Source organism: Coenobita brevimanus, chromosome 60 (genome assembly GCF_032717465.1).
Source record: "Coenobita brevimanus isolate Jiangsu-jjx chromosome 60, ASM3271746v2, whole genome shotgun sequence".
Lineage (NCBI taxonomy): Eukaryota > Metazoa > Arthropoda > Malacostraca > Decapoda > Coenobitidae > Coenobita > Coenobita brevimanus.
The window spans coordinates 38,948,528-39,020,616 of NC_137013.1; the positions used below are offsets into that span (position 1 = coordinate 38,948,528).

General features: G+C 43.8%; 1 protein-coding gene across 1 annotated transcript; it reads left to right on the forward strand.

Annotated features, from left to right (window-relative positions):
- Nucleotides 1-12,081: 12,081 nt before the first annotated feature.
- LOC145403237 (uncharacterized) lies at nucleotides 12,082-41,434 on the forward strand. Its single transcript, XM_080275052.1, has 3 exons — nucleotides 12,082-12,167; nucleotides 18,143-18,309; nucleotides 41,251-41,434. The coding sequence occupies exons 1-3, from the start codon at nucleotides 12,084-12,086 to the stop codon at nucleotides 41,405-41,407; spliced, it is 408 nt and encodes a 135-aa protein (XP_080131178.1). The 5' UTR covers nucleotides 12,082-12,083; the 3' UTR covers nucleotides 41,408-41,434.
- The last annotated feature ends 30,655 nt before the right edge of the window (nucleotides 41,435-72,089 follow it).

Here is a 72,089-nt window from a genome sequence, read left to right on the forward strand (position 1 = left end):
AGACTTAGCTTTCGTTTACCCTTTGACATACAGATATTTTCTAATGAACGAAATCATATGGTAGCACCAAGGGAAAAAAATGCAAATGACGTCCGAGTTGGACATTTTTATTACATCACTGAGTAGGATGGAAGGTGGGATGGGGTAGAGTATCGTAATATGCATCAACCCATTTAACGTGTCTCTCTAGAAGACTGTAACTTCAGCATAACAATCTTGGAACTACACTGAAGGTGAAAACCATTATGTATTACCTAATGATCGATAGGTACAGTTAGTTTCAATAACTGTAATACGTTAGCCAGTATTTTTTTTATTTTTAAGTGGACATTTTCTGATCCACTACGTTGCCAGGACTTTGCAATGTAATCAATCAATTCTGATCCAGTATAAGGAAACAGAGGGGGCATGCGTCCCCCCCCCCTCCAGGTTTCAGGACGGGTTTACGTAACCGCCAGCTTTCAGACATCCAGCATCCTTGCAAAAACTTTTCCTTGTGATTCGCTGTTTGGGGTAGCAAAATTATATCCAGTATGTACCACTATAATTTGACATTTTCTCATTTATCATATTCCCCGTCTTCTTGGGAAATGCCTAAATCCGGGTTTACTAGCCCCTTGTTTACCATCGTGAGTCTCCGAAGTACCACATTCGCTGGAAACTTCAGTTTGGATTTATATAAGTATATGTATTTTTGTGCATTTACGTGACCAATAGACTATATTTCAAGACTGTTTGATTCATTGTTCAATGGCTTAGGAAATATTCCTCATTTTAATAATGTCTGGCGTTAGCATTGGCTATGTACGATACTAGAAATTTTCGACAGGCCTGCGAAAACCTGTTTTTAATGTCCGGTTGCCTAGAGTAGGACACCACAGACAATTTATTGACGTGGGTGTAATACAATTATTGGAAACTCTACTGGGTAAACGGGTGGTTGTCTGCAGTAAAAACGTTAATTTGATTGACGTTGTATGACTCTTCAGCACACCTCGGGAGTTCGGCCTCGGCTCGGCGCCGCCACCACCCCCTTCCCCCCTTCCCCCAGTTATTTCAAAGCTTAGGCGGCCTGGGTGTATTGAAAGAGTTGCTGTCTCTACACATCCAGGATGACACGCAAAGCCCAAGCGAGGTAAGCACCACGATGATACGGTCGTATGAGTTAATGGGTGTAAAGGTAATAATCACGAGCCATGAAGATAGAGGTTACCAAAGTTATTACTCCCCTCCCCCTCTCCGGGTGGTTTGACGTGGGTGCCTAAACACAATTTTGGAGGGAACCTTTTTCATGTTCATTATCCCTAGCCATGGAGCGTCTTATTTTATTTTTGTAATTAAGCAGTTATATTGACTTAAGGTTAAGGAGAGCTTCCTTATTAGTGATGGGTTTATTGAGGGTTCTGTTAAACCCTTTGGGTTGGAAAATCCAAGCAGGATAAGAACACTGTGAGAAAACTAAAAAATGAACTAGAAATCAGTCACCAGGAAAGTAATATTCGTTGCAGGGGTGCATAATGCCCCATCACTATGAGGGTTTCATGTAAATTACCGGTATCCTTCCTATCCAAAGGATTTTTGTCAGTTTAGAGGAATGTTTCAAACAGGAGGGGGGCTCTACCCATATTCTAGAGGTTATTACTCAACTGGTTTACTCACATGGTTGTAGCCCTCAGGTTTCAAGTCAGGTCTAATGTCTAAGACAATACAGACAGGCAGCCCTGAGTTGCTGGCATGCCAGTCCCCTAATGCAGTGATTCCCAAAGTATGGGTCGCGACCCAAAGGTGGGTCGCGAGAGGAATTTTGATGGGTCGCAGGGACATATGGGCCTAATGCTTTCAATGTATGCCTATTTTATTTACGTAATTGAAATTGAAATTATCTTTATTACATTATTAGCACATTTTTAAAAACTACGATAGGCTAAACACTGGTTACTCTCTCTCTCTCTCTTTGATATTTTTGTCCTGTGGGTCGCAAAGTCTTGAAATATTCCAAATAGGGTCACCCACTAAGAAGTTTGAGAACTGCTGCCCTAATGGACAAACCACAGTGAAAATACAGTACTACCCTGTACGTGCAGAAATGTGTGCCATGTAGCGCTTGTTTATATATGCCAAGGTATAAGAATTGTGAAACTTTGTTACAGGAAATTTCTCTTGTTGGTGGGTCTGGTAATTAAGTATACGTCTGTATTGTAGGGTGTATGGTGTCTGTACTGTATCAGTCAGTATAGGAGAATAATGCCTCTACAGGGGATGGGTGGAGACCCCTTTTGAAAGATTCAGTAGTATTAGTGCTAACAACACTGTCTGGCAAAGAGTTCCAATTATCAATACATCTTATACTAAAAATCTACATCAGCTATCTGCTGATGTGTGAGGTTTGGCAATTTTAAACTGTGACCTCTAATGCTAGTTATTGGAGAGAGAAAGAGAGAGAGAGAGAGTGAAGAGATCCACTGGGGCAATGACAGATAGGTTATGGAAGATTCTTCAACATTATATTAGGTCAGCTCTAAGCAGCTTGCTTTACACAGAATATAATGTTACATCCTCGTTCCACACTGCCACAGGCTCCAACAGCAGTAGTACAGTATAGGAAGGATGGTGCCCAGTTCTTCCTATGATCAGCCTTTTAATGTACAGCACACGAGATCAGCTCAGGCATCATAAATAAATAATGGCTTCTTAAGTTCACTGTCTTTATTTTCCAGATAATTACACTTAATGCTTTCCAACTTCACTTTTCACAAATACCAAAGATATACAAACTTCAGTAACACCACTGTTTGCCAACAACACATCATATTTTCACAAGTACTGTACTGTAATACAGCACTTAAGTTTGTTTATTTGTTTGTCTATTTATTTATTTATTTATGTAAGCCAAGAAACCATTTACAATGCTGGGTGGTAACCATATAACCAAACCATACGTGCTCTCCATGTGTCAGCAAGTGGGTTGATGGAGGGTTGGTGCTTTTCCCTGTAAAACAGGTACCTTAACTCAGAGTCAAATGGCCACCCCGTACGGGATTGTGGCGTCTGGCAATAGATAGATAGATTTATGTATTTATTCCTACTAAGGTACCAGTATGCAGTATTGACTACCAGTATCCAGTATTGACTAGACTTATTTGCTTGTTGAATGTGTGTTTGATATTTGTGTGGTAAGTGTAATGTATGGGATTTGCATTTTTAAAATATACACTACAGGAAGTCAGGTCTTAATTACAAAATAAATCACCAGTTTGATGCCCTTTCTTCTGTTAAGACCTCAGTTAAGTAAGAAAAATCATTACCTAATAATTAAATTTCATTATTATCTACGAAGCTGAATGCAGATTTCTGCAATTTACAGTAGCAATTGTGGAGAAAATAGTCCATACAAGGAGGGTAGAAAGGTTGCAAGAGGATGAAAAAAAGACAGAATATAAGAGAGAAGTGGAGAAGCAATTGGGTAAATATGATTTGGAGCAGATGGGGGTGGTACTCCTGAGGGGAATGGGAATGCTGGTGATTGGGAGAGCTGGAACTCCTGTTTCACTAGCTATTTAACCATCCTCCTTTGCTGACCTTTTCAGTGTGACAGTAACATGGAGAGTAGACCAGCATACTTTCCCAAACATTTCCTCTAATTGTCATATGCACTACACCACATGCACTTTACATTTCACACAACGTATCCCACTACGTTACAGGGGTTGGCGCCAGCAAGGGCATGCGGCCAGAAAACTTTACCCCCGCTACTTAATGGTGGACTTCTGGAGGAGGCGTGATGGGGGTTCCGCCTGCATAGATCATGGGTCCAGGGCGAGATGGCTCTTGAGCCTGTGCTAGAGGGTACAGGGCATTGCGGTTCCCAGGCTGCCACTTCCACCCAATAGAGAGGGGCCCAAACCTGGGAGTAGCACCCCAGGAGGCTGCCCTATCAGTGGGTGTATAATGGCGGGATAGTTGCAATGCCAAGGTGCACTTGGAGGGTGTCCCTGCAGCTGTCTTGGCAGGGTGCCCCGAGGCCACTACCACAGTCACTGGTAAGCTGGCAGGCTAGGGGTCCCAGATCCAATGCCTGGACCTTGGACTGTGCAGTGAGTGGGGCCTGTGGTATGTCTGTCCCCCTTTATTAATACTGACTATGACAAAATACAAGAATAAGTTTCAAAGCAAGCCTGAGGACAGTAAATCACCCAAGGGTATGAGGGTGGGTTCATGGAATGTGGGAAGTTTGAGGGGAAGAGCGGAGGAAGTCTTTGAGGCATTCAGTAGGAGGTGGGTGGATGTGGTGTGGTTGCAGGAAGTCTGGTACGGGGGTGGATCACCCAGAAAGATTGTTGGGAAGGACTGTTACTATAAGTTGTTTTGGCAGGGGGGGACAGATGGATATGGGGGTGTTGGTGTGATGGCTGTGGAGAAATGAGTGGAATATGTTATGAATGTTATGAGAGTAAGCGATAGGATATTGGTAGTGAAAATTCTGTTCGGTAGAAATATAACTGCAATTATATCGGCATATGCCCCACAGGCAGGATTGGATGAAGCAGAGAAAGACAGATTTTGGGATGATTTAATACTTGTAGTAGGTGGTATGCGGGATGATGAGATAGTGGTTTTGGGAGGGGACTTAAATGGTCATGTAGGTGAAGCAGCACAAGGTTATGAAGGAGTACGTGGGGGATGTGCGTATAGTATAAGGAATGCAGAAGGGGAAAGGATACTCGAGTCTGGGAAAGCAACAGACATGATTGTGTGCAACACATATTTTAGGAAAAGAGAGAGTAGGTTAATTACGTATGAGTCTGGGGGAAATAGCAGTCAGATACAGTAGATTATTTTCTGGTTAGGAGGGCTGATAGGAGGTTAGTGAGGGATGTTAAAGTTATAGAAAGTGGGGAGTGTGTGCAGCAGCACAAACTGTTGATTTTTGATATGGTGCTTAAAGAACTATCTATCTATCTATCTGTTGCCAGATGCCTCAATCCCGTTTGGGGTGGCCACAAACAAATCGCCTCCAAGTCGCCCTGTCCCCTGCCATTTCACTGCCCTGCTCCCAACTCACACCCCCCTCTCTCATATACCTCTCCACCCCATCCCTCCATCTCATCCTCGGCCTCCCCCTCCCTCTTTCCCCCTCCACCTCACTCACATACACTCTCTTCGTCAGTCTTTCACCCTCCATCCTCTCCACATGGCCAAACCACCTCAGTGTGTTCCTCATAACGCTTCCTATCACATCCACACCACAACGCTCCTTTATATCCTCATTCGTCAGCCTGTCTCTCCATGTGACTCCACAGGCTCCTTTTAAATAACTCATATCCACTGCTCTCACTCTTGACTTGTGTCCTTCCAACAACGTCCAAGCTTCACTTCCATACGTTAGAGTTGGTATCACAATACTGTCATGTAGTAACTTTTTCACTTCCATGCTCACTTCCCTGTTTCTTATCACTGCTTTCAAGGAACCAGCAACCTTTCTTCCCTGCTGTACCCTTTCAAGCACTTCACCCTCCAAACCTCCATCCTTACTCATCACACTACCCAGGTACTTAAACGTAATAACATTTTCCAATTCCTTGCCATCCAACCTCGCTGTACTTTCACTGACTTCACCTTTCTCAGAGACCATCATTTTACTTTTCCCTGCATTCATCTTTAGATTCTGTTTCTTACACACACTCCCAAACTCATCCACCAAGCCTTGCAGCTCCCCTTCTTCTTCACTCAACAACACAGTATCATCTGCAAACAACAATACAGGGAGTTTCCAAAACTATCCTCTCTCACCAGGACCACTCCAACATCCACTACCCTACCTTGTACCTCTTTTATTACCCCATCCATGTACAGATTGAACAACCATGGAGACATGACACATCCCTGTTTCAACCCAACTTTCAAAGAGAAAAATTCACTTAGTTCACCATCCACACGCACTGCAGCCTTCACATCATCGTACATACTCTTCAAGAACGAGTGATGAAAAAGAGGACTTATGTACCTAGGAGGAATATATGGAAGCTGGAAAACCAAGTAGTAAGGGATGCCTTCTATAGCGAGATGAGGAGACTGGTGGCTGAACAGGGAGCCGTAGACAGAGGCGTTAATGAACAGTACAGAGCCCTCAAGAACAATCTTTTGAGGATACTGATGTAATATGCAGTTGGACAAGAGGCCCACAAAAACATAGTAACTTGGTGGTGGGATGCAGGTGGAGAGGCTGCAGTTAAGGAGAAAAGAAGGCTTTTCCGGGAATGGAAGAAGGGTGGTAGCAAGGAGGAAAACTTGGCTGCCAAGCATAGGGCTAGAAGAGAGGTATACATGGCGAAGTCTGAGCCACAGAGACTTTTACTTGATAACCTAAATCATGGGGAAAGGAAAAATATGATATTTAAGGTGACAAATCAGATGAAGAGGGATAATTGGGATATTATAGGTGAGCAGTGTTTAAAGAATGATGAAGGAAGGGTAGTGGTGAACAGTGAGGATATTAAAGATGCATTGAGAAAGCATTATAGCCGGTTGTTTAATGAGGAGTTTGACTGGGACAAGGAAGGTTTGGAACCAGCAGATCCAGTGTTTGGCCCTTGGCCTTTGATTGATGCTGCTACTCTGAGTGAGGCAATTGGCAGGATGAAGGTGGGGAAGGCAACAGGTGTGTCTGGGTTGACTGCTGAAATGTTGAAGGCCTCAGGAGATATATGGGTGAGGTTAGTCACTGACCTGATAAATATGATTATTTATGAGTGTGTTGTCATAGATAATTGGCTGAAGAGTGTAATTGTAAATGTGTATAAAGGGAAGGGTGATGCCCTAGAAAGTGGAAATTATAGAGGTATAAAGCTTTTAGATCAGATAATGAAGGTAATGGAGCGAGTTTTAGAAGGTATGATTAGAGAAAGAGTGAATGTTGATGAGATGCAGTTTGGGTTTATGCCAGGTAGGGGGACCATTGATGCCATATTCATTGTTCGACAGCTTCAGGAAAAATATATTGGTAAGAAAAGGGATCTGTATTTTGTTTTTGGTGATTTAGAAGAGGCCTTTGACAGAGTCCCTAGAGAGGTGATGAAGTGGGCAATGAGAAGGCTTGGCTTGGAGGAGTGGCTGGTTAGGGTGCTTATGGCTATGTATGTGGGTGCTTGCACCCAGGTAAGAGTGAATGGAGTTTTGAGTGATGAGTTTTCCATGAACGTTGGTGTGCATCAGAGGTTGGTTTTGAGTCCCATGTTGTTTATCATGGTACTTGAGGCCCTCTCACGTGACTTCAGAAACGGACTTCTGTGAGAGATGTTGTATGCTGATGATTTGGTGTTGATTGCAGAGAACGAAAGGGAGGCGGAGGAAAGGTTTAGGAAGTGGAGAGATGGTATGGGGCTCAAGGGCTTAAGGGTAAATGGAGATAAAACAAAAGTGATGATATTTAGTGTTGGTGACGGTACTATCAGAGATGAGGGAGAATGGCCATGTCCAATTTGCCACAAGGGCGTGGGAAGTAATTCCATCTTGTGCGGTGTTTGTGGTAAATGGGTGCATAAGAGATGTAGTGGTATCAGAGGTAGACTGAGAGATAATGCTGATTTTGTGTGTACGGCATGTCGGGGAGAGCAGGTGGAGATTGTCAGGCGTGAAAGGATTGAACTTGCAGGTGAATCTCTCGAGTGTGTGGAAGAGTTTTGTTATTTGGGAGACATGTTGTGTGCTGGAGGTGGGGCTGGAGCTAGCTCTGTGGCTAGGGTGAGAAGTGGTTGGAAGAAGTTCAGGGAGCTCTTGCCTCTCCTGACATTGAGAGGACTCTCCCTATGTGCTAAGGGGTCTTTGTATGCAGCATGTGTTAGGAGTGTAATGCTGTATGGTAGTGAGACCTGGGCAGTAAAGGAGGAGGATATTCACCGGCTCAGACGTACAGAAATGACAATGATTAGGTGGATGTGTAGTGCGTCCCTGTGTGCAAGGCCTGGGGGGGCTGGGTCTACGAAGGAAGAGTTCTGAGGTAGGATGGGACTAATATATTGGTGCTGTGATGAGGAGAAATTGTGAATGAATAAGTGATGACGCAGCCCTGAGGGGATATTCTCCCGCATTTGGTCTGATCAGCTAGTCAGGTCAGGTGCGGGTAAGGGGATGGGTCTGTTATGATGTGGCAGGGGTAAACCAGTTCTGCTGTCGGGCCCTGCTGTGGATGTCACTGCTTGCATTGCGCAGTTGACCCTTGTGCGGTGTGATGCGGTGAGGATCTGTCCGTTCTCCCCTTTGGGGTTAAGATGCGAATGAATGTGTTTGAATGGATGAGTAAATGGAGAGTGAGTCGTCCTGTCTCGGCTACCTCCCTTTCCTTGGGGGAAGCAGCCTAGGTATATAGATAGATAGATAGATAGTGATGAGGAGAGGTAAATTGAGATGGTTTGGGCATGTGGAGAGGATGGGGGATGATAATTGGGTGAGGAAGGTGAGAAGTGTTAATATTGGAGGTGAGGTTATGAGGGGTAGACCGAGAAAGACATGGGACGAGGTCATTAAGTGTGACATCAGGGTTAAGGGACTGAACAGGGAGGCTGCAGTAGATCGTGCAGCATGGACAGCTGCCGTTAGGTGACCAAGGCCAACGCATGCAAGCATGTTGGAGCCTTTAAAAATGAAACGAAACGAAATCTGTGCAACATGTGGGTGGTGTCTGGAGTGAGGAGTAAGACGACAGGGGGCATGAAGAAGTGAGACAAGCTGTGATGCAGAAGAAGAAAACATTCAGTGAATGGATGGGAAGCAGAGGCATGGAGGAAGTTTAGAGATGAAGGAGAGAGTTATACAGTATGTAGAGAGAAAATGAGAGGTGAACAGATTAGTAAGAGAGAGAGAAGGAACAGAGTGGATGAGGAATTGGGAAGGAATTTGATTGTTAAGTGCAGGGAATGTAAGAAAATGTTCTGGAAGGAGGTATAGAGAGTAAGACAGGGTGATGAAGAAGTTAGTAGGGGAGTGAAAGATAATAATGGTTGATTGATAGTGGAGTAGGGGGGAAAAGTGAGCAGATGGAGAGAACTCTTCAAGGAAGTGTTAAACATAGAGAAAGTGATGTGAGTATAAGTGGCTTGGGAACGGTGAGAAGAGAGAAAGAGATCAGTACACCCATACCCTGATTTCCGATGCATCAGTAACCGACGATTTGCTAGACCGAACAGAAGAAATGGGGGAAAATTCCCACAATCTGAACAGCCATCAATTCGCTAAGCCAAACACTCCATCCCTCCCTAGATTTGAAACGAGCATGTCAGAACAGGATGTGGTGGTGCACATGGCGCTCCCTGTCCTCCCTCCATCCCCTCTCTTCTCCCCCCATCCCTCCTCCATCCACGACCATGCTCAGAACTGCCAGGCGTGTCTCCCTTTCTGTCTCCCTACCTTCCCCCACCCCTGGTTGTCTAACTCCCCATCCCCCCCAGCTTGTCTCCCTAATGTGTGTGTCTGTGTGTTTGTGTGTGTGAGAGAGAGAGAGAGGGAAAGAGAGAGAGACCAGAGTGGGGGGTAGTAGGGCAGTTTGGCTGTCTTGTCTCCCTCCCAGTCCCCCTGCCCTCCTTTAAGCCTGCTTGTCTCTCTCCCCATCCCCCCACCCTCCCCCACCCCCTCTTGGCATGCTGCCAGTTGCCTGCTTTGCTGTCAGTTGCTCTGAAGCATCTCAGTACTGCATGTCCCACCCACCTTACCTTGGGGTGTTTGATGTCTCATTTTTTGCAGCAGTATTGTTTATGAGGATAACAACATTACCTATGGTGTTTCTGTGTCAGTCTCTTATTGATTGAATAATGTATATGAGAGTTTGGGTTAGGGCCTGGAGTGCATCTCTGGTTTTTCTTCAATATCTTATGGGAAAAATTGTTTTGATATCCGACATGCTCGCTGACTGAGCACTCCCACTGGTACACAACACTGCCAGAAGTTGGGGTATGGGTGTAGGGATGGAAGTAGTGGAAGCAGTGAAGGAAGTCAAAATTGGGAAAGCCCCAGGAATTGATGGAGTGTGTGTTGAAATAATGAAGCATGGGGGAGAGATAGTTGTGGAATGGATATGGAAGAGGTGCTGATTGGCCTGGGAGGAAGGTAGAGTCCTGGAGGATTGGAAGTCAGGTATAATTATTCCCCTGTACAAAGGGAAATGGGAAAAAGTTTGTGGTAATCATTGGGGCATTCATCTTCTTAGTGTAATAGGAAGAGTATCTAGTAGGATACTTGTTGACAGAGTTAGGAAAATAACAGAGGAATTAGCTGGAGAAGAACAGGGAGGTGTTAGGAAGGGAAGAGAGTGTGTAGATCAGATATTCATTCTTAGGTCTTCAGTGAAAAAGTTTCTAGAGAAGGGAAAGAAATTGTAAGCAGCTTTCATGGATGTGGAGAAAGCATATGACAGGGTGGATAGACAAGGAATGTGGAAAGTAATAATATGTGGAGTAAATGGTTAGCTGTTGAATGCCTAAAAAGTATGTATGAGGGTCCTAAGGCTGCGGTGTGTGTAGATAGTGAACTGAGTGAATTTTTCTATCCGAATGTTGGATTGAAACAGGGATAGGGTATGTCATGTCTCCATAGTTGTGCAGTCTGTATATGGATGGAGTTATAAAGAGATATAAGGTGGGGCAGTGGATGGTGGAGTGGCTCTAATGAGAGAGGGCAGCATTTGGAAACTTCCTGTACTGTTGTTTGCAGATGATACTGTCTTGTAAAGTGAAGACAAAGGGGAACTGCAAAGCTTGATGAATGAGGTTGGAAGAGTGCGTAAGAAATGGAATCTAAAGGTGGATGTAGGGAAGAGTATAGTTATGGTCTTCGAGAGAAATGTAGTCACTGAATGTACAGTGAGGTTAGATAATGAGGAAGTGGAAAATGTGAGTGTATTTAAGGACTTGGGTAGTGTGATGAGTAAGGATGGAAGTTTGGAGGATGAAGTGCTTCAAAGGGTACAACAGGGAAGAAAGGTTGCTGGTTCTTTGAAGGCAGTGATAAGAAATAGGGAAGTGAACATGGAAGTAAATAAGTCGCTCCATGATAGTGTTGTGATACCAACCATAATGTATGGAAACGAAGCTTGTACCTTGTTGGAAAGACACAAGTCAAGAGTGAGAGCATTGGAAATGAGTTATTTGAGAGGAGCATGTGGAGTCACATGGAGAGACTGACAAATGAGGAAGTGAAGGAGCATTGTGGTGTGGATGTGGTAGAAAGTTTGAGGAGAAATACATTGAGGTGGTTTGGCCATGTGAAGAGGATGGAGAACGAGAAATGAGGAGGGTGTATGTGAGTCAGGTGGGAGGGGGGGGGGGAGAGGGAGGCTGAGGATGAGATGGAGGGATGGAGTGGAGAGGTGCTGTACATGAGAAAAGGGGGTGTGAGCTCGGGGGAGGGCAGTGAAATGGCGGGGGACAGGGCAACATGGAGACGCTTTGCTTGTGGTCACCCCATATGGGATTGACGCATCTGGTAATAGTTAGATAGATAGATAGTTATGTATAATATGCTGTGCTATAACAAGGATTCCCTGTGTTCTTGTTGTACAGTGACAGTAACTATTTGCTTATATGCTGCCAAGATCAATTATTATTTTATCTGTCAGTCAGACTGTTGCCACTGTTGTATTGAAGCTCAGAAGTTAGTGTACAGGCAGGCCATGGTGTAAGTCAGGGAGTTTAGGAATTCCATAGAAACACTTGGAACTAGAATGAACATGTGGATGACTTAATTGGACAGGACAGTATTTATCAGATGTCAATACCTCAGTTCAAGTATCTGTAAGTGATTTTCTGGCCATTTACCAACCCTTTTCTCCTATGAGACTTTCATCACAGGCAAACTCTGGGGAGATTACTGACTCCAAAAAGGGCAGGAGTAACTTGTGCAGTGCAAGTGCCAAAGAAGTAAAGCATTTGCAGTTGATAAGATATATGGTGCTGTAGAGAAAACACTTCAGATTACTAGAACTGCAATTGTGACTTCTACATACATACAGTACTGCATAACCAAGCACTATTACACTTTACAGCAGGAAAATCGTGACCTCAACACCAAAGAAGCTACCATCCTTGCCTTTGAAGATGACCCCTAACATTGCTGAAAAGTCACCCAAGGGTAAAACTCCTAGATCTTCCTCTAAGAAGAAGAAGTACATCAAGGGAAAGGTAGGGACAGTTTTCTGTGTGTGTGTTGATTTAGTTGTTCTTACCTCTTTGAAGGACAGTGTAAAGGATTTCAGCTAATGTCATGTGTGTCTGTTATGTGCTTGTATCCAATCTAGTTTCAAATACAGTATATACATTTTTTCTTTCTTTCATTCTTTTTTTATGCAAGGAAGAGGGTACCGAAGGCCAGGAGCCTGCAAATTGTTCCCTCCAAGAAAACACAAAAATGAGATAACAGATAGCGAAATTCAAGTTCTGTTCATTCTAAGGTGCCTGGACACACTGCGTTTGAAAGACTGGAAATCATAGGCAGTAGGAAATACAGACTGAGGAAGACAGTTCCAGAGTTGACTTGTTGCATATATGAAGGACTGGGGGTAGTGGTTAACTCATTCATTAGAGAGTTAGACAGAAAAGGAATGAGAGTTTGTTGCTAGTCATTTGCTATGCGCCCGCTGTAGTGGTGGAGGAATGCAAGCAGACAGTTCAGAGGAGCAGTGAGCACTGAAGGACTGATAGAAAAGAGATAAAGATGCAACAGTGCAGCGAAGAGACAGAGGTTGAAGGGAACCAGTAAGAGGAGGAGAGTTAATGGAGCAAGAAGCCTTTGACCCCACCGTGTTGAGAAGAGCTGTTTGTTGGAAGCATCCCCACATGTGAGTTGTACTCTACACAGGAGCGATTAAACCCGTGTATAAAGTCAACAACTGTGCAAGAGTAAAGAAGGCATGGAGTTGGCTTAACACACCTGATCTCTTGGAAGTAGATTTTACAAGAGAGGTAATATGTTCTTTCCTGGCTAATTCCCAACAGAATGAAACCCCAAGTATGTTTACAGATGATGCAAGATTGAGCTGGATATTGTTAGAAATTAGAGGGTACTCCTGTGGAAGATTTTGATGGGTTGGTAGATGTAAGAACTGAGTTTTTAATGCATTAAAAACAACATGATTACTTTTACCTCAGTCAGAGGTATGAGCCAAGTCAGACATCAGGTATACCATAGCCTTATTCATTGTTTGTTGAAGTAACTGCTGAGGTGGACGCTGCAGGAAGCAAATGGAAAAGTGAAGGGTGGAGTCATCAGCGTATGAGTGAATAGGGTTAGATGTACTGCTTAGAAGATTATTGATGAGTAAAAGGAAGAGAGTTGGCGATAGAACAGAGCCCTGAGGAACACCACAATTGATAGCTCAAGAAGAATGGTGCCTGTCTACAACAGCAGCTATAGAACGACCAGAAAGGAAGCTAGAGATGAAGGCACAGATGGAAATTAAAGATTTATGCCAGACTTGATCGAGAACCTTTGAGATGTCAAGTGCAGTGGCAAAGCTTTTGCCGAAGTTCCAAAAGAAGAATGACCAGGAGTCTGAAAGGTAGGTGAGAAGATCACCAGTGTAGTGTCCCTGGTGGAACCCATACTGACTATCAGCAAGAAGGTTGTGATAGGAAGGATGCTTTAAAATTTTTTGTGTTCAGAACAGCCACAATAACTTTTGAAACACAGGATGTTAAAGCAATTAGACGATAGTTAGAGGGATAGAAATGGCCATCCTTCTTTGGGACAGGCTGAATGAGAGCAAACTTTCAATAAGAAGGAAAAGTACAAGTTGATAGACAAAGGCGAAAGAGTTTACCTAGGTAGGGTGTAAGCACAGAAGCACAGTTCTTGAGGACAACAGAAGGACCCCGTCAGGCCCATCTGCCTTGTTAGTGTTGAGGCCAGTGATGGCAGAAAATATATCAATTGAGGGAAATTTTAATGTCAGCCATGAGGAAGTCAGAGGGGGGAAGTGATGGAGGAAAAGCACTGGAGTTGTCTAAGTTGGAATTGGAGGAGAAAGTGTGAGCAAAGAGTTCTGCTTTATCAGTGGAAGAAATAGCTACGGAGCCATCAGAGTGGAAAAGAAGAGGGAATGATGATGAAGTAAAGTTGTTGCAGAGTTTTGGCAAGGTGCCAGACGGAGCGGGAAGAATTCAATTTGGAGAGTTCAGGGCATTTGGTACGAATGAAATTATTTTTAGCAGAGCATAGAATAAACTTAGCACAGTTCTGAGCAAGAGCGTAAAGAGCTAAGATTCAGGGATGGGTTGGCTCTATTACCTTTCATGGGCCTTCTCCTTGTGGACAGCATTAGAACAAGCGTGATTAAACTTTTTTTTTTTTTTTTCCATTAAACACAGGATAAGAGAAAGAAATGTATGTTTCCATTCCCGAGGGAATAACCTCCATAATGTGCAAGGCACACTCAGATGGCTCTTGGCCATGGAAGGAATAATTACCGTATTCCAGGGAAAATAAAAGAAGTACTGTCTGAGCGTCTCCCAAGCAGCAGCTCCAAAATGCCACAACCGACGCTTCTTGGGAAGGTCCACAGGTCTTACTGGAGTGATGGGACAAGTTAAGGTGATAAGTTTGTGATCATAGGAGCCCAACGGAGAGAAAAGATTAACAGCATCAGCCAAAGGATTAGGTGTAAGGATGAGTTCAAGTATGTTGGAATTCTCTCCATGGCGGTCAGGGTTACAGATAAGGTGCTGTATAAGCTGCTGTAGGTCATTAAGAACAGGAAGGATGTAGGCTTGTTCACAAGGTGAATCAGTGCCGTGAGAGGAGAGCCAAAGGTGGTGGTGATCATTGAAGTCTCCTAGAGTGGAGTTTTCAGAGAAAGGAGAAATTGATAGGATGTGTTCCATCTTAGAAGTATGATAGTCAAAGAATTTTTCATAGTCAGTAGAATTAGGGGATAAATAAACAACACAGATATATTTAGACAGAGAATGACAGGAAAGCTGAAGCCAGAGAGTAGAGAATTCAAAAGATTCAAGTTCAGGAACATGATAGCAAGATATGTTGTTGCATACGTATACACAACAGCCACCTTTGGCTTTGAAATGAATATAGAGAAAGTAGGAGACAGAGAAGGGGTCTGCTATCATTCATCTCAGACAGTTGAGTCTCAGTTAAGAAGAGAAGATGAGGCATAGAGGAGAAGAGGTGGTGCTCAACAGAGAAAGAGTTAGTTGACTTTTCAGCAGTTTTAGGGGTCATATTCAAAGGCAAGGATGGTAGCTTCTTTGGTATGGAGTTCACAGTTTTGCTGCTGCAAAGTGTAATAATGCTTAATTATGCAGCGAGTATGTAGAAGTCACAACTGCAGTTCTTGTAATCTGAAGTGTTTTCTCTATAGTACCGTACATCTTATCAGTTGCAAACACTTTTCTTCTTTAACACTTCCATTACACAAGTTACTCCTGCCCCAATCAGAGCCAGTAATCTCCCCGGAGTTCATTTGTGATGAAAGTGGCATAGGAGAAAAGGGTTGGCAAATGGCCAGATAAGTCACTTGCAGATACTTGAACTGCAGTCATGACTTGTGCCAAATACTGTAGCCTACTGTCCAAATTAAGTCATCCACATGGATGATCTTTGCTCATTCCACTTCTCCTTCAAAACTGTTCTAAGTACTGAGTATCTGTACAGTACTTCTACTTGGGCATCTTTTTTTTTTTTTTTACAAAAAGATTCTTTTGTCCACTTTTTCCAGTCCTGTTCCTCCTTTAAATATTTTAATTACATCTCCTCTCTCTTTCCTCCCCCCAAATACTAATACTGGTACAGTATCTCAAACTTCTCCACCCTCTTCTCATAAGACAGCTTTCACAAAGTTTAGTACTGTATCATCCATGTGGCAACCCTTTACGCTTTTCCAATTTATTGTTATTAATTAATTAAGTAATTTATTTATTTATCTTTTATTTTTAGAAATAATATGGTAACCATACCACTACTGCAGATTCTTTTCATCTGCTCATCCTGGACAGTATTAGCCCCAACAGTAATGTATAATTAAAAAGCCACTCATGTTAGCCAGCAGACTATATACCTATTCAGTGATATGTGCTTTTCAGGTAGTAGGCCATCTTATATGAACGTTTCATGAATTACCGTAATCTTCCATAACAAATACTGACTGCAACTTATTGTTCATAATTTCACAAATTTCTCCCTTCTCTTATGCCCTTGTCTCTTGGTCTCAGATTGCTTTCCATTATCATTTTGTCCTTAACAAAACTATTGCATAGAATTCTAAGTTCTTTATAACTTTTGCTCACTTTGTCCAACCCATATTTCCTTTCTTCCTTTCTCCATATGTTTACGTATTCATTTCAAGTTGCCTTTACTCATTTCAAATTTTTTCACTGCATTTTTCCATACCGCTTGTTGCATGCTTCATTCCTTGTGTCAGGTGTCTTCCTACATTTATTATTAAACAGCTTTTTCTTCCTTTCCATCCTTACAGCAACCTTTGGAAAATGTTTATGGATTTTCATCATGATTTTATACCTCTCATGTATATTCTCCATTTCCATTCTGCTCCAGTTGATATTTCCAGAAGAACATCTTAAGTGAGTAAAACTCAGCTCTTCCTTGATTATATCTGTCCCTTCTATGTATTTCTTTCACATCAGTGCCTCTCACAAACATCTCCATCTCAGTGATCAAGTTGCCCCTCTTTCCAAGGAGGCATTGATATTATACCGGTACGCATCATCAGGATCTTTCGTTTAAGTCAAACATCAAAGGTTCAAGATTTCCTTTGATTCTTGAATTTTTGTAAACAGACGGGGCTGAAGCCAGCTCTTTGGCTTCGAAACCAAAGCCGAAGCCCTTCAAAAGTCATGAAACCGAAGCTGATGACAGAGCCCTTGGAAAGTCTTGCAGCCGAAGCGAAAGCTGAAGTCAGGTAAACATTCACAAAGACAAAGCCGAAGCTCTATGAATTTTGTGAAGCCGATAATCAGCTTCATGTCACAGTATCCTCTTTCAGCAGGATTAAGAAACATTGTTTCCACCGTCCCACATGTAAACATATTCTGTTCATGTTACAAATTTTGTGGCCCTGGTGCTTTAGCCTATAGTTGGGGCTGAAGCCAGCCCCTTGGTTTCGAAGTTGAAGCCGAAGCCTTGGAAAGTTACAAAGCCGATGCGGAGGCCAGCTTCAGCCCCATGTCTGTTTGTAACACGCTGGGTTTACATAATTGCCCCAAGATTCATCATTACTCCCTGCGTGTGTTCCTTCCCAATCAGCCTCCTTAAAGTTGAAGTCTCCAGTCAACACCAATTTACCTCTTCTGGGGAACAGTTTCATTAGCACATCCAGGGATTCAGTCATCAGTTGCTCATATTCCTTCATCTTCCATACTGTAGTTGGTGGGGACATATAAGACACACTATAGTTTTCCACCATGAATTTGTATTTCCACTCCCAGTGTAGTACTTCTGATTTGGTATTTTCAAGTTTCATTATTATGGTCTATACTTCTTCAGCACTGATAATAACTCCAAATTTTTCCCTTCCAGCCTTTCCTTCACTAATGGTATTGCATCCAGCGTAACACTGTTTTCTCTGTTGATTTCATAAACTTCATCCATTTCCATATTTCCTTTGCTCAGTCATTTTTGACACCACTGCCTGATTTTCACAACATCACTCCCCCAACCTAACCAAATTCTCATGATCATTATGTACTTTGTTGTGATTCATTTTCTTTGTCTCTTCCTGTTGTGACTTTAACTTTTTTTCTTCCTCATTTTAGTCCTTCCTTATGATTTTCATTTCCCCATATTTTTATTCTACATGACATGTTCAGGATTTCACTCAGCACGTTGCGTCTTAAAGCTTTTTTCTTATTGGCCTCATATCAGTCAGTGTTTTTCTGTCCTCAGAATATTGCCAGGATTGTAGAGTGGTTCCGTATTACATTATTGATCTGAACTTTGGTAATAAATGATCAGCTTCTGTTTTGCCTTCAACTTGACACAGCTTTTTAAACAGTGAGAGTCCTGTTGTGTCATGCCAGTCAGTTCTAAATCTCACTTTTCATCATTCTTTTCATTCATGTCTTTGTGTGTGTGTGTGTGTGTGTGTGTTGCTCTTCCTTTTCACAAACCAGTTGATTATTTTGTGCAGAAAAAGAACCCTCTGTCCCAGAGAAAGCATCGTTTTCGCCCAGGGACTGTAGCCCTCCGGGAGATTCGCCACTATCAGAGAGGTGGAAATCTGCTCATCCCAAAACTACCTTTCTCACGTGTTGTCAAAGAGATTCTGCAGTCCATGGGACTCTCATTGGAATTGAGGTCAGTATTATTATGAAAATTGTTTGGTTTGTTAACCAGTTTATTAGGATAGCATTAAGAAACGTGAACTTGACCATCTCGGGTACAGTATAGTTGCCCTTGTCCCCATTGGTCCCAGTGAATTCTTTTGAGTATGAGATAACAAAGTATTCCATGTTCATTTCTCAATCTTTTGCTTTTGGCTATGATTGTACACTCACTCCAAAATGGATCTTTACAGGGGGGTCCGATGAGTTACCCATTGAACATTCCAGCCTTTTCATTAGGGTTGGTAAGTGTGACTGTGGGAAAATTGCCTCATAGGACTACTGTAGAATTATGCATGGGAGAATTCATAGATAAAGTAAAGCTATGTGTTTTCAGTTGGGTATCGTATTTGATATCTGTATTGATTCAGCAGTGTGGGATAGTGAATCGCTGGGAATAAGGTGATTATGACTACAATTGGGTGTATATCTCATTTGTTTCGAAACACAAGAGTCAATGTTCGTTTCGGGGTTGAAGTGCTACACCTAGTATGATCATCTCATAATACCTGGAAAAATACAGTAATCCCTTAATTATCTGACATAATAGAGCCAAAGGCATATCCAGATACTAGCAACATATGTATACAGAGCAGTGTCCTCCTACTTGTATCCATACCCTGCCGATACCCAACCTACTACCTATACTCAACCTGTATGCACAGTACCCTTCCTAATTTTGGCACTGTTGTCTGGTCTTTCAGCCATATTTAGACATAGAAACACACATAGGAATATCCAAAATAATGCTAAACACTAAGAAGACAATGCATAAAAAATAAAACTCCACAAAAATCCAACCTATATGTATAGTACTCCTCCTAATTTTGGCAATGTTATCCAGCCATTCAGCTGTATTTAGACATCAAAACACACATGGGAGTATCCAGTGTAATGCTGGACGCTAAGAAAACAATGCATAAACAATAAAACCCATGAGGATGAAGCAAGGACCAGATGGAAAGAATATTTTGAAAGCATGATGAATGGGAGTAGAGAGAGCAGAGCGACTGTAAACATGTTTGGTTTTGGGGGTGTGCAAAGAAGGAATGCAGTGCAAGGAAATGTAACACTTGCACAGGTGAAGAATGCTGTGAAGCAGCTGAAAAATGGGAAAGCAGCTGGGGCTCATGAGGTTTATGCAGAGATGATTAGTGGAGAGAGCGGAATGAAATGGTTGTTGGAGATATGTAAGAGGGCATGGATGAGTGAAACTGTGCCAGCAGAGTGGAAAAAGGCTGTGATTGTACCCCTGTACAAAAATAAAGATGAGCGAAGTGAGTGCAAAAATTATTGTGGCATAGGTTTATTGAGTGTTGTAGGGAAGTTATGTGGAGATATCAGAAGTCCTGGTGAGTGTTGAACAAAGTGGCTTTAGGAGTTGCAGAGGATGTGTGGATCAGATACTTGCAGTGAGACAGGGAAGAAGGCTAGTGAGAAGGACTACAAGATGTTTATGGCATTTATGGATCTGGAAAAAGCTTACAACAAAGGAGACTGAGAAGGATTGTGGAAGGCTTTGCGCATGTACAGTGTAGAGGATAAGCTGCTAGGCATCGTCAAGAGTTTTTATGATGGTAGTGAGGCATGTGTAAAGGTAAATGGGCAACTAAGTGAATGCTTCATGATCATTGTGGAAGTACGACAAGGTAGTATTATGTCTCTTGGTTGTTCAGTATATATATGGATGGGGTGATGAGAGAAGTAAAAACATGAGCAATGGAAAGAGGGAAGGTGTTGGTAATGAATGGCGATAGATGGAATATCTCAAATTTGTCGTATGGCGATGATGCAGTGCCACTTGCAAATCCTGGACAAGAGATAGGTAGACTAGTGAAGGGTTCTCCTGATGTCTGTGAGTGTCGTGCCTTGAGAGTAAATGTAGAAAAGAGTAAAGCGATGGTAATCAAGAGAGAAGGTGACTTCCAGTGTGATGTTACAGTGAATGGAGAGTGACTGGAATTTGTGAGCGTTCAAATACCAGGGTACAATGATAGAAGAGAGAGGAAAGTGTGCAGAAGACATGGAAAGTAGAGTGACACAAGGAAGGAAAGTAGCTGGTGCAATGAAGGCCTTGATAAGAAACAGAGGCCTGAGTGTTGCAGCTGCATGAGGCGTACTTGAAGGATTGTTAGTGCCAACATTAACATATGGATGTGAGACTATGGTGTGGCATGAAAATGAAAAGTCAAGAGTGAGAGTAGTGGAGATAGGACTGCTGAGGAATGTATGAGGAGTACAGAGAGTGGATAGGATACGAAATAATGTGATTCGTGGAAGATGCAGTGTGATGAAGTCTGTGGACACCAGAATCAAAGAGAGTGTACTGAGATGGTATGGTCATGTCGAGAAAATGGATAACACTAGAGTGGTGAAAAAGGTATATCTGAGCGAATTTGAAAGAGGGAGGAGGTGAGGTAGGCCAAGGAGAAGGTGGAGGGGTATTGTGAATGAGTGTGTGAGGAAGAGAGGTATGGAAGTCAGTGAGGCCAGGGGACTGACAAGAGATCGAGCTGACAAGATGAATGTTGTGCGAAGAAGTGCATGATCAAGGATTTGGCACCCCTCTTTAACATGACAGTGTTCGGATTGACTCTGTCGGATACGTTTATGTGAAGCTACAGAATGTGGTGAAAGTTTGTGGTGTATCCGATAGAGCCAGGATTCCGGGGGCTTGAATGATGAGTGAATGGAAACATGGCCCATTGCAGTGGGCAGACTTAGGCTGTCTGGTCATTGCTACCCCTCACCATGCCCTAGGGTGGGAAAGGAGGTCTGGATGATGATGATGATCAACAAAAATCCCCAAATACTCTACCTATAATGTACAGTACCCTTCATAATTGGGGCAGTCTTTGGTCTTTCAGCTATTTAGACATCAAAACACGTCTGGGAATATCGATTATAATGCTGGACACTAAGAAAGCAATGGATAAACAACAAAAATCCACAAAAAAATAACTGAAAACATTTGCAAAAACAGTTAAGTTTCTGGGACACCGAGTGATGGCTGCTTCCACGGCACACACACACACACACACACACACATATCAGTGGCCAAATTTGCCCCCAGAAATTGGTCATATTGGTATAAATTGTATACTATCATCTTCTATCTATCTATCTATTGCCAGACGCCTTAATCCCGTTTGGGGTGGCCACAAACAAATCGCCTCCACGTCGCCCTGTCCCCCGCCATTTCACTGCCCTGCTCCCAACTCACATCCCCCTCTCTCATATACCTCTCCACCCCATCCCTCCATCTCATCCTCGGCCTCCCCCTCCCTCTTCCCCCCTCCACCTCACTTACATACACTCTCTTCGTCAGTCTTTCACCCTCCATCCTCTCCACATGGCCAAACCACCTCAGTGTGTTCCTCATAACGCCTCCTATCACATCCACACCACAACGCTCCTTTATATCCTCATTCGTCAGCCTGTCTCTCCATGTGACTTCACAGGCTCCTCTTAAATAACTCATTTCCACTGCTCTCACTCTTGACTTGTGTCCTTCCAACAACGTCCAAGCTTCACTTCCATACGTTAGAGTTGGTATCACAATACTGTCATGTAGTAACTTTTTCACTTCCATGCTCACTTCCCTGTTGCTTATCACTGCTTTCAAGGAACCAGCAACCTTCCTTCCCTGCTGTACCCTTTCAAGCACTTCACCCTCCAAACCTCCATCCTTACTCATCACACTACCCAAGTACTTAAACGTACTCACATTTTCCAATTCCTCACCATCCAACCTCGCTGTACATTCACTGACTTCACCTCTCTCAAAGACCATCACTTTACTCTTCCCTACATTCACCTTTAGATTCCATTTCTTACACACTCTCCCAAACTCATCCACCAAGCCTTGCAGCTCCCCTTCATCTTCACTCAACAACACAGTATCATCTGCAAACAACAGTGCAGGGAGTTTCCAAACACTATCCTCTCTCACCAGGGCCACTCCAACATCCACTACCCTACCTTGTACAGTTGCCTCAGAGAGTTCCAATACCCCCTGTGTTACATCCAGTCAAGAAGTGGCAACATCGCAGTAGTAGCGTAACTATCTATGAACGGCCATTGGTCTTGTCAGACCAATGCAAAAGGAAAACTTACCATAGAAGCCTGCAAGAGTAATACTGTTTATTTATGAAAATTTAAGACCTTACCAGCATTGTTAAAAAAAAAAAAAAAAAAAAAAGTTTACACCAGGTATCCCCAAAGAGCTAAGGCATTGCCCTTGGGTAGAGGACTTTTGGATTGAAGCGTGTAACATTTTATGACCAGATGTCTACCAATGATCCTTGGGTGGATTCGATCCTCCGACCCTTCGGTCAGAGCGGAGCACTCTAACCCACTGAACCACGGCTGCTACCTGTTACATATTACCAGCATTGTACAGGGGGTAGATAACGCAAATTGTTGTTATGGTACCCGAGGCTGTACCACAGAAGCTGAATCAATACACTCACAGCTGTTCTGCATGGGCCTCATCCCGCGCGTCACTATCACTCTCATCACGGTTGGAGGGCTTATCTGCTGCCTGTTGCTTCTCCAGGAAACCCTCAAAGTCCAGGTCAGACATTACATCATCATCCTGCTGCACAACAATGGCCTTGGGGAGGTGAGGGGAAGCTGCGTAGACGCTGACGACGTCACAGATGTGCTGTGACGTCGGCCCCTCCCTCACCGTGACATCACGGCACTGGCACCTCCCTCGCCACCACTCACTTACACACTAGCCGCACCCCACCACACATACTTACCAGCCCCACCCTCACCCATCGTGCGCTTCAAATTGTGCTTGTGAGTTGTGAGAGACTACTGTATTTTCCTCAATTTTTCATGTCCGTAGCACATTGCAAGTAGCAAATGGACTTTCTAAATAATTATTGTCAGACCCCCATCACACATTAGGTGAGACGCACTTTGCGAAGGCACACTTTAGGCAAGAGAACTGTATATATATATATATAAGTAATCCCTCTAATATCCGGACGCCCAATAACCGAACATCCCCACTAACCGAACCTTATCGTCCTGGGATCAAACATTCCCAAAATGGTCCGAAAATCCAAAAAAATTGGAAAAAAAATCGATTTTTTGCCGTCCGTAATTTGAACTTGCCGCGCGCGACGCGTGAGAGCATTGTTTTGGTTCGTCATTCCTCCGACGTCCGATAGAGCGCCGCTGCATCCTCCCCACTTCCCGCCTGTCTCTCACCGCGACAAGACCTACGCTCTTCGCCATGGCTTGGGAAAAGTTAATGTGCAACACTTAAATTTAATGGAACATTATTTGGACTACAGTGAACACTGTGAAAAGAACGGACTTCTGTGTGTTAGTGACTAAGTTCAGTGCAAGACTTCAGGAAGAGTGTAGTGCAAGTGCTTCAGGAAATCGTTCTTACTGTCAGAGTCCGAGAGGAGGCGGTTATTCATCGAGGTGGCCAGGGACTTGCTGTAAGTAGCCAAAATGTTTCATGTTGTACTATTTTCCATACTATATTTACCAGAATGTTTCATATTGTATTTTTTCCCATACTATACTTACCAGAAAGTGTCATACTGTACTTCTTTCCATACTAAACTTACCTCATGCATGTGCAGTAGGAATGTGTTTTTCAGAGTTCGGTTAGGTTCGGTTAGGTTAGGTTCGGTTAGAGTCCATAAGTACCAGAATGTTTATTAATGTATGAACATACTTCTAAACCCACATTTTATGTGTCTATTGCATTTATTTCAGTCATTTATGTGCCTTATTGGTGTGATTTGGGTGTTAAATAGGTGCTATGCATGTCCGGAGGGAGTTGTATAGGTGTTTCTCTGTGTTAGGGTCCGTAAGTACAAGTCCATAAGCTGGGGCCCAATATCCGGACAAAACCAATATCCGAACCTACCGATGGCTCTATTGATCCGGATATTGGAGTGATTACTGTATATATATATATATATATATATATATATACATACAGTTTACTCTCAACTAACATGAGTTTAAAAAACGCATTTTCTTTTTAACACGAGCAAATATTTAAGGAGGTATGTTTAACTAACAACAGTTTCTCAATTTAACGCGACTTTACACGTACGTGATGGTTTCACATTAGCCGCGCGCACCTTGGACAGTCCCGAGCTGATAGACCATGTGTGGCAGTTTATGCATAAATACAATTTTTTATTTGTCTGTTGCTTAAACTGGTTTTATTCGAACTATAATATTCAAAAATAAAGTTTGGCCCCATTCTGAGCAATTGGCTCATTTTCGGACAAAATTTGGCCAGGAAAGTGATGGTAGATCTAAGTTGTTACAACTTGATGCTGCAGAACAGAAAGAAGAAAACCACTCAGACCAAGACAGAGCAGTTCTTTATGAAGAAGACAGAAAACTTAAGGGAGTTATCTTCATCACCAGTAGCACTGGAGTCAGAGGAAGAGGAAGGACAGCAGAGTGAGGAGGGACAACAAATTTAGGGTGGGGAGCAGCGGGAGGTGGGGTAGAGGAGTAAGGAGGGACAGCAGCAGACGACGAGTGATGCATAGATGAAGTGAGGCTGTGTTGTTATTGTTTGCGACCTACTTACTGTAATGAAAATGTTGCTTTTACTGTAGTGTTTTTATGACCTACTAATGCATTAATAATGTTGAGGAACTTTTACAGTGCTGTGAATGAAGCAGAATTGAAAGGGAATCCACATAAAAAACGAAAACAGTATGTATTTGGAGAGAAGTAAACAACACTTTGACCCAACTAGGGCTCAAATGTTGTTTATTTCTCCCCAGATATACTGTTTTTGTTTTTTACGTGCTTTTTCCTTCAGATTAATATTGTTGCTTTTAAGTTTAGAGTAGCATAACTCCCCAAATGGGTCGACTTTCCCAGAGTCCAGGAACGTAACCCCCAATATTACCATTGTTTCTTATGGGAAAATTATGTTTAAAAAATGCGTTTTTAACTAACGCGACCTCTCCAGGAACCTAACCCTCGCGTTATTTGAGAGGTTACTGTATATATGTATATATATATATATATAGTATATATATTTCTTATATTTTGTGAGGATTTCCTGGTTTTGTAAGGCACCTATTGTGTGTCATGTATGCACACAGCACTATGGTCATGGCGCACGACTCTGAGGTTGTCATTATCGTACCCTGGCAACCTGGTCGTCAACAGTGCTTCCGATTTTGTGTGTAATGTATTACGTGTGATTCGTGTATAATAATAATCATGTATAATATGTTTGTGTATAATAATGTGATTCATGTATACAGTAATATGGTACGAAATCAGACGCACTTTTAACAGGTAGGTTGCCAGGGTCAACCTCGGAGTTGCATGCTGTGACTGTAGTAGCCACACACAAGTACACACCATTTGAAGACATTCACACTGACTCTTTGATTTACTATCTTTCCTGTAGATATGAATGCAAAGTTAGGCAAACCATGAATAGTGTGGTAGTGAAGAAGCTTTAGCAAGATCAGATGCAACTTTTTATTTATTATTATTATTATTTTTTTATTTTTTTTTTTATTTTTTTTTCAAGTTGAGCTTGAACAAAGTTGCCAAATGTCATTCATCACATCATCTCAAAGTTATTTATCACCTTATTACTCCCATCTACTGCCTTCTTTCGTAAATGCACTAAATCTCTTATTTTTTTAGACTACAGGGAGAAGACTGACCATATATACTGTATATATTACAAATAATAAAGATTGTAAGAACAAGTGGTTGTGGACAGTTTGCACTTATATCAACATGTGTACACCATTTATGTAAATCCACATGTACACATTACCAGTACAGTAGACCTAGTACATGCATCATTCCCCCCCTACACACACATGCACGCACGCATGCACACGCACTCTTTGTTACTAGGCAGCAAAACAGTGTCAAGGTAATAACACAGTTTCACACAGAATCACATCAAACAATGAAGGAGATCTTGAATAAAAGGAATATACAAGCCCTCACTATAACAGACTAATTGGGGGAAAGCCAGGTCCATCAAAGCTGAAAGTCCATTATATCATAGGGTCTCCCCTGAGGTGGGCTTTCAAGCACGTATTTGAAAATAAATGAGTACAACAAGATATTCTAGCAATAAAAATGTAAACTTTACCTATTTTACACTACCATGGCTATAATTTTGTCCTCTTGCAGCTTACAGTATTTCACATCCTTGTCAGCACTTCTTCATGATTGGTAGCTTTTAGTATTACTATAGTTTGTATTTACAACTCTGCAGCCACGATGGGGAGAGGGCAATTTCAGGCCAGGTTAGAGTAAAAAGGACTCTGGTCCGACTTTGTTGAGTTGCTGTCTACAACACAGGGGCAGCAGGCCCCTGGATGGTGTATTTTACCTTTAGGATGGCCTCACAGAAACAGTTGCTTACCTGTGGTCAGCAGGTTTGCTTGGTCAGACAGACCGGGATTAAGGGACAACAGCACCTACAAAAAAACAAAGTATAACTAAGAGTCTTCACCACTTGTACAGCCTTGAATATAATTTTTTTTTTTAGAAGGTAATTTTTTCCACTACCTGTGGAGGTAATATATGGATGGCAGCTATTGACCTTGAGAGGTACTTCCATAAGAGTAAATTGTGGTTACATGCTAGGAATCTAACAGCACAATTGTCACTCTTTGGCTTGAAACTTGGCAACAAGTAAATAGGGACTTAAATTTCTTCTCATAAGTCAACTTTCAGCAGCTGTTGGGACTAAGTACTGTAGGTAAATTTGGCATTTGGTTTAGTTTCCAGGATGTAGAAAATATTGGCAGTACCATAGTCAACCTCAATATGGGAATTCCTTCAGAGGAGGCAGTGTCATTTTTCTCCGTTTATAATTTTTCTTGGATAGATATGGCTGTGAGTTTCATTCTGTTTCATTTTTGTTTCATTTTTGAAGGCTCCAATGTGCTTGCATGTGTCAGCCTTGGTCACCTGGTGGCGGTCCTCCATGCTGCTCAATCTCTGGCAGCTTCCGTATTCAGTTCCTTATCCCTGAGGTCACACTCAATGACCCCGTCCCAGGTCTTTTTTCGGTCTGCCCCTTGCAGCCCTGCCCCTAACATTAACACATCTCACTTTTTGCACCTAATAATCATCCCCCATCCTCTCTACATGCCAAACCATTTCAGTCTACCTCTCCTCATCACACCTGTACACTTCAGTCCCATCTTACCTCTCATCTCTTCCATCGTAAACCTGGCCTCCCCAGGCCTCGAATTCAGGGACGCACTGCACATCCGCCTAATCATTGCCATTTCTGTTTGTTTGAGCCTGTGAAAATATCCTCCTCCCATACTGCCCAGGTGTCACTGCCATACAGCATTACACTCCGAACACATGCCGCATACAAAGATCCCTTAGCACGAAGGGAGAGCCCTGTCAGTGTCAGGAGAGGCAACAGCTCCCTAAGCTTCTTCCAACCACTTCTCATTCTAGCCACAGAGCTAGCTCCAGCCCCACCTCCAGCACATAACATGTCTCCTAAATAACAAAACTCTACCATACACTCAAGAGACCCACCAGCATGTTGTTCAGTTCTTTGACGCCTGGCAGTCTCCACGTGCTTTCCTTGACACACTGCACACATAAAATCAGCATTATCTTGTAGTCCACCTCTAATACCACTACATCTCTTATGCACTCACTTATCACAGTCACTGCACAAGATGGAATTACACTTCCCATGTCCTTGTGGCAAATCACACATGGCCACTCTCCCTCTTCTTTGACAATACTGCCACCAGCCCTAGATACCATCCCATTTGTTTTATCTTCATTTACTCTTAAGCCCTTGTGCCCCATACCGTCTCTCCACTTCCTTAATCTTTCCTCCACCTCCCTTTCATTCTCTACAATCAGCACCAAATCATCAGCATACAACATCTCCCACAGGAGTCCATATCTGAAGTCACGTGAGAGAGCTTCAGGTAACACAATAAACAATAAGAGGCACAAAACTGAACCTTGGTGTCCACCAACATTCACAGAAAATTCATCACTCAAATCTCCATTCACCCTTACGTGGGTGCAAGCATCCACATACATTGCCATGCTGACCCTAACCAACCATTCCTTGACCCCAAGGTTTCTCATTGCCCACTTCACCACCTCTCTGGGGACTCTGTCAAAGGCCTTTTCCAAATCAACAAAAACAAAGTACAGTTCCCATTTCTTTCCTATTTATTTTTCCTGAAGCTGTTGAACAATGAATATGGCATCAGTGGTCCTTTTGCCTGACATAAACCCAAACTGCATCTCATCATTATTCACACTTTCTCTAATCATACCTTCTAGAACTCTCCCCATTACCATTGTTATCTGGTCTAAAAGCTTTATCCCTCTATAATTTCCTCTTTCCAGGGGATCACCCTTCTCCTGGTACACATTTATTTACACTCTTCAGCCAATCATCTGGGACAACTCACTCATATATAATCGTATTTATCAAGTCAGTGACTCGCTCCACTCCCATATCTCCTGAGGCTTTCAGCATTTCAGCAGTCAACCCAGACACACCTGCTGCCTTCTGCACCTGCATCCTGGCTATCGTCCTGCTTACAGTAGCAGCGTCAGTCAAAAGCCGAGGGCCAAACACTGGATCTGGTGGCTCCAAACTTTCCCTGTCCCAGTCAAACTACTCATTCAACAGCTGACTGTAATGCTCTCTCCATGCGTCTTTAATATCCCCACTGTTCACCACTACCCTTCCTTCATCAGTCTTCACTCACTGCTCACCTATGATGTCCTTATACTTCCTCTTTATCTGATTTGCCACCTTAAAAATCATTTTCCTCCTTTCCACACAATTTAGATTATCAAGTAAAAGTCTCTGTGACTCAGACTTTGCCCTGTAAACCCCTTTTCTAGCCCTATGCATGGCAGCCAAGTATTCCTCTGTTACCACCCTTCATCCATTCCCAGAAAAGTCTTCTTTTCTCCTTAACCGCAGCTTCTACACCCTCATCCCACCACGAAGTTACCATATGTTGGGGGGGAGCCCTTTGTTCATCCACACACTGAATCAGTAACTTTCAAGAGGTTGCTCTTGAGGGCTTTGTACTGTTCATTAACACTTTTGTCAATGCCTTTCTGTTCAGCCATCATTCTCCTCATCCTGCTATAGAAGGCATCCCTTACTGCTTGATTTTCAGCTTCCATATTTTCCTCTTAGGTGCATAAGTCCTCTTTTTCATCACCTGCTCCTTAAGCACCATGTCACATATCAATAACTTGTGTTGCTGCACACACTCCTTGCACCCAATAACTTTAACATCCCTCACTAACCTCCTTTCAGCCCACCGGACCAGGTAATAGTCAGTCTGGTTGCAATTTCCCCCAGACTCATATATAATCAACCTACTCTTTTCCTAAAATATGTTGTTACGCTGTCCGCCTTTCCGTTCCCACCGATGCAGCCGTTACAGCTGGGCTAAGGGGATTATGCAGTATGTATCCGTGTCATTCGCGGAGTTTATATTAGCGAGTGCTACAAGTTCTTTTGTTTCTTTCGTTCTCGCCACTGAGGGCAATTTTATTTCATACCATGCTGAGTATGCATTTGATTATTTTGATTGTCTTGTGTGAGCTACCAGTATATTTAATGATGTTTTGCTTGCATTAGAAGTACCAGTTTATTGTAGAGAGAGAGAGAGGGGCACGAATATAAGTTCTTATTAATTAATTTGATTATGCGTTCGCGCTTGGCCGTGCGCGAGCCTTGATCAGAGTCAGTATCTTCCCAGCTAGCTTCCGTATCGTGCGTGTGCACACTCTCTCTCTCCCCAGTCATTTTTATGCCGAGCTGGCGTTTTCATTTAAGTTTATTTTTATTCTTTTTGTTGCTGACTGAGGGAAGTAGTTATTTTATTTTATTTTTGTAACCGTGTTGTCTTTGGAGGGCCAGTTTGGCTCACCGTGGTCTTCTCGCTGCCTTTGTTAACGTTCCCCAACACACGTACATACACACACACACCCCTAACCCCTACACAGTTAATCCCATCTCTTTGCTCAAGGCTAGTGAGAACCATCGTGAGCTATTAACTGCGTTCCCCCTTGGACACGGGTTAAGTAGAAAGTCGTCACCACCGGAAGTAAGTGGGAGGTGTTCCTGTATACTGTCTCGGGCGGTATTACTTCCGGTAGTGACGATAGTAGGCTAGATCTATAGGTAGGCTGTTCCGTTTTATTACCAAAGTACAGAGTGTTGCGTTCTTAAATAAGTACCTTTCCGTTGCGCAGTTTTTTCTCTAGTTTGCGGAGTGTCAGTGCCGGGGTCTGCGTTATTTTTGCAACGCAGTGGAGGCCGATCATCTAAGGCTGACTTGTTGTCTTTTTGTAATAGCCCCGGGCAGGCGCAAACCGTAACAGTGGCGACCTCGCCAGGATATCCTAACAGTGCCTTCTTCTTGCTAGGATATCGTTACCTTGGCGTTCTCTGTGCTTTGAGGTGAAGTTGATGTGTGTGTAGTTTCTCAGTCAGCATTAGTATTTCATTATTTAGTACTGCCATTGATTTGTCGCCATGGAGTCACGCGTGTCTACACCAGATCGCGTACGTGCTGAGTCACCTGTGGATATGGAACAACGAGAGGCACATAGCAAAGGTACTCCCCGTGTGAGCCCTGAGTTTGACTATGGTGCTGAAATGCCTCGTTTCGCTACCCCACTATTACCATCTATGATGCCGCCGAGCCAGTTTAGAGCAGTTCCCCCAGGGATGTCTGGTGCTTTCCCTGGAGTTGTTCATTCCACTCCCATATACCCTGGAGCCTTGTCACCGGAGGCTCAGTTGCAGTTGGAGTTGAAAAAGATGGAGATGGAAATGCAGCGTGAAAAAGAAGAGAGGGAAATGCAGCGTGCCAGAGAGAAAGAAGAGAGGGAGATGGAGATGCAGCGTGAAAAAATGCGATTTGAGCTGGAGAAGACTCGCTTGGAGGTGACTGCTAATAGACCAACTTCAGATACCCAAACCTCAGGCCGTGCAGAGGATAGGGAGAGTTGGTTCTCAAGGAGTCTAAAATTAGTGCCAGCATTTGATGAGTTGAAGGTGACAGAATGGTTTGTCAGGTTTGAGAAGAAGGCTAGGGAGTTTGAGTGGCCAAGGCAGCGCTGGGTGGGGTTGGTATCTAATGTGCTGAAGGGAAAAGCCTTGGAAGTGTATAATAGGTTGAGCCCTGAGGATGTAGATGATTATGATGAATTTAAAACAACCATCCTGAAGGCATATGAACTTAGACCAGAGGCTTATCGGTTGTTGTTCCGTGGTGCTCGGAAAAAGCCTGCTGACACCTATATGGCCTACGCTAGGTATCTGGAGGAGAGGTTAGACGAGTGGTTGCTGAGTGAGAGCGCCACTTCGTATAACGAGGTGCGTGAACTGTTTTTGATGGAACATTTTACCAACATGGCTGACAAAGAAATTGGTGTTAAAATTAGGGAGAAGAGATTTAAGACCGTGAAGGAAGCAGCGACGTGGGCTGATGACCGGGTGTTTGCCTTGCGGAGTATGGGGGTCAAGTATACTAATTTTCAGTATTCCAGGGAGAGGACTGTGAGTGGCCCTGCCTGGGATAAATCTCCCGTGAATCAGTCCAAGGGAAGTACAGAGGAGAAAAAGAATTCAGGGAGAAAGAGCCCTGTATCCAGTTCGAAGCTAGTTTGTTACTTTTGCAAACAGAGTGGGCACATCAAGCCTAACTGCCCTAAGTGGAAGGCCTCCCAAAATGCCAAACCAGTGGCACTAATTGTAGGTTCGAGTCAGGTGAACGAGAGGAGTTGGGAGAGTGGTAACGGTGAGGGAGAAGTCTGTGGAAAGCTGGAGTGCAGCCGGCTGTGCTCGCTGCCAGCTCAGGCTGAAAAGGTTACCCAACATGCTACGCCACCTCCGGATGAACTGCCTCAGAAATCGTCCCTAGACTGGTGTAAACCTTTTATATGTCACGGCACAGTGAAAATTCATGGGATCAGTTATCCAGTTACTGTGGCTCGTGATACCTGTGCACAACAGTCTGTGTGCAGAAACGTGACTGGAGGGCCTGTAAACTCAGGGAAGTATGTGCTGTGTAGGGGCATGAACTCAGATGAATACTATGATTATGTTCATGTGGAACTCGATTGCCCCATTGTTCAGGCTGCAGCTCAAGTAGCTGTTGCTGATGTAATGCCAGTAGAGGGGATTGATTTTCTGCTGGGGAACGACCTGGCTGGGGAGAAAGTATTTCCATCTCTTCCCCCACCAGTTGTTGTGGCAGAGAAGTGTTTTGACGCCCCAGAAATTGGTATTGAAGTTGATGCAGAAGTGGAAGCCATGTTCCCGGTCTGTGCAATTACACGATCTATGGCACAGGTTGCAGCCCGGGAGGAAGAACTGGTGAAGCCACAGGTTCTTGGGGTCGACTGTGATGAGGCAGGGCCACCAATGGAGGAACCTAGTGAGCAGAGTGTTGCTGTAGTGGGTGAGGAGAGTGGGAATGCGTGCATGGGCGCCGCCCCACTTCCCACTCAGGACACTAGAGGTGGTGCTGAGTGTGTCTGTGTGGAGACTGAACCCAGCCCACCGACTGAATAGGGAGAATTTCAGGACGCTGGGGTCGACTGCGGGGATGCAGGACCACCGTCAAACGCGCCTGAGGAACAGAGTGTCACTGTTGAGGGTAGAGGTGATGATGATGTCAGTGTGGAGTCTGACATTCCTCCCCCTGTCGAGTGTACTAGAGGTGACGCTGAGATTGATCGCCCTTCGCAATCCAGTGTCCCGACCAGTCCCTTATCTCAGTCCTCAGTAGAGCTGGCGGGTGTTGGGTCAGCAGAATTGAGGGTGAAGCAACAGGAGGATGTAACATTAAAGCCCTTGTTTGCTCGAGTAGGGGAAGAAAGAAGTATGGAGTGTGGTAAGGAGTTCCTAATTAAAGACAATGTTTTACATCGCCGATGGACGCCCACTGGCGCCACGGTGGATGGAGGAGTGGGTGAGTTAGTGCAGGTGGTGGTGCCTGTGCAGTATAGGGTGCCGTTAATACAGTTAGCACATGAGGGACCTTTAGCAGGTCACTTGGGAAACAGAAAGACAGTGCAGCGCTTAAGATATAATTTTTGGTGGCCAAGTATGCCGGGACAAGTTGCTGCGTACATCAAGGGCTGTCACACGTGTCAGATAGTGGGCAAGCCTAATCAAGTTCTTCCTGTGGCCCCTTTGACTCCCATTCCTGCAGTTGAACCTCCGTTTACCCGGGTAATCATTGATATCGTGGGTCCTTTACCTCCTACTTCTGCTGGAAACAAGTATTTGTTAACCATAATGGATGTTACAACGCGATACCCAGAGGCTATACCAATCAGAAGCATGCAAGCGAAGTCAGTAGTCAAGCAACTTATCCTGTTCTTTACTCATTTTGGCCTGCCCAAGGAGTTGCAGTCAGACCGTGGAGTGAATTTTACATCTAATTTGTTTAAGCAGACAATGACAGAGTTGGGCATCAAACACATTTTGTCCAGTGCCTACCATCCGCAGTCACAAGGTGCCCTGGAGAGGCATCATCAGACCTTAAAGACCATGCTGCGCACCTTCTGCTATGATAGTGGAAAGGATTGGGACCTAGCGGTACCCTTTGTTATGTTTGCAGTGAGAGAGGTACCAACTGAGTCGTTAGGGTTTTCACCCAATGAGTTAGTGTTTGGGCACAGAGTTCGTGGTCCCTTGGATGTGGTGCGAGAGGCCTGGAGTAACAACAAATCTGGCAACCAGGAATCCATGCTTGACTATGTCTGCCGCACTCGGGAGAGACTGCATTGCGCTTTAGAGCTTGCCCGTGACCATCTAATCGGGGCTCAAGCGAAAATGAAGGCTCATTATGATAAGAAGGTCAGAAGTCGTGAGTTTAAGCAAGGAGATGAAGTTTTGGCACTGCTGCCCATGCAAGGAAAACCTCTGGCGGCTAGATTCAGTGGTCCTTATATTGTGAAGAAGAGAGTTGGGGAACTTGACTATCTAATTGTTACCCCAGATAGGCGGAAGAGTACTCAGTTGTGCCACATTAATATGTTGAAGCCATACTACCGCCCAGTTGATTCTCATTGTGGGATGACTGCTGATGTCTCTCACCTGGGATGTGAAGGACGGGGAAGGGAGGACGTGGCATCAAGGGAACGTGCTGTGGAGGGAGCTGTTGGTGCCGGTGATGTGAGTGGTGGACCAGGGTTACAGCCACAGTTCCTGGAAGGTGACTTTGGAGTGGACGTTGAGGGAACCAGGGATAAGAGCGCTCCTGTAGTTTTGGTGGTTGGTAGTGAGTTGGAGGAGCAGGAGGAAGTGTTTAGTCGTGGTGAGATGTTACCAGCTGACCTATGGGAGGGCAATGGTTATGCAGCTCTGGTGGAGAAATTGCGACACCTTGATCCAGTAAAGCGAGAAGAGCTCTGCAACAGATTATGGAAACATCCGAAAGTTTTTGGAGATTCACCGGGATTGACAACTTGGGCTACTCATGACATTGATGTTGGGGATAGTAAGCCTGTAAAATTAGCTCCCTACCGCATCAACCCTATCAGACAGAAAGCTCTCGATAATGAGATCAAGTATATGTTGGACCATGGATTGATCAGGAGGAGTTTCAGTGAGTGGAGTTCACCAGTTACCTTGCAGCCGAAGCCAGATGGGAAGGTTAGGTTGTGTGTGGACTTCCGGAAAGTTAACTCACTGTCTAAGACCGATGCTTATCCCTTGCCTCGGGTCGATGACTCCGTGGACAAGGTGGGAAATGCCACTTACATCACCAAACTTGACTTAGTAAAGGGATACTGGCAGGTCCCGCTGACGGAACGGGCTAAACAAGTGGCTAGCTTTGTTGTCAGTGGTGCAGTATATCAGTGCCAGGTGATGCCTTATGGATTGAAGAATGCTCCAGCCACTTTCCAGAGGCTTATGGATAAAGTGGTGGATGGCATACCTAATTGTGTCGTTTACATCGATGATGTCATTGTGTATGACACCAAGTGGGAGGAGCACCTTGATCATGTGGAAATGCTCATTAAGCGGTTGGAGGAAGCTGGCTTAGTAGTCAACTTGGACAAGTGCGAGTTCGTACGTGCTAAGGTCCAGTACCTTGGATTTGTTGTGGGACATGGGCAAGTGGCTCCACCTCGGGCTAAGGTGGATGCCATTTCCAACTTTGCAGCACCCCAGTGTCGCCGTGCCCTCCAGCGATTTTTGGGCATGATCGGCTATTACAGACGATTTATTGGGAATTACTCCACAGTGCTTGCCCCTCTTACTGACTTATTGCGCAAGGATAAGAAGTGGCAGTGGACAGCCGAGTGTGAGCAAGCTTTTACTACTGTTAAGTCTCTGCTGTGCCACCACCCTATATTGCGTGCACCAGATTTTGACAGATCTTTTGTGCTGGCAGTTGATGCTAGCCGAGTAGGGGTAGGAGCAGTGTTGATGCAGCCGGATGAGGGCCAGGTTGAACATCCCATTTCATACTTCTCAAAGAAGTTTAATAGAGCCCAGAAGAACTACTCTGTCATAGAGCAGGAGTTATTAGCGATTATCCTGGCCCTGCAACACTTTGCTGTCTACCTGCCCCCTTTTGGCCCTGTGATCAAGATTTATTCAGACCATCATCCCCTGCAGTTTTTGAACAAGTTTAAATTCAAGAACCAGCGTTTGACCCGCTGGAGTTTGCTTTTGCAGGAGTACAATTTAGAAGTTAGGCATATTAAGGGGATTGATAACGTAATTGCTGATTGTTTATCCAGGGAGGGGTCAGGGTCTTGATTCGAAAATTTTGATCCAGGGCTCAAAATTTTCCCTTGGGGAAGGGCGTGTTACGCTGTCCGCCTTTCCGTTCCCACCGATGCAGCCGTTACAGCTGGGCTAAGGGGATTATGCAGTATGTATCCGTGTCATTCGCGGAGTTTATATTAGCGAGTGCTACAAGTTCTTTTGTTTCTTTCGTTCTCGCCACTGAGGGCAATTTTATTTCATACCATGCTGAGTATGCATTTGATTATTTTGATTGTCTTGTGTGAGCTACCAGTATATTTAATGATGTTTTGCTTGCATTAGAAGTACCAGTTTATTGTAGAGAGAGAGAGAGGGGCACGAATATAAGTTCTTATTAATTAATTTGATTATGCGTTCGCGCTTGGCCGTGCGCGAGCCTTGATCAGAGTCAGTATCTTCCCAGCTAGCTTCCGTATCGTGCGTGTGCACACTCTCTCTCTCCCCAGTCATTTTTATGCCGAGCTGGCGTTTTCATTTAAGTTTATTTTTATTCTTTTTGTTGCTGACTGAGGGAAGTAGTTATTTTATTTTATTTTTGTAACCGTGTTGTCTTTGGAGGGCCAGTTTGGCTCACCGTGGTCTTCTCGCTGCCTTTGTTAACGTTCCCCAACACACGTACATACACACACACACCCCTAACCCCTACACAGTTAATCCCATCTCTTTGCTCAAGGCTAGTGAGAACCATCGTGAGCTATTAACTGCGTTCCCCCTTGGACACGGGTTAAGTAGAAAGTCGTCACCACCGGAAGTAAGTGGGAGGTGTTCCTGTATACTGTCTCGGGCGGTATTACTTCCGGTAGTGACGATAGTAGGCTAGATCTATAGGTAGGCTGTTCCGTTTTATTACCAAAGTACAGAGTGTTGCGTTCTTAAATAAGTACCTTTCCGTTGCGCAGTTTTTTCTCTAGTTTGCGGAGTGTCAGTGCCGGGGTCTGCGTTATTTTTGCAACGCAGTGGAGGCCGATCATCTAAGGCTGACTTGTTGTCTTTTTGTAATAGCCCCGGGCAGGCGCAAACCGTAACAATGTGTTGCACACAATCATGTTCTTTGCCTCCCTAAACTTCAGTATCCTTTCCCCTTCCTCATTTCTTGTACCATATGCACATCCCCCATTTATTTCTTTATATCCTTGAGCTGCCTTGCCTACGTGACTATTTAAGTCCCCTCTCATCGTCCCCCATTTCACTTACTATATGTATTAAGTTATCCCAAAATCTATCATTCTCTGCCTCATCCAAGCTTGCTCATGGAGCATATGCTGATACAGATGCAAACATAATCCTACTGAACAAAATTTTCACTACTATTATCCTATCACTTACTCTCATAACATTCATGACATATTCTACCCATTTCTCCCCAACCAACACACCCACACCACCAGGTCCATCTGTCCAACCTGCCAAAACAACTTATAAAATCAGTCCCTCCAAGCAGTCATTCTGGCTGATCCTCCTCTATACCGGACTTCCTGCACACATCCCACATCCACCCATCTACTCAGTGACTTAGCCACTTCTCTCACTCTACCCCTCAAGCTTCCCACATTCCACAGTGCCACTCTGATTCCCCTGGGTGATTTAGTGTCCTCAGGCTTGCTTTGAATTTCAGTCTTTAACCTAGTCATAATCAGTAAAATGATAAAAGGAGAGACATGCCACAGGCCCCACCCACTGCACAGTCCCATGTCCAGGCAATGGATCTGGTACCCCTAGCCCACGATCCTTGATGGGTGGCTATGGTAGTGGCCTTGGGACACCCTGCCAGGACAGCTACAGGGACACCCTCCAAGTGCACCATGGCACTGTAACTGCCACACCATTATGCACCTATTGATAGAGCATCCTCCTGGGACGATACTCCCAGGTTCAGGCTCCTCTTTGTTGGGCGGAAGTGGCAGACTGAGAACCACAATGCCCTGTACCTCTAGCACAGGTTCAAGCCCCATCTCACCCCGGCCCCACGATCTATGCTGGTGGAGCCCTCATCACTCCTCCCCTCGAAAGGTCCTTCACCAGGTAGCGGGGGCAAAGTTTTCTGGCCGCATGCCTTTGTTGGGGTCACCTGTGACGCAGTGCGGTATGTTGTGTGATATGTAAAGCACATGTAGTGTAGTGTATGAGAGTGTTAGAGAAAGTTTTTAGGAGAGTATGCTGGTCTGCTGTCCATGTTAATGTCACACTGAAAAGGTCAGCAAAGGGGGATGGTTAGGTAGCTAGAAAAACAGGAGCTTCAGCCCTCCCTGTCACCAGCAATCCCATTTCCCCCGGGAGTACGACCCTGATCGTCTGGTGTCACAGCCTCCTGTGCAAGGCTTGGTGGATGAGTTTGAGAGAGTGTGTAAGAAATGGAATCTAAAGGTGAATGTAGGGAAGAGTAAAGTGATGGTCTTTGAAAGATGTGAAGTCAGTGAATGTACAGCGAGGTTGGATGGTGAGGAATTGGAAAATGTGAGTACGTTTAAGTACTTGGGTTGTGTGATGAGTAAGGATGGAGGTTTGGAGGGTGAAGTGCTTGAAAGGGTACAGCAGGGAAGAAAGGTTGCTGGTTCTTTGAAAGCAGTGATAAGAAACAGGGAAGTGAGCATGGAAGTGAAAAAGTTACTACATGACAGTATTATGATACCAACTCTAACGTACGGAAGTGAAGCTTGGGCGTTGTTGGAAGGACACAAGTCAAGAGTGAGAGCAGTGGAAATGAGTTATTTAAGAGGAGCCTGTGGAGTCACATGGAGAGACAGGCTGACGAATGAGGATATAAAGGAGCGTTGTGGTGTTGATGTAGATGTGATAGGAAGCGTTATGAGGAACACACTGAGGTGGTTTGGCCACGTGGAGAGGATGGAGGGTGAAAGACTGACGAAGAGAGTGTATGTGAGTGAGGTGGAGGGGGGAGGAGGGAGGGGGAGGCCGAGGATGAGATGGAGGGATGGGGTGGAGAGGTATATGAGAGAGGGGGGTGTGAGTTGGGAGCAGGGCAGTGAAATGGTGAGGGACAGGGCTACTTGGAGGCGATTTGTTTGTGGCCACCCCAAACGGGATTGAGGCGTCTGGCAATAGATAGATAGATAGATATATCTAGTATGTCCGTGTGTTGTTCCAGATGACTGGTTGAAGAGCGTGAGTGTAAGTGTATATAAGGGGATGGGTGGTGTCCTTGAAAGTGGAGATTATAGAAGAACAAAACTTTTAGACCAGATAATAAAGGTAATGGAGAGAGTCCTGGAAGGTATGATAAGGAGAATGAATCCTGATGAGATGCAGTTTGGGTTTATGCCGGGCAAAGGGACCACTGATGCAAATTCATTGTCTGACAGCTTCAGGAAAAATACATAGGAAAGAAGAAAGCAGTATTTTGTTTTTATTGATTTGGAGAAGGCCTTTGACAGGGTTCCTAGAAGGTGGTGAAGTGTCAAAAATGGGAATGAGAAAGCTTGGGATCAAGGAGTGGTTGATAGTGGTTATATACAGGGGTGTTCACACCCAGGTGAGAGTGCATAGAGATTTAAATGATGAGTTTTCCATGAATGTTGTTCATTGGGGATCAGTTTTAAGCCCCTTATTGTAGCAGTAGTAGTTGTTCCCTAGGCAGTCTGGCAGAACAGCCCTGAGTCCCTAAGGAATGCCACAGCCGAGACCGGGCTTTCCCACAGAACTCTCAAGGAGTGCATGTTGTGTTGCTGGTGTAGGCGATTGTGTGCAATGCAGTCTTCCATAGTGTGCCTAATAGTATGGGGGTGCTGTGTTGCATCCTGGACAGGCATCAGTGACGGAGTCATCCAGCCTCTTCTGATAACTCAAGAGGGCTGGATGTTATTGTTTATCATGGTGCTTAAAGCTTTCCCATGTGACTTTAGAACTGACTCCCATGGGAGGCGTTGCATGCTGATGTTTATCATAGAGAATGGGAGGAAGGCGGAGGAAAGATACAGGAAGTGGAGTGATAAGTGGTTGCATTAGAGTGTAATGCTGTACAGCTGTGAAACCTGGACAGTACAGGAAGAGGATATTCATTGGCTCAAACATACAGAAATGATGATGATTAGATGGATGTGTAGTGCTTCCTGGATTGACAGTCTGGGTGGGGTGGTGGGGGTGAAGATTGTGAGTGGAGAATTGAAAGGTAGGATAAGACATAAATATTAGTGTTGTATTGAGGAGGGGTCAATTGAGATGGTTTGAGCATGTGAAGAAGATGGAGGATGACAACTGGGCACTGAGGATGAGGTATGAATATTGAGGGTAAGATTGTGAGAGGCAGACTGAAGAAGACCTGGGATGTGGTCACAGAGTGTGACCTCAGGGATAAGAGACGGAATAGGAAGGCTGCTAGAGATTGAGCAGTGTGGAGTGCTGCTATCATGTAACCAAGACCTACACGTGCAAACATGTTGGAGCCTTTATAAACAAAACAAGATGAACATAACCCTCACCTTGTGATTTTCACTTAAAGCATAAGTTTTTAGGAATGTTCAGTGAAGAATTACTGTGCAAGCTTTACAACAGTATCTACACCATCATTGATGCTTTGCTCCCTGCTAGGAATCCCCCAACAGAGGATAATTGTACTTACCTTCTCCATTATCTGGAATCTACATATCCCTTTTTTTTGTGGACAGTGGGATTAAGATGATTCTGGTAGGTGGGGGTGCTCACATCCACACACTTGATGCAGTGCTGCTCTCTGGTGACTGCCCTTTCCTCTCTTCCTTCCTTCTTTCCTTCCTTCCTCTTCTGTCTTTCTTTCATTAGTTTCTCTTCCTTCTGTCTACAGGTGACTCTGCACTTAGTGACAAGCCAAATGGTTTCCTGTACACTAGTAAACCGTTTACTATGCTGGCTAGTAACCACGTAACCAAATTATGACACCTGGTGGTTTAGTAGGTAATTAAGGCTCTCCAATTGGATTGAACCTGGGCAGGTTTATATCCAAGGGGTGGTTGGGGTTTATTGCTCATGTAATGCCACTCAGGGATGAGCGGTGCTGGTCACTTTCATCTTACATGTCAGGACCAATTTGCCCAGCCCCAGTCTCATATGCTCCTCAAGGGGCAACACAAGATTAGATGATGATGATGATGATGATTTTTTCATTTTCATCAGAATGCAGTCCTTGGCCCTGATGGCTCTACAAGAGGCAGCAGAAGCCTATTTGGTGTCGCTTTTAGAGATGGCAAACCTCTGCTCCATCCATGCCAGAAGAGTCACCTTATATCCTCAGGACCTGCGTCTTGTGCGTCGTATCCGTGGAGACATGTAATTACTGGAAGGATATAATGCAGAACAAACTGAGGATAACTGGGATGTGGATGATATTTGATCCAGGAATATGGGTAGTGGAAATGCAGTGTGTGCAAACTTGCATTTGTTACAAATCTGAGTTCTCATGTATCCTTTATTTATACTTTCTCTCTCTCTCATTTTTACTATTATTTTATATGCATTTATCTTTATATTCAACAGATTGTTCCCATTTTATTATTTTAAGTTCTAGCCGTATCCCCCACCCTACTTATTGTTCATAAGCTATTTATGAGAACTACACTGTAGCTACAAAATAAATTCACTCTCTTACACCATGTTATCCATCAGGTGTCAGCGATGATTGCATCCCAAAATTTTGCACAATCAGTGCCATATTTTTCGAGAATTTTGTAACTATCAGTTTGTGTTAGTCTATAGTTGCTGACCTCTGAAGAATTTGTCATTCCGATAATCATCATCTGATATAGGTAAATAGAAGTGACCTCTTTAAAAAAAAAAGAAAAACAAGTGTGGGCCAGTACAAATGATGCAAACTTTGACCTTGCCCTGTGACTGATCTTTGTTTTCAAAATCGATTTCTTTCATTCTTACCCTTCCCACAACTCATCCGTCAGTTTTGATCCAAAGCATATTGAAATTGTTTTAGTTATTTTACTGATACACAGGCATAGAAGCTAAAATTTGACTTTTACATTTGCCAAATTCCTTCGTTCATGTTTTATCCTCAACTCTTCCACCAAGGTTGGTGTAAGCTGGATCAAAACTCTAGGTTGATTGTGTCAAGTGACCATTTTCTCAAAAAGTACCTCATTCCCTCAACTGACCCTCAGCCATTTCACCAGGGTTGACATAAGAGTGAAAGTGTTTTTAAAAGTATGCTACAGCTTAGTCCCATAGCCACTTACCTTTTTTCATATATACATACTTAATTACATAGTCAGTGACAGTGAAATGGGAGAGATTTTTAGTGTGTAAAAGGAAATAGTCTAGTACAGTCAGTAGTATATGTAGTGTCACTGCCATGAATGTACAAAGATGTGAGTTTGTAATACCAGTATGTGTGTAAAATCACTTTCATGGTCGTGCTTTTGTATGGAATGACTCCATGTATCTGATTACCAAGATAGTTAGATACTGTACCAAGTACTTTACTGGTTTTAAGCTGTTTTAGTGCACAATTTCACACATGGAGTGAATGGATTCCTGGCTTATACCATTGGGCACTCTGTTGAAAGTTCTAATTTTGTATCTTAGCCACCCAGTTTATTAGTGGGAAATAGATCTAAAGTATTTGTAATATTTGTGTGAAGTACAGTACCAGTGTATTCAGTTAATTTGAACCATTTTATCTTATGGTATTCTGTCAGATTCAAAGTGGAATTTGTTCAACTATTCTGGAATCTTATAAGTTGAATAACTTTGGTGCTGTGTTTTGAATAAGTAGAGTCTTTGTACTAAGACAAAGAATTGTACATAACTATTTTGTTCTTTATTCTCAGGACAATTTTGTTCAGCTTAGAGGTGAGTTTTTGAGCTAGAGGAGTTAGTTATGACATTCATGAACCCCTTCACTGCTAAACATTTTTCCAGAGTTGCATTAATTTGTCTGGCAGTAGCAATAATGAACTGAAATAGTATGTCATCATAATAAGGGTATTAATGTGGTGTAGTAGTTAGCTTTGTCCATTCAGTTGTTAGAATAATGACTATTATTGTGGTTATTTTGAATGTAAATGTACCTGATACTTTGCACTCCTGATAGTATTTTTATAATTTAAGCAATCGTGATTTAAGTATGTAAGTAAAGTGCTGCAAGGTTTTATATTATCAATGAATGTTTGAATGAGCAAGTTTTAAATTTGTGTTTTTACGGTAATGGCAGTTCTCCTACTATGGGGGAACTTACATAGCTGTACACCATTTCACCAAGTTTGGCACCATCAGAGTTGTCGTCAACGTCTTTAGTGTTGATGTAAATCCTCTGCACTAGGTGAACCTCTATTTATTACCTTGAGAATGAAAATAAAGGCAGTGCAAAAAGGTATAATCAGTACTGAGGACCTTTATCAATGCCTCAGGTGTTGACGTCATCACTAATATGGTGCTAGACTTGGTGAAAAGTAGTATAGTATCCTGTATCCATTAATGGTATAGCAACAAAATCAATTCCTGTCCCAGCATACTTATGCACTGAGCATTGCCATTAGTTCATCTGCCAGCTTGCTATATATATTTGATCATATTGATAATAGATGCCTGATTGTCTTGTGAGTTTAGGTACACCAAGTGAATGTAGCCTGTAAATGTTCAGATCCAAGGGATGTTTAGGTTATTGCTCATAGAATGCAGCAAAGGGGTGAACAGGTGATCACTCACTAACAGTCTGGTCTGAGTGGCCAAGCCCTAGGCCCCTGATGGGGTAATACTGGATTTAGTGATTGATGGAGGGATTCTGTACTGCCATGGAAGCCTGATAGGGTGCTTCCCATTCAGGATTGGTGTATCACAGTTGATAATACACTGTATAAGTAATATTTCTACTTTTCTCTATACAGTATGTGTTGCAGTGGTCTTGACAATTGTTGATCTATAACTGCTGAAATTGTTGAATGGTTGTGCAGTTTGCAACATCTCCATGAAATAGGGTGTCGGTACACCACTGCCTTCACATTACCACATTAGGTGGGAGCTTCTGCTTATTTCTTTTAGGAGAGCTTAGCTGTTACTGCTTCTGTGAGAGTACATTTTGCCTCATTAAAATTGTTTTGTGTGATAGTGTAACAAGCAACACACTATCTGTATTACAATTTTGTACTCAAGTACAGAGTTTTATGTTACTTAGATTAAAGTGGATCATCCATTTTTAAATGTAGCTTGATAAAAAAAAAAAAAATGCCCAGTACAAAATTCTTCTGTATATACCCTGTGTCATAAAAATGTATATCTATCTGTCTATATATTGCCAGATGCCTTTATCTTGTAAGGGGTGGGCACAAACCAATGGCCTTCATATCACCCTGTCCTCTGGCATTTCATTGCCCATCTCCCAGCTCACATTCCCTCTCTCTCATATACCTCTCCACTCCATCCCTTCATCACATCCTCAATCTCCCCTTCCCTCTTCCCCCCCTCCACCTCACTCACAACACTCTCCTCATTAGTCTCTTGCTATCCATCCTTTCCACATGGCCAGACTACCTCAACATATTTCTCTTAACCCTTCGTATCACATCAACAACACAACACTCATTCGCTTCCTCATTTGTCAGTCTCTCTCTCTCTTTCTCTCTCTCCATGTAGCTCCACATGCTTCTCTCAGGTAACTAATTTCCACTGCTCTCACTCTTGACTTGTGTCCTTCCAACAAGGTTCAAGTTTCACCTCCATATGTTAGAGTTGGTGTCACAATTCTATAATGCAATGACTTTTACTTCCATGTTCACATCCCTATTTCTTATCACTGCATTCAAACAACTAGGAACCTTTCTTCATTGATGTACTCTTTAAAGCACTTCACCCTCCAAACTTCCATCCTTACTCATGACACTACCCAAGTTTTTAAATGCACTCACATTTTCCATTTCCTCATCATCCAACCTCATTGCACATTCAGTGACTTCATTTCTCTCAAAGACCATAACTTTACTTTTCCCTACATTCACCTTTAGGTTCCATTTCTTACACACTCTCCCAAACTCATTCACCAAGACTTGCAGTTCCCCTTTGTCTTCATTTAACAGTAGAGTATCATCTGCAAACAACAGTACAGGAAGTTTCCAAATCCTGCCCTTAATCAATAGGGCCACTCCAGCATCCACTGCCCAACCTTGTATCTCTTTTATAACCCCATCCATATAGAGATTGAACAACCATGGAGACATGACACATCCCTGTTCCAGTCCAACATTCAAATAGAAAAATTCACTCAGTTCACTATCCACATGCACTGCGGCTTTAGCACCCTCATTCATACTCTACACGGCATTCAACAACTTTCTATTTACACCATATAATCTTAATATTTTCCACATTCCTTGTCTACCCATCCTGTCTTAAGCTTTCTTCAAATCCATGAAGTCCACATGCAATTTCTTTCCCTTCTCAAGGAGCTTTTCCGCTAAAGACCTAAGACTGAATATCTGATCTACATAACCTTTTCCCTTCCTAACCCTCCCAATACCAAGCCCATTGCAGTCGTGGGAGGACGGAAGCTCTGGGGTCTGGGACTGGGGCCAGATGTTCGGGATGGTGGTGTACTGCTTCTCTGTTCCTTAGGTCTCAGCCCGTGACCCTACTAATTTTGCTTGGTCCTTTTTCTTCTCTTCCTTCTTTTCACCTCTTTTCTTCCCTCCTAAGGTGTGAGAGCTGTGCTGATGGGATGCGAGGCTGATTCCCCCTCAATCCGGGCCGGCCTGAGGGGACCATGGGTACAGTAGCCCTTGTTTCATTGTTTAGCCTTTACTCCTGATCTGGGCCTTCAGGCGTGGACCAGTTTATTTCCCACTCTCTACTTTTTCAGCTCACCATGTCCAGTGATGAGGTTTGTGATTTTTCTCAAGGAGCAGTGGGAGATGTTCCTCTTAACCCTTAGGTTGTGGCAGTCTGAGCTATGTCGTTTCCTCGTGCGGCTGCTTTGGACAAAAATCGGTGATTTTCAACCCATGTTTGTTTATAGTTAGAGACAAAAACTAAAACAAAAAGCATGTGCATCAGAAGTTGACACCTTTCTACTTACCTATGAGCGTGTTTGTGAAGTGTTAGAGCCTTAATGGCGTCGTGGGAACAAGTTAAAAATAGGTCATTTTTGGCTGTTTTTTCAGGTTGCTCTGAGTCCGTGGCTGCCTTGCCATTCACCTTGCGCGCTCTCCACCAGCCCGGTGACACTGGGTGACTCGAAAAACTACTGTGTGGCAACTCTGTACTTGGGAGGGCTGATATGTACCGCATTCCTGCCGAAATCAAAGGCGCAAAATTTGAAATCAAAGGGTGCCATCTGAGAGGTCTGTAGCAGGCTATTGATAGGTCCACCTCAGAGGCTCCTGGCAGCCAAGAGGTTAAACCTCCTGGTTTGGCGGATCTCCCTTTCCTCTACTTTTCCACCACTTTCCTTCTCTTCCCGTTCTCCTATTTCTTCTTTTTCCTTCCCTCTCCTCCCCTCTTTCCAACCCCCTCCCCCCCTCCTTACCGTCTTCCACTTTTGGGTATCAGACTTGGTCCATGTACTTCAGCATCTACCCTACCACCAATGACCTCTCCATCTCTCTCTCCTCCAACAAGTAGGGTCTGATATCACATTCTCTGTTCATCCAAATGGTGACCGACTCCTAGCAGTGAAAAATGAAACTCAAGCAAAAAAGGTTATGTCACTAACTGACCCCTTAGGGAATCTTATCACCACAATCCCATATGCACACCTCAACTCTGTTACTGGCACTGTACTAACCCCATCCTCCATCTCCATTGGTGACTGCAGTTTTGCTGAATGCTCCGTCAACGTACAAGCCATTTTGTCAGAACAACACCATGCCGTACTTTCAGCTCAGTGTTATACTCTTCCCCCTCAGGGACATCGCAGCTATCCTATGAATATAGCAAAGATAATATTCAAACAACGCAGCCTTCCCACCTCAGTGCTTCAGGTCAAAGAGTATACACCTCCTCCTCGACAATGCTCTTCATGCTGGCGCTTCGGCCACCCAGCAAAATATTGTAGGTCACACACAAGTGGTCTGCCCCATCTGTGTCCAACCCGGTCACGCCTCCCCTGTCTGCGCTGCTGAAATACAAGTCTGCCTGAACTGTCAAGATCCTCATCCTGCCTTTTTACAGAAATTTCCAGTTTACCTCATTGAAGTATCCAGGATGCACTGGATAGAAGGCCTTTCCCTCTGTGCAGCCAGTCAATGTACCCATGACTTAGGATTCTCTTCCTGTACTACTTTTGCTTGAGTGACCCGTCCTGTATCCACTACCCCTGCTGTCTTTCAGTCGTGCTTCACTGTGCCTATCACAACCTCTAACTCCTTTTCTGTACTCACCTCCCTACCTGACATGGCTACTATGGTGTCGCCAGCCTCCAGGACCTCTACTGTAGTGTCTCAGCCTCTCTTCCTGTCTGTACTTCCTTCTCTGCTCCTGTTTCTCTTTCTGATTCTTTTCCTTCCCTTCTTTGTTCCTCACTTCCTCTCTTGCCTCCTTCTACCTCTGTATCCTTTCGGTCCCTTCTTCCTTCCCCTTCTCATCCTGTAAACAAACATCAATGATTCCCTATCACATTCCTGTTCTCTCCTCCCCAGCTTCTCCTGTCCAGCCTCCCAGATGTTCCTCATGTTCCACTTCTCCTCCCTGTGCCTCATCCTCTCATTTATCCACCTGTCAGCACCCTCGAGTCATCTCGTCAGTACCCCCCTGCCTTGTTTTGTCTCCCCTGGAGACAAAGACCATTCATGATATTGCCTTCTACATTCATCATAATGTACTTCCTCCATGTTCTCCCTTGTTTCTGTGGACATCCATCCACCTTCCTCTTCCTTTCCTCCTACTCCTGTTCCTTTTCCTTATGGTGAACCTTCCCCTCCCTCCTCTGTGACTTCTGTCTCTTCTTTCTCTTCTCCTTATGCTTTCCAGGTATTCTTGCCCTGACTGTCATGTGTGTCCACCACCCCCTTCTCAGTCTTAATTCTTGCTTCTCCTCATGGCCCTTCTGCAGTGGAATATATGCGGTTTTGCATCCCATTGTCCTTCCTTACAATACCTCATATCCGTTCATGATCCTCTGCTTTTAGCTCTCCAAGAAAATTTTCTCCATGCCTCCCCTGTTCCTATTCCAGGTTTTACTTTTCTTGGTTCTCCTCCTCCTCTTCTGCTGCTTTTCTTATCCACAACACTTCCATTTGAACTCCATTTTGTTCCTTCCTTTATCCCTCATACATCCGCCCGTTTTTTTCTTCGCCTTTGGGTCACTGTCTGCTCTCTCTCTTTCTCTCTTATTCCTTTTGATTTTTCTGCCTTTTCCTCCTTACTTCTTTCCTGACCTCCTCCGATTTTCTTCCTTGGAGACTTTAATTGCTGTTATACCCTTTGAGGTGACTCCTTTGTCACCCCCAGAGGCTGCCTGTTTGAACAGTTTCTTTCTTAGTCTGATCTGTTTCTGCTCAACATTGGCTCTCCTACTCACTTTGACATCCGTACTAGTTCCTTTTCCCGCATTGATCTGTCCCTTTGTTCTACTGTTTCCCTTGGCTTCCACTGGTCTGTTCTGAATGAGTCTCTTTTCAGTGATCACTTTCCTGTGAAGCTTTCTCTTACGGTACATCTTTCTGTCTGATTGATCGTCCTCCCAATAGGCAGTTTCATGCTGCTGACTGGAGCTTATTTTCCTCTCTTGCAGTCCCCTTTTTACCTCCTTCCTCCTTTTCTTCTCCCTGTGAGTTGCTTTCTTTTTTCTTGATCCTGGTTTTAGGCACTGCCCTCACAGCTATCTAGAAATACCAGACTTCCTTCATCCAAAATTGCACCCTGGTGGACTCCTGAATGCAAGCGTGCCCTCTTTGTTAAACGTGCTGCCTGGAAAAGCTTCCATCGTCAACGATCTACATCGGATTGTACCCATAGTATCTTGCTATTCCAGCATGCATCTGCAGCCTTCTGCTGCACTATCCATCAAACCAAACATCACAGTTGGACGTCCTTTGTTTATAGCATTTCGCCAGACACTCCTGTTGCAGCACTTTGGTCTCGTATCTGTGGAATCTCTAGTAACCATATCCCACCTCAGGCTCCTGTCCTTACTTTAGATGGTTGTTCTGTAACTGATGTGTCCTGGGTTGCTGAAGCTTTAGGTAGCTATTTTAGTCTTGTAAGCACGGCCCCACCTCTCTCCTGATTTTCACCATATTAAATCTTTCTGAATCTGTCCCAATTTCTTTTACTTTATCTGCCGAGGGGGATATTAATGCTCCTTTCTCTCTCCGTGAATTGTCATCCTCTCGTCAGTTGTGTCAAGATTCCAGCGAAGGTCTGGATGGTATTCATTACAGTATGATGAAACATCTTTCACCCCGTCTTTTCTTTTGGCCCTTTACAACAAGACCACAGTGTATTTTATTAAACCTAAATTTACCAGGTTGCATTTGGGTGTTTGTGAGCATACTGAGGTTGTTGGCATTTCTTGTCTTTGAAGTATCAGTTTCTTTGTTATGTTCGTCCATCGAGTTAAGTCCCTTAGACTGAGAAGTTCACATCAGTACAATATTTGCAGCAAATTTAAGCAGTAATGAATACATTTAAGTACTGAAAATATACAAGTCTTTGATTCCCCTCCCAGAGTATATGCAGTTGCACTTGATGTAAAAAAAAAAAAATGTATTTATCTTTCATTTTAAAGTTTTAGTATTGACATAGTTTGCCTTAGGATCATACAAGAGGATAAAAAGGTATAATTTGCACAATAAATTGGTGTCAAAAAGATGTTGCAAAATTTCCTAAGGTAACCAGAAAATATGGCCCTAAAAGTGGTGGAAATGGGTTTACTAAGGAAAATGTGTAATAAAAAAGGATAAGAAGCTGATTCTTGAAAGATGTGAATGCCTGTTGATACTAGGCCGGAAGATAATGTGCCTAGTGTAGATGGTACGGTAATTTGAAGAGATAATACGGTCGTGAAAAGGGTATATGGAGTAATGGTTGCATGCTTAAAAACGTGGGTGTCTCAAGTTGCACCCGATGCTAATCAGTATGCATAAACAAACTGTGGACTCCATATTTGTGGGATCTTTTAATGCCATCATTGCTGGGGAAAGACACTCTTCACAGTTGTGTTCAGGTACAAATGTAATGATGTACTGTACTATAAAACGACTTATCCTGTCATGCATACTGATCTCGCCCCATTCCACAATTGGGACTAAGTATATGGACTTATTGTGGAATCCACTTGTGGAGTGTACCAATCACACAAATGTCGAATAACAATTTTGTTTAAGCTTATCACCATAAGTTTGAAGGTAGGAGGAAATTTAATGTGGTAGCCCAAAAGGAAGATGGATGGATATAGTAAATTAATGTGTGAGAAAGCAAATAAGTTGAGGCCAAGGGCTGTTGTGGGGGACTTTCATGATAAATGAAAGGCTGTCTTGATCAGGAGCATATGGGGAGTATGGTGGAGCAAGACATACAAAGACACTTGACAGCTAAATGAAGATTTTGATTAGGAATGTAGAATAGGAGATGACGAGGGGCATAAGTTAAGTAAACTTAAGAGGGGTCACGGGTGTTGTACTGTATTTTGAAGTTGCAGTTCCCAGTGAATTAGAGCAATTTACCTTCTGTTTTTGAATTAGAGGTTTTTATTTGACTTCGTAAAGCGTTAATAAATACAGTGCATGATCAGGGTGGCATACCCACAGACACCTCTGGCAATCAGCCCCAGTTAGGTAATGCCATATGTGTGATCCATGTTTAGGGACAGGTGCTATAGTTAATTATCTTTTGGGTCACCTAAGGGTTGTAGGGTGTCCGATGACCTTCTTGCCTTTTTGATGTCGTGACATTCAGTTGGTGTGGGTAGGCATACATACAAGGTGTACAGTGGTTAGTTTTAGGCTGTAGCAGTTGTAGACATCATTTTACAGATACTGTAGTTTTATGGCAAATGCTCAGATGAAGTTACATCTATCGTGCCACCTCTCCAGCCCATCCTCTGTGCTACAGTGGCATCTGTTACCACTAATAACTGGACTGTTACGTACACTGTCATGTCGCAGAATTTCAGCCTATCAGAAGTCATTTATTTCCCAAACTGCTTTTTGGAATTCCCTACTGCAGTTCAGATCCAACTGTCAGTTGGAAGACATCTGTAATCTGGTGTATGGATTTTTCCCCTTCATTAAAAAAAGAAAGAAAGAAAAAAAGGCTAATGTGCAAAATAAATCTAATGTGATGATAAGAAGACATCCTCCAAAATATGATAATAAAGGTACAAAAGTCATGGTTTGTGGTGCTGAAACTGGATTTGGAAGTGGATGATGAGATGGGCACAGGTATAACCCCTTCAGTGCAATGACCGTAATGTGTTTCATCATTGCTGCTTCCAGACGATTTTACCTCACGTTGAAAATTTGTGCTTAAGTAGTTTGTGAAGGTGATATTCATGCCCTCTGCTGTAGGTTGAAAAGTCTTATCAAGGTAAGATCATCTAGAGATTTCAGAAGTTAACTTTAACTGAAGGAGTTTAAAGGTCACAGCAATGACAACGTAACATACAGCAGTAACATCATAGCACTGATATGATAGTAGCTGACTGATAGGGGCCTATAATTGAAAAACTTTATTATTGGGCAAAATAACATAGCAGGGTAATCACTGGTGGGAAAAAATAAAAAGTTAACTGTTGGAAATATTAATCCTCGACATAGCAGGTAAAATGCATCCATCGTCAACTAAGAAAACTTGCAGTGATACTGTAGATCCATCTCGGGCACAGCGCTATCGACTGATAGCGGAGATCCATCATCAGCGCTGTCTTAAGAAGTTTTAGTTGTCTTTAGAAAAATCAGTCAATCCTCCGTTCTCTTTCAAATGAGTTGAAACTTCAGTGTTTCGATTTACAGGATGACGCCTCAAACGAATTATTTTTGAGGAATATCCAGTGGTTATCCACTGGCATCGATGGTACTTTAACTGTAGATTCAAACCACTGAGCTTTGTAATATGGAGGGGTTATTTCACCAGCGGGTGTGTGACTTTGGCCGCTAGATTAAAACACCGTACTCGTCGCCTCCACCATGGTAATGCAATTGGAACACTTCTTAGCTTGCTGTGTCTGTTCTACTGTTGCTTTCTTAAGCTGTGCAGTGGACTATGGCTCTATATTTTCCAGATTCGTTGGCTGATTTCAAATGGCGTGGGCGTCAGGCATGGTGCATAAACATGGCTACCATTGCATCAGCGTCGCCGTTGGGCCCTGGCGCCCCTCCATATTATAGATAGAGCTCAGTGGTTCAAATTAAGGTATGCGAAGTTGAAGGACGAAAAAGACCGAACTTTGCTCCTTCTGTGTATTATTACTACCTTCAGATGATTTAGAAAGAAAAAAAAAGTGAAAGAAAACGAAGGGTGCATCAAACCCCTCCAGCTCTAATAAGATAAGAACAGACAATCGCTTGAAGACAGTGAGAATAAAATGGAGGACGTCAACGAGTTCATTTCAGTGATAAGAGTGAAGTGAGATATTGCACCAAGTCTTCAAAAGACAATAGGCACGAAATAATGATGTCAGTGGATTCAGGGAGGCGAGTTGTTTATGGGAGGGTGAAAGAAGTTGAACAAATCGAGACGGGTAAGAGTGAAGCACCAAGTTCCATCTTCACAAACCTTGAACTTCCATATACATCGCAGATTTAATGTAAAAGTGAAAAAGAAAAAAAATCCCAGCACACTAAATTGCTATGGAAACTTGTTAGCCTTGGAAATTGATAAAGATCGATGAAAATTATGATCTGGTAATTGAGTCGTCGTGGTAGTGATGCATTGTGGGAGTGATCAGCGCCGCCGCTCCGCCATTAGAGACCTCTAGAACCAGTTTCTAGGCGGCAGTGGTGTTTAATGGTGTTGGGAAGTCTGGGGTGATCCTTGATGCACCGTTCTACAGGTCCATCGATTCGCTAACGCACACACGGGCAGTCTTCCTAATCTTACTGGTAATGGAAAATAAGGAGTGTAAATTTATCGTGTAAAAAGAGAACAGGAACCCAAATTAATGGATAGTTCTTATGGGTGACTAGGCGGGTTTGGAAGGATGTAATACAAGTTTATGCGTCTTTACAGGACCATTGTCACCCCAGCATACACAGTCTTCCCGAGGAAGAGTAAGTAGTTACAGTAGTAGCGAACCAGAATGGACGTTTAAGTCAGTAAAGTGTTGGAATTTGGTGTCCAAGAGGCAAGTATTTTATTCAATTCCGGCAGTCTTCCAGGGTGTTATGCTGGGTGTTTTTAGACCGACTTCTCGTCCTAAAGACACCAGCGACTGAGCGGGATCCTCTTTCTAGACCGGAAATAGAACAATTACAAAGGAACAGGGCATAAAATCTCGGCAAGACACCTTAACACATATACAGTATTGCCTTAGTCCAACTTTCTTACAATATACATACAATGGTACATTGAATGTGGATGGGGTATAGTGACAGTTAATATTGGCACGTTATGTCACATGGACACTGTGCTTACACCTGAGTTACTACACAAGAGAATATCACATAGATATGGTGACACTGTTCATACACTCGGTCTCTTTGGACTCTACGTGGTATATTGGTCTCTTGGCCATACACTAGTATATTACTCTGGTTCTAGGGCGCTTAGGCATTAACACAGCACTTTGGATAAACTGGGGTAGAGACACTTTTATGGGTGGTGTTTTGGTCTCACTGTTTCTATACCACATACAGTCACTGCCACTATTAAGTCTCTAGCACGACACTGGGGTCTTGAGGCGTCGTCACTGGGCTGCTGAGGTCTGGGCTTAACTGAGGTGGCGCCCGGGGGTTGGAGGGAGCCCTACTGGATAGCCCTCCTGCAGAAGGCACGGGACTGCTCTCGCGGGCGTCGCAGCCTGGGTGCGTGTCTGTTCTGGGGTGCAGGGAGGCCCTTTCCTGCTCGGGCCTCGACCTGGTGAGGGGCCCTCGGGACGGGGGCCAAACAATGTCAGGGGTCGGGCCTGCCGCTTCTTGCTCCTGCTGAAGGGCTAACGGTGAGTGGGGCCAGAGCAGTCCCACCCTGGGGTCCAGGGGCTGGCCCTGGGAGACCTGGGACTGCGGCCGCCTCTAGGTGGGGGCACCGTCAGGGGTTGGCTGCGGCACCTCATCTGCAGGGCATCCGTCAGGATCTGGCGTCGTCCAGGGGCAGACAGGAGGGCGTGAACCCTGCCTTCAGTGACAGAACCTCACCACCATTCCTGGAACAGCAACACCTTCGGGGAACCACACCTGGAGGGAACGACAGAAGGGCATCCCATGCAGCTGAGGGGTGAAGAGTCGGCTGCGCAAGGGACATTCTCCAGGAGAACCCTCGGGACTGTGGACGAAGGGTGTAGAGTGGCCGTCCCTTCCCCAATGCATACAGTAGCCGTCGTCGCGGTTCCACAGCCCCATGGGGTAGCAGCAGGACATACAGTGGCCATTCCTTCCCCTGTGCGTACAGTGGCCATCGCCGGGGGGCTGCTCCCGAAGAAGGAAGAGGCAGATGAGGGACGTACAGTGGCTGTTCCCTCCCCAGCACGTACAGTGGCCATCGCCGCGGGTCTGCCTGCCCAACTGGAAGTAGCTGAGGGACGTACAGTGGCTGTTCCCTCTCCAGTATGTACAGTGGCCGTTACCGCGGTGCTACTCCTGTAGGAGGAGGAGGAGGTGGATGAGGGACGTACAGTGGCCCTTCCCTCCCCGACGTGTACAGTGGCCATCATTGCAGTTCCACTCCTGCCTTTGCCTATCGGTGTGCGTACAGTGGCCGTCATACTGAGGCGAGCTCCAGATGTGGCTTCAGCAGAAGGACGTATGGTGGTCGTTCCTTCCCCGATGCGTACAGTGGCCGTCGTCGTGGGGCTGCGGGGGGAAGCAGCTGAGGGACGCACAGTGGCCGTTCCCTCCTTGGTACGTACAGTGGTCGTTACCGTGGTGCCGCCTGGGACTGTATCTAGAGCAGTCCCACCCCGATCCTGACGAGGACTGGTCCGGCCGAGTAGTAGTCTCACATCCCTGCGACGTCGTGGTTGGGCAGGTTGAGGGGAAGAGGGACACAAGGTCGGGGCACACCTGAGCCCGTCTCGCACAGAGCCGGCGTCGCACTCACCTGGCCCACTGTGGTGTCCTCCTGGGGTGAGGGTGGGGCTGCGGCTCCGTAGTGGGGTGGGGGGTCTGGCAGCGGGAGCGTGCATTTAACAGGGTTTACAGGCAGTGAAATTTAACCTTTCTTAGCAGTCGTGGGTGCCTAGAGGTGGTATTGGGAAGTTTATGTGGCTGTTGGCTTCTTTCTACAGATCCAGTCTGACGAGTTCACAGCCTACAGTGCTTTCTTGAGCTAACAGGTATTGAAGAGCGAGGGGTAGAAAAAGTCAGGACGAAAGTGTTAATGCGTGGAGAATTTTCTTCTGTAGAATGGGATGAAGTGAGAGGAAAATATAGCAGCCAGTCTAGGATGGGACTTGCTAACAGTAGATTAGAATTGAGGAGGATCATTTTCATCATTTAAAACAGCATAAAAGATTGAACATTGGACTCGTGATACTCGTGGTAATGCAGTGTGCTCCTTACATTACAGCAGGGGAGGGCGATAATGCTTCGGCCGGTTTTTAGAAAAATATTTGTAAAAAAAAAATAGTATTGATAGAAACTACACTAAGTGCCAAAATGTTCCGTCCTTCGGCTTATAAATGTGTAATATTCAAAATCTATTTTTACTTGTTTATTTTTGTGAGAAGATGTATCTGAAGCGTCGGAACCATACTGTCAGAATAATTCCACATCAACCGTTGGATGATCGGCCAAATCATACATCATGATGAAATTTAATTATTAAGCAGATTATTTACTGAAGCAAACCTATTTCACTTTAACGCAAAGCACATATCCATATACTACAGGTATAGGTCTGTATGAAATGATCTTACTTCGAAGATGGGGTGGGGGGGATGGTAACTAGCTATATTATTTTAACCCACCCCGTCCTGTCGATGTATGGGTACGTTGCAACGATTTGCATTTGCCAGTCCCGGCGACGTACCGGTACGTCATGCAATTGCAAGGTCCCTAATTTGCACAATTTTCAATTTTCGCACTTGATTTTTCGTATGTATACACGGGACACCTTCCTCTATTCCTCTACAAGATGCCAAGCAGGGACAATGCCTTACACCGCATAACCTCCCCCCTCCCCCCCTCATGCCATTGTCTCGGCAATTCACCTGTTACCAATGACCTGGCTAGTAAAGATATTCAGGGCCAGAGTGATTCCCCAATCGATGACAATGTGGAGGACAATGTTTACATAGCATTAGAAGAAGAAACAGCCAGAAATAATGATCAGGTAATGTGGCAAAAAAAGGTCAGGTATGGTGATTAGTTAGTGAGTGAAACAATGCTTATAATGCCTTTATTACTGCTTGAAAACCAATATACTCTCATACTACATATACATTCGTACCAAGTAAATAAATAAATACCGATTATGAGTGGATAAAATAGTTACCCTCCCATAGAACTCGTTTTCTTTGGTGCCAGCATGTTAGAAAACCCAGTCAGATAAGGAGGAACTCCTACCTGGATTGGGTATTTTAAACCTCAGGTGAGCGATTTCTCTATGAATTTTCGATGTTTCTCACCAAAAGCGAAGGTTTTAGCCAAAAAAAAAAAAAATCGAAAATACCTCGGGACTGGGGGATGTCGGAGGTTCGGAAAACCTCGGGACGTGACGGGTTAAGAACGATCGACACACACACACACACCTCTTTATTGAGGCGGATACCAACAATAACCAGATACAATATGTACGTACACATATTTTCACCATCAGAGGGATGGTTCGGCCACTGACGAACCATCCCCTCTCTAATGCCCGAACCATCCCGAGTATATAATAATTTGTAAGGGTATTTACATCTATCACATAAAAGTTTGATATTATGCTACAGCCGTATCTTATAGTGTCGATGATATTTCCACACAGTATATTATGGTTGCGAATCCACTCATTCATGGTTGAAGAACTTAACGATAATCAACTGAAAACACATGACGTGCAAAAAATAAGAACGAAGTCCATCAGTATGACCATCATTGTACTCCAGTTGTCAGCTCTGTATGGTGATCACCTTGTACGTTCACGCAAAATTTTGAGAGCATAGCATTCACACTTAAAAAAAATGAATATCCTAACCATCCCACCGTCCGAACCATCACCTCCCTCGCCCGTCCCAAATCAATGTTTCTTCACCTGCCGGTTAACTGAAAAGCTACCATCATCTCCCAGTAGGTATTTAACAAGCATGTGTTTTTTTGTTTTTTTTCTCATTTGCAGTGTTGGCTTTCCATAGGTTTGATCCTCAAGAGACTGCAGGCTTTTCGATCATGTGATGCAGCAAGAGAAGACTGGTCATCCACACTTAAGAGTACCTGACCGTAGTAGCCCAGCCCCAATACCCTACACGGCAAATGAGATAGTATGGGATTGGCTGTTAGTTTCAGCATTAGTAGTTTATAAAGGACATTAGTAGTGAATTGGCCTCCCAGCTTTACGAAAATTTACAGGCTGTGACAGACGATCTCACAGAAACTTACAGACGACTCCTGGAAGAGGGTAAAAGCCTGTGACTCCAGCTCTAAATTAATATAAGTGGGTCTTATGGTCAAGTGGTCATTGTGGTCGAGGTGCGTGCGATCCATTAGTTTTATATAATCAAATATTTCTGAGCTTTCCATGTTTTATCCAATTTGTTTTTAAAATCCACTAATGAGGTTGCTACCACGACTGACACTGGGAGACAGTTCCATCAGTTTACTGTTGTTACAAAAATTGTATTTTCCTTATATCTAATATTGGCCGCTGTTTATAGATTTTCTTGCTCTGTCCACGTGTCACTGAGCCAGTCTGTTCAATGAAGAGTCCCTCAGATACAGCACCATCGTACACGTCTTTGAGTCTTAAATGTTTGTCATATCTCCGCTAGATGTTCCATATGCCAGAGTTGGCAAGGCTAGCACCTTCAGTCTTTCCTGATATGATAGTTCTTTCAAACTTGGCACCAACTTAGTTTCTCTTCTGAACTGCTTCAGTTGCCTCTACATCTTTATATATGGGCACCATGCTTGGTTCGCATATTCAAGATGTGGCCGAACTAGTGACACAAATAACTTCCTGAATATCGACTAGTCCAGCGACACAAAAGTCCTCCTGATCATCCCAGCTATCCTATTAGCTTTTATTTTTTCAGCCATATGGTCCGTGAACTTCAATTCACTATCAGTCACGGCCCCAAGATCTTTTTCCGTTTTGATATCATTCAACTCCTCACTCATAGTATATTTAACTTTTTCTACATTAGATTTTCCAGTTCTCATGACTGCATTTCTTGGCGTGGAATTTCAGCAGCCACTTCTCTGACAAAAGCACACATTCTGTTAAGATCTTCTTGCAGCTTGACACAGTCTTCCCTTTCATGAATTCTTCTAAACACTTGTATCATCAGCATATAAAATATTTCACTGTTCAGTTCTTGCATGCAGGTCTGTGCCTGCATACGTGTATGGATGTCTTATCTGGATATCTTGCCAGGCAATCCTTTCCCCAAGTATCCTTATGAGCAAAGCAGTACGAATCCAGCGGCTTTTAAAGTTCGTATAGGCCTAACCCCTGCATGGCCGGATCCAGGTTTGTTGTCCTAGTTGCCCCACCAACACTCCCGTGATTGGAAACAAGTTAATATCATAGGGTTAGGAGAGAGAGAGAGAAAATTATATAATTAAAAAAAATAATAATTATAGAAATCGGTCCCGCATATTAAACATCGTAAGAGCCCTTGTTGAAGCATCTTTTCCAAACATTCATGTTGTGCTCATCATCCGCACTTGACCAGTCACCAGTTTGTGAAAACGAAAGGAGTTTCAGTACTTTGCGACCTAATTCTCGTACATGGTTAAGGAGTTCTGTGACATTTTAGGGGTTAAATGGACTGACTCTAATAAATGTTCATGATCGAGTGTCAGTTGTTGTTGCTGGAAATACTGACCAGTATGTCGGACATAGGTGTATGCAGTTCTCTAATGTGCAGTTACATGAATATATTGAGAACCAGTCGATCAGAACACAATTTGAAGATAATAGGAAAAAAAACTCATACTTTGTTATTTTGTATACCGCTATGCAAGTTTTTTTTTTTTTTTTTTTTTTAGCTACTCATTTATCACAGTGCACCAGGTTACCTCTTATTTCAGAACAAAAATCAAACTGTTTCAAACATATCGATTTTTTTTTTTTTTTTCATGATAATAGATCGTTGAAAACACAGTTCTTCCTTATAAATATCTGTGTTTGAGGATAAAATTAGATGTATTAAAAATGCACTATTTGGGCTGTACTGTTTTGTTTTACTAGATTGAATATATACTGCATAATTGTTTTGTTTGTATTTGTTCATGTGTACATCCTTCATCTTGGCGTGGTGTATTCCTGGATCCGCCCCTTCCCTGGCATCCTTTAACATTTTCTTTTTTATTGCTTTCTCCAAACAGTTTTATACAGCGTTGGGGAGACTTTTCGATTAGAATAGTCTTAATAATCCCCTTTAGTACGCAAGGACATTCCCAAGTTGAAGAAAATACTCTGGTAGGAATAACAGTAGCCTATACTAAATAGGAAGTCACCCACAGTAAAGGGGTCATTAACATAGGCTGATAAGCATAACAATAATGTGATTACATGTGGTTATAACGTCATTGTTACATGATTATAATGTCTCGTGTTTAAATTTCCAGAACAAGATGGGGGGTGGACTGGCGTACTTTATTAAGCCTACTGGTGTTCTGAAGATGATTGAGTTGGTAAGTGCGCCACCTGGTTTGGATACAGATATTTCTATGTAAATTTATGTCTGTATACTAATGATGCTGTGTTGCTTACTGATAGTAAATGTTGTCATAATGTCTCAGAAGCAAAATTAACCTTCGTGTTTCTTTTCAGTTTATGGTGGTAACTGCATTCGGCTTGTTGCGAGGTGGTCCAACTATGTTCAGCCCTGGTAAAGACTTGGGCTTTGCTCTCATGGCATCACATTTACATGTTCCCACTGCTTACATGAGGATACGAAGCACGGGCAGAAAGATAGATACGGCTTACGTGAGAACAACCACAGAAAACAGTCAGTACAATGGGAAAGGAAGAACTGGTTCTAACAACGATGAAATAACTGGTAGAAACGGAGTACATGAAGGACCTCCCAAAAACAGAAACGATGAGGAAGGTTCCATCAGAGACAGAGGCAATGAAAGATACACTGAAAGTAGAGGCAATAAAGGAAACAGCAGAATTAGAAGTGAAGGATATGCCGGAAATGGGGGCAATGAAGATTATTTCGAAAGAAGAGTTGATGAAGGCAACACAGGAGGAACAAGTGATGACGGATATGCCAGAAGTAGGAATGATGAGGGGTACACCAGAGGTAGAAACGATGGATACACCAGAAGCAGGGACACTGGATATCCCAGGGGAAGAGACGACGAAGGATACGTCAGAGGAAGAGATGATGGATATGCCAGAGGAAGAGATGATGGATATGCCAGAGGAGGAGATGATGGATATGCCAGAGGAAGAGATGATGGATATGCCAGAGGAAGAGATGATGGATATGCCAGAGGAAGAGATGATGGATATGCCAGAGGAAGAGATGATGGATATGCCAGAGGAAGAGATGATGAAGGTTATGCCAAAGGAAGAGGCAATCAAGGATATGCCAGAGGAAGAGGCGATGAATCTGCTAGAGGAGGAGGTGATGGGTATGGCAGAGGAAGTGGAGACGAGGAACTTGCCAAAGTTAGGGGCAGTCAAGGATCTGCTGAAAGCCGGGGGAATGAAGGGTCTGCTGGAATTAAGGGCGATGAAGGATCTGCTGGAAGTATTGGCACTGAAAGATCCACTGGAAGTATGGGTGTTGGAGGATCCACTGGAAATGTGGGGAATAGAGAATCCGTCAGCAGTGTGAGCAATGGAGGATCTGCCGCAAGTCTGGGCAGCGAAGGATCCAACAGAAGTGTGGGCGATGGAGGATCCACTGGAAGTGTGGGCGATGGAGGATCCACTGGAAGTGTGGGCGATGGAGGATCCACTGGAAGTGTAGGCGATGGTGGATCTGCTGAAAGTGTGGGTGATGGAGGATCCACCAGAAGTGTGGGCGATGGGGGGTCCACCAGAAGTGTGGGCGATGGAGGATTCACCAGAAGTGTGGGTGATGGAAGAACTGTTGGAAGTGTGGGTGATGGAAGATCTGCTGGAAGTGTGAGCAATGGAGGATCCATCAGAAGTGTGGGCGATGGAAGATCTGCTGGAAATGTGGGTGATGGAGGATCTGCTGGAAGTGTGGGCAATGGAGGATCCGCTGGAAGTTTGGGCAATGGAGGATCCACTGGAAGTGTGGGCAATGGAGGATCCACCAGAAGTGTGGATGATGGAGGATCTGCTGGAAGTGTAGGCGATGGAGGATCCACTGAAAGTGTGGGCGATGGAGAATCCACCCAAAGTATGGGCAATGGAGAATCCACCCAAAGTATGGGCAGTGGAGGATCCACCAGAAATGTGGGCAATGGAGGATCCACCAGAAGTGTGGGCGATGGAGGATCCACAAGAAGTGTGGACGATGGTGGATCTACCAGAAGTGTGGGCGATGGAAGATCTGCTGGAAATGTGGGTGATGGAAGATCTGCCGGAAGTGTGGGCAATGGAGGATCTGCTGGAAGTGTAGGTGATGGAGGATCCACCAGAAGTGTGGGTGATGGAGGATCCACCAGAAATGTGGGTGATGGAGTTTCCACCAGAAGTGTGGACACAGGAGGATTCGCTGGAAGTATGGATGATGGAGGGTCCACCACAGGTATGGGCGATGGAGGGTTCACCTTAGGTTTGGGAAGTAGAGGGTCCACTGCAGGAATGGGCAATGGAAGGTCCACCACAGGAATGGGTGGTGGAGGGTCCACTGCAGGAATGGGCAATGGAGGGTCCACCGCAGGAATGGGCAGTGGAAGATCCACCTCAGGAATGGGCAATGGAGGGTCCACCGCAGGAATGGGCAGTGGGGGGTCCACCACAGGAATGGGCATTGGAGGGTCCACCGCAGGAATGGGCGATGGAGAATCCACTGCAGGAATGGGTGATGGAGGGTCCACTGCAGGTATGAGTGATGGAGGGTCCACTGCAAGTACCACAGGTATGGGCAATGGAGGGTTCACTGCAAGTACTGCAGGTATGGGCAATGGAGGGTCCACCACAGGTATTGGCGATGGAGGGTCCACTGCAGGTGTTCGCAATCGAGGGTCCACTGCAGGTATTGGCGATGGAGGGTTCACTGCAGGTATGGGCAGTGGAGGGTTCACCAGAAATGGGTTCTTTGAAGGATCAACCAGAAGTAGGGATGAAACAGAAGGATCGGCAAGAAGCAGTAGCAGAGTAGAAGGCTCAGCAAGAAGCAAGGGTAATACGGAAGATCCCAATGGGAAAAGGAATAGTGAAGAGGTCGCCAGTGGTGGCATCAATCAACAAGGGTCTTCAGGAGATGGAGATAATGAAAGGCTTACCAATGGTGGAGGTAATGAAACCAGCAGTAGTATTAATAGTAGACAGGGAGGAAAGCTAATGACCCAGAGAAATCAAAATGAAGAAAAAGCAGTGACCCAGAAAATCCAAGATGATGTGAAATTGATGACCCATAAAAGTCAGAATGAAGCAAAAGTTATGACCCAGAAAAATCAAAATGGAGAGAAAGCAATGACCCAGAAAAGTCAAAACGTAGAGATAGCGACGATCCAGAAAAGTCAAAATGTAGAGAAAGCAATGACCCAGGAAAGTCAAAATGAAGAGAAAGCGATGACCCAGAAAGGTCAGTATGAAGATAAAACTACCACCCAGAAGAGTCGAGATGTAGAGGATGCTACGACCAAGAAAAGCCAGAATGAAGAGAAAGTAACTATCCAGAAAAGTCAAAATGATGAAAAAGTAACTACCCAGAGTGAAGAGAAAACAATGACTCTGAAAAATCAAACAGAAAAAGGGAGTACCCAAAGTAGTGGGATTCAAAAAGGGACCATCCAGAGTACTGGAAATGATAAAGTAACTCCTGCAATTAACGCAGGCAAAGAGAGAGTAACTGCTGGAAATACTGGCACTCAGAAAATAGCCACTGGATATAGCATAGCTAGCAAGGGTGTAATTGCTGGAAGTCCTACAGACATCAAGGATACTGCTGAAAATACTAAACCTACCAGTAGCGAGGAAGTAAGTGTTGGAAGTGCTACCGATAGTAAGGGAGGGACGGCTGGTAATACTACAGATAACAGGGGTACTACTGGAAATACTGAAGACAGTCGGAAAGTAACTGCTGGAAATACTACTACCAGTAAGATAATGACCGGTGGAGACACCAGTAGCGAGGCAGCAACTTCTGGAAATAGTACTGGCAGCAGGGGAGTAACTGGTGGAAGAAATACTGACAACAGGGGAGTAACTACAGGAAATGTTACTAACAGCAGGGGAGCAACTACAGGAAATAGTACTGACAGCAGGGGAGTAACAACTGAAAATGGTATGAATGTAAGTACAACCACCATGAACAATACAAATACTAAAGTGGGCACCAGCAACGTAAATGGTACAGGCGAGGATACTCTCAGCCGCAGCGCGAGGGACGCACAGAATTCAGATAGCAACCAGACAAACACTAAAGAATCTAAGGATACCGGCGACAAGAATGTCATTTCATTGAAAGCCGCTGGGTCGATGTTGGACAGCGAGTACTTCGGCACTGGTGTGTTGGTAACTGCAATGCTTGGCACGTCGCTGATGATGATATCTTACGGAATGGGAAGACTTTACATGCAGAGAAACAGTTTTGTAAGTACTTCAGTACTGTTTATAATGAAGGGTCGTATTGCTGTCTTCTAGATTCTCATCAGTGAAGTCAGTCCCAATATGAATAGTTTAGATTCTAAAACTACTAATGGAGTGTTCGGAAGTAAAGAAATTTTTCATATGTCCATAATATTTGCCATAATGCTGTGCGCTTGACTAATGAATGGCGGTGGGTTATGATTGTAAAACTTCGGTTAGCGAACTTGCCTTCAGTTTTGTTTATAATAATTATCACCAGCCAATGTCCTGACACCTTTACTTTTCAGTCCATGGACCCTGAAAATGGGTCCTGTGAATCTGACGCAAATACAGTAACTCTGACAACGACCTTCTGACAAAGTTATTACCCACTTGCTGCAGAATGAAACTGACCTTAAAAATCCATGGAAAGAGAAGCGGGAGAGGTGTCGGGATTGTTTTTGTTGTAATCTGGTCGTATTCGATATCCAGCCTTCATCTGTGAACCAGCATTGATTTGCCTGTAAAAAAGTATGTTCAGCATTACCTCATTTAAAGACATTTTTTTTCTGTTCATCCGTAGCTGAGTGCATTGTTCTTCTAGTGGTAAATCAAAAGGTTCGCTAACTTAACTTTATTGAGCTAAGAGTATCTCAAAACGCAAGCCCATTTATTTTTCATTTTATTTTTTAAAGGATTTGGGAGCATCTCATCAAGTGACTGTCCATATCTCACTAATGATTTTTTAATGTACTTCACTCCCCTCTACTTTAGTGACTTGAGCAGTCACACCATACAACACAGCACACATACCACCCTGACACCACACCGCACATAGTTACCCTCCCACACCACACCGCACATAGTTACCCTCCCACACCACACCGCACATAGTTACCCTCCCACACCACACCGCACATAGTTACCCTCCCACACCACACCGCACATAGTTACCCTCCCACACCACACCGCACATAGTTACCCTCCCACACCACACCGCACATAGTTACCCTCCCACACCACACCGCACATAGTTACCCTCCCACACCACACCGCACATAGTTACCCTCCCACACCACACCGCACATAGTTACCCTCCCACACCACACCGCACATAGTTACCCTCCCACACCACACCGCACATAGTTACCCTCCCACACCACACCGCACATAGTTACCCTCCCACACCACACCGCACATAGTTACCCTCCCACACCACACCGCACATAGCCCTCCCACACCACGCCGCACATAGTCACCCTCCCACACCACGCCGCACATAGTCACCCTCCCACACCACACACTACACATAGTCACCCTCCCACACATCACACCGCATATAGTCACCCTCACACACCACACACTACACAGTCACCCTCCCACCGCACATAGTCACCCTCCTACACCACACATGCAGTAGTCGCCCTCCCACACCACACATACAGTAGTCACCCTCCCACACCACACCGCACAGTCGCCCTTCCACACCGCGCAACACCAGTGGCATTAACAGAAGAACCCTGAAGCTCCAGCATCTAATACTTTGGTACTTCTTCCCATCACAATCCAGTATTTAATTCCCCTCCCAGAACAATGCTTCATAATTTTCCCTCAACAACAGCCCATATTCAACGCTACTGCCTTTGTTTTTGACTACCACGGGTTTGGTGGCAATGCATAACTCAGACGTACAGTAGGGGTGATGCTGAGGACCAAGAGTTTTTGTTCAGTCCTCCTGTGGTTTTAATATACTTTTTCTCAGCGCCTCCTCCTAACTAGTCTAGCTCGTTATTTCCTTATGAGCTCATTGAACACAGTCAGTGCTGTTTGCGGATTGTGCTTTTTTGTCCAGTTATCGCATGTCTCAGTTTCTACTGACCATTTCTTCCCAGGTCTCTCTCTCTCTCTCTCTCTCTCTCTCACACACACACACACACACACACACACACACACACACACACACATATTCAGCGTTCTTATGTTCCTCTTTTTGCAGTCCTTGGGTTCGGAGGAGCTTTGTATTGTTCTCTTATACCCTTAATTTACTCAGTTTTAACAATCTTTTCCATGCCCCCCCATTTTATTCTCCTAACCTGACCCTCTTCCCAAATTAACTCCTCATTTTTCCCCAACAGGAGACCATATTCAACGCCCTCATGTTTTTGTTCTTGCTGTCTGCGGGTTCGGTGGCGGTGCACAACTGGTCGGGCATGCCAGACGTGTACGAATTATCCAAGTCCAAGAGCGCAGGCTTGGGGATGGGCAGCTTTTGTATCTTGGCTTCCTTCGCTTATCTTCTGGACTCCATGTTGGCCTTGATGGAGTACAAGAGGGGCTAGGGAGGGAGAGGGTGGAAGAAAGAGAACCCGATATTTATGATGGTTAGGGAGAGGTGTTGGGCAAGGGAACCCAGAACTTTTTCTAGGCTAGAGGATATTTTTTGTATTTGTCTTCGACATCAATGCTGGCCTTGGAATTTAAGAGTGGCGGAGGAGGAAAGGAAGGCTGAAAGAAAGATGGAGAAGAGGAAGACAGGGAGAGAAAGTTATAGGAAAGGAAGACAGATGATGGGCAGAGAAAGATGGAAAGGAATGAAGGAGGATGTAGTAGGCAGAGAAATATGGAGAGAACATTAGAACGTAGAAGAGGAAAAGTGGGGGGGGGGGGAATGGGTCGGATGAGATGTTGGGGGGAGACAAAATGCTCGCCAGGGTAGAGGAAATCAAGACCTAAAGAATACAATCTTTAGGCCTTGGAGGAAACTTGTGTATACTGGCTTCTTTCGTTTACCTCATTCCACTGGGCAGTGATGGAGGACGAGGGATTTGAGAATGAGAGGAAGTGAAGGATGGAGACAGGAAACTAAAGTAGTATAGGGTAGTGAGAAAATGGTAAATGGGTCTAATATTAGTGTTTAGTTCAAAATGATAGAAATTATGCCAGATCCGAGACTGTTTGGTCCCGACTTGGCTCTGAAGACGGTCAAAATCGGTCACAAACGATTGTATCTTTTCACTGAACACAGTTCCAGCATGTGGGAATAATTTATACACAAGGGAATAAATGAAATGAGGATGAAGAGCTGCGAGAGAAAAGACACAGGCAGAGGCAGAGAGAGAGAAAAAAAAGGTACTGGCAAAGAAAGACTGATTGTTAAAGATTGTAATCATTTAGCAGTTTGGTGTATAAAGGCTGTGCGTGTGTTAAACTCGTTTGTTATTCACTTAAGTCATCTAATAACTTTTAATGTTTCCTTAAATGAAGTAGAATTTTAGTTGTACCGGTAGGCTAATTCTTAATCGTATTTGGTATTCTAAATTCATGCTCATAGTTGTAAATAATGAAGATGTCCCCTTCTCTGCGAAAATATTATTTTCTTTTTGTGCTATCCAGATTATTTCTCAGGACAGACTTCCACTAGAGAGGTTGGATAACCTTAACTCCATTTGTATGTCCTTAAGTTGAACAGAATCGTCAGGAGGTAGCAAAAATTAGGAAAACGTAGTGAATACGTCGCTTACTGTAGTATGACCTTTGAATTGGAAGGTAATGTAGATAACTGATGGGAACAATTTCATTTCTGAGGCTTTTTTGTATACTGATTAATACTGAAAAGGAAGCTACTCAGTGGGAAGTATGTTCGTAGTTTTAGGTGTCCACATAAACCATAGCGTTGTATCTTTAAATAAATTTTATTACAAGTGTTGTACCTATCCTTTTGTTCCTGCAGAACACGACTTGAACGACTGAGGCTGAGGACGTATGTTATATTGTTGCTATCTCCTGACTCTTCCATTCAGCTCTGGGGAGATTTTTCAGACGGGGCTGGTTTTATTTAGCGTTCATTAACCCCTTTTGCTGTCTTTGAGGTGAACGAAATTGCCTGGTAATAAAATAACACGAGGTGGTCTGTCCTAATGAGGCTTTTTTTTTTTTTTTTTTTTTTTTTTTTTTTTTTTGTCATCCCCTCAGGGAATCAAGCGTCTGGCCTTAGACAGGTGGGAGATTTATGAAACCTTTCAAATTAGGGTGAATTTTGTGTGATAAAGGCCAGTTTTAGTTCGGAACCACATGGAAATACTATCTATCTATCTATCTATCTATCTATCTCTCTATTGCCAGACGCCATAATCCCGTAAGGGGTGGCCATTGACTTAGAGTTACTTGTTTTACGGGGAGGGGCAAATACCATCCATTATTTTTTGTCGTGCTGGCTTTGACCAGTTTTGCGGGTAGTAAGAGACTACAGTTTGCTTTTTCGTTTTAAATTTCAATATGATCAGAACAGTTTAATTTTTGGTCTGCGGGAAATTTGGGAGAAATAAGATGGGGGCCACGAAGATACTGAGATTTCCTTAAGGGGAATGAAATGGAAAAACATGTTGAGAACCGCCGAATTAACCTATCCATATGTGCATCAGAACATGCAAACGGCAGCCATTACTTGTATTAATGAACCAAATACGATAAAAAAGATAATCTTGTAGAAGGCCTCACAATAACCTTACAGTTTATCATAATCCAAAATTAACAGGCCATCCCCATAGCCACTGGCGATGGCCTCAAAATAGCCCTAAAATAGATCATATTACAAGTATTCGAGCGGGGGTTGGTAAACTTACACGTTTCGCGTCTCAGGAAAATGAACTCCCTATTGACAGCAGCTCTCCATCCCTGCCCCTCTCCCCCTTCCCCCCGTAAGACTCCTAGGTCCGACCCTGTGCGATGGATAGTTTCACAGGTGCAAATACCAGCCGATATCCCCCGAGGAGCTTAGGTGGTCTTAATCATGGGTAACCTAGATAATCCCGTAGGTGCAGCTGCGTTAGGGATGCTAAATAACGTCTTCTGCATGACCCATAACAGGTATTCTCTTTTTTTTCCTATCTGTCTATGGAAATGTTTGTAGCTATAAGAGGGGGGGGCCATCAGTGAATCACATACGCCATCGGGCAGTCCTGTCTCCAACCAGACTGCAGTACTCTTATACCTGTTTTCATTTCTAAATTTGGCCTACAATTGCCCTCTTTCTTCAAAGCTGAGTTGTATCAGTATCATCATAATATTATGCTTGACACGAAGTGGTAAAAGTCTTTATTTGCCACTAAGCTAACAACGTGGAATGAGTTGCAAAAACCTGGACCTATGGTGAACCATCTATAATGATGCCGCTGGGTAGGAACCTTTGCATTTATATTACACTTTTTTTTTTTGTCATATTGATTACGCAATTTCTAAACTTATATTGCTTCACTGTCTCCCCTATTTTTGTTGTTGTAGCCAGACTGTCCTTGAATTTCCCTCATTCTTAACATCTTTCGAAAACTAAATTATTGCTCATATTACGGCATTCGTCACGGTTTTTACATTGTTGATAGGCTACTTGAATATAGTCAGATACAACTAATATTATGTAAAATTTGATATTATGCGGTAAGAAATTGTAATCTACAATGGTTTTTAAAAGGTGCCCTCCCTGAAGGTCCAAGCGTCCAAGCGTGGGTATCACCAACAAGACCCAAACCTGCTGCGCCTTACCTTGTTGTGGTTGCTGCTTGTGTTGCTCTTTTGTAAGTTCTGTTCAGCTGGATTTTTACCTGCTAAATCTTCAGTAAGCAAGTGGTAAGTAGAGCATGACATACAGCTGTTTTAATTTGCAGTCCATGATTCGTAACTACCACGCATACAGCACAGAACGCAGCCGTGTCTATTACTCTATTTTCTGTTTTGATGATGCGTATAAGAAATGGGGCTGGCATGCCAGCAGGTATGGGCTGCCCTAATTCTTGAAAAGCAGATTCATACAGAGCCATACTCTTAACGCGTAATGGGGTAGCCAGCTAAGTAAAACCAGAAGCATATTGTACGAATGAAAGTGAGGTTATTTTCATGGGTAGGCACATTGCACATAGTTTTCAATTACACCGTAGCGAAAATAGATTAGTTCTTTCGGCAAAAGTGAAGTTTAGGACCAGTATGGCTTTCAACATGCAGACAAGATTTTTCTGATGGTTTTTGATATATTTTGAAGAATCTGACCTTCATTTCCGCCGGAAATGCTTCATTTTCCCATTCCCCCCCTCCCCCGTTGGGTGTGGTAGAAAGGAAACGAAGTATTGCCAAAAGAAAAGGTCAGAATCTTTCAAACCACATCAAAAACCATCAGAAAATCTGCAAACCTAACCTAACCTGACCCAACCTAACCCAACCCAACCTAACCAAACCCAACCCAGCCCAACCCAACCCAGCCCAACCCAACCTAACCTAACCCAACCTAACCTAACCCAACCTAACCTAACAACCCAACCTGACAACCGGGGGGCTCCGCCCCCCCATGCCCCCTGTTGACGCCATGGAATCGTCGCTAACTAACGGCCTAGCACATACCTCATTAATTGAAGTCAAACTCGGCTTTTGGCATTTCTCATATAATACTTGCGAAGGCAAGATTCCATGTTTTCGTAGGAAATTTATGCTTCTCTTGTTCTTTTGCTAGTACCATGGTATTATTTTATGGTGCAACGGAGCACACCCATTACACTGTCCGCCTGCTTCCTTGTCTTAATGTGGACTGATGCTTTTGAAATTCAAACCCTGGGGTGACTCCCACACGTCAGATCATCACATGATTTGGAAAACAAAAGCGATTGGTTAGATTAATTGCACATCTTCATGTAACGACTACCGGCTCCTGCCAGCTGCAGCTAACAGTTCTACGAACACACAACGGTTACGGGACGCTACGGTCAACATTTCCACCGGAGCTAAGTCAAATTCTGGAAAAATTTCAAAAATCATTTCTGACGTTGTTATAGATTTGTGGCACCTATTGATGGGGTTCAAAATGCTCAGAAGAGAGAGATTTAGAGGATAGTATGACTGAAAATGTTGAAAGCCTTATTGGTCCTAAACTTTACAAATAGGCTACCGTTTTTTCAGGCAAGTAACATTAAGCATTTCTTTAAAGAAAGGGGGTGGGACTAATAGCCTGTGTAAATGTGGTAAGTGCAAGGCATGATTCAGTTAACGATGTGAACAGGTAAGTGGTTTAAAGGACAACCAACCCTATCCTTACGTTGGCCCAGTCAGTGTTCCATGCAGGCAAGGGTAGCGCCGTCCTGTCACCCAGCATGCAGGGCTATGATTGTGATCTAAGGTCTAGCCTGAGGGAACATTTCCCTTTCCCAGGTCAGTGTTTCTGTGATAACCGAATGACCTCAAATATGTGATATGCATTAGATCATAAAAATAAAAAACCGGTATAAACATGTAAGTTTGATCTCATACGACTGTCGTAAACTGACAGTTTCACCAGATTTCACCACTTCAGCAGATTTGTGACCGAGCTGGGTTGGAACAGTAGAAATATACACAGCGGCAGAAGGAAGTTCAGTAATTCTTGCTTATTTCAGTTTGGTGAGCATGGTACAGGCTTCACCACTGTGTTAACCTGTCACGTCCCGAGCTGTTTTGCACCTCCAACACCCCCCAATCCCGAGTTATTTTGGAAAAAAATTTATTTGGCTAAAACCTCCGCTTTTGGTGAGAAACATCGAAAATTCATAGAGAAATCGCCCACCTGAGGTTTAAATACTCAATCCAGGTAGCAGTACCTCCTTACCTTACTGGGTTTTCTAACAGGCTGGCACCAGAGAAAACGAGTTCAATGGGAGGGTAACTATTTCACACCACTCATAAACGGTATTTATTTATTTACTTGGTACGAATTTATAGGTAGTACGAGAGTGTATTGGTTTTCAAACAGTAATATAGGCATTATAAGCATTGTTTCACTCACTAACTCATCACCATACCTGACCTTTTTTTGCCACATTACCTGATCATCATTTCTGACTGTTTCTTCCTCTAATGCTACATCATTTCTGACTGTTTCTTCCTCTAATGCTATGTAAGCTTTGTCCTCCACATTGTCATCGATTGGGGAATCACTCTGGCCCTAAATGTCTTTATTGGCCAGGTCACTGGTAACAGGTGAATTGCCGAGACAATGGTGTGCAGTGGGGGGGGAGGTTATGCGGTGTAAGGCATTGTCC

Bases quoted from the DNA above. Each gene is read 5' to 3' on its own strand.
- LOC145403237 (XM_080275052.1), top strand. From the start codon at position 12,084: ATGACCCCTAACATTGCTGAAAAGTCACCCAAGGGTAAAACTCCTAGA. The intron at 12,168-18,142 runs GTAGGGACAGTT...TATTTTGTGCAG, and splicing joins AGAAGTACATCAAGGGAAAG to AAAAAGAACCCTCTGTCCCA. The intron at 18,310-41,250 runs GTCAGTATTATT...CATTTTCATCAG, and splicing joins GGACTCTCATTGGAATTGAG to AATGCAGTCCTTGGCCCTGA.